A 56,442-nucleotide genomic window follows, 5' to 3' on the forward strand; every position below is an offset into this window, starting at 1 on the left:
ACATGCAAAGAAAAAGACAATCTCCAGTCGGACCCAAAAGTGTGTACCGCCTAAAATCTCTAACTCTTGTAAGAGGTAATGGCAGGTGTCATCTTCCACATAGGCTCGACCGGGGGCGTCTGTCTGTATAAATCTTCTGGGTGAAATGGATTTTCTCTTCAATACAATTTTTTTTGATCTGTTGGGAAAAATAATGGAGGCTTATATCGATGATATAGTCGTTAAATCGAACGAAGACGGTGATCATCTTTCCCGATCTTTAACTTGTTTTTATAGGCTTAACAAGTATAACATGATACTCAATCCCGCCAAATGTTCTTTTGGGCCTCTCTTCCGAAAATTTCGGGATACCTCATGACTCGTAGAGGTATTGAGGCTAATCCCCGATCAAATCTTGCTACGCCGTTATTGATATGCCATCACCCAAAAATAAGAAGGAAATTCAACGACTTACTGGTCGGCTTGCCGTTCTTCATAGATTTATTTCTAAATATTCCGATCGTTGTCATCCCTTCTTCCAGACTTTAAAGAGGGCGGCAACTTGGAACATTGATTGTGAGATGGCATTGCAACAACTGAAGAAATACTTGGTTAGTCCTCCTATATTAACAAGTCCTTCAACGGGTCAACCTAGTGGCATATAGGCGGCAGCTACATTAATGGAAAAATCTATGGAAGACGATACGCCCGCCGCTTAATTGGGGCTTAATGGCGACCGACATGAAAACGCAATTCTAATCCCATTGACATATGGATTGTTTACTCGGATGGCTCGCATAGTAAATCAGGTCCGAATTGGATGTGTTTTTGTTAAACCCGGTGGAGAAAAGATTGGGAAATCATGCGACTTGGCCGCCGTTTCAAATAACGGAAGCCGAGTATGAGGCTGCCATTTGTGCCTTGAGAACGCGACTTTGACAGATCAAAGCGAAAGCTCGGTTATACACGGATTCTCGCCTTGTTGCCAATCGGTTTGGTGGGTCTTTTGAAGCAAAGAAATGAGCGTATGGCGGCTTATCTTAGTTTGATACATAGTCTTGCTCGACAATTTGATAGCATCTCTATCACTCAAAGACCGAAAATGACTTTACGCCATGCGATTCATTAGCTTATCTCTCCGCCGCCGTTAGAAGCGGTCAAGTCAAGACACATCACTTTTGCAGTCATCTTTTCGTCAGTTTAAGTTTGAACGTTTTTACGCTCGCTTAGTTCATTACTATCATTACGAAAAAATCTGACGAAGTTACCACATTTAGCTTTGTCGGTCTAAGTTTGAACGTTTTTTACGCTCGCTTAGCCATTACTATCACTACGACAAAATCTGACGAAGTTACCACATTTAGCTTTGTCACTAAGATTGAACACTTTTTACGCTCGCTTACTCATTACTATCATTACGAAAAAATCTGACGAAGTTACCACATTTAGCTTTGTCGGTCTAAGTTTGAACGTTTTTTACGCTCGCTTAGCCATTACTATCACTACGACAAAATCTGACGAAGTTACCACATTTAGCTTTGTCACTAAGATTGAACACTTTTTACGCTCGCTTACTCATTACTATCGCTACGACAAAATCTGACGAAGTTACTACATTTAACTTCGCTAGTCTAAGTTTGAACGTTTTTACGCTCGCTTAGTTCGTTAATATCGCTACGACAAAATCTGACGAAGTTATCGCATTTAACTTTGTCAGTCTAAGTTTGAACGCTTTTACGCCAAAAGTCCATTACTATCATTCCGACAAAATCGGCGAGGTTACCACGTTTAGCCGTCGACCTAAGTTTGAACGCTTTTATGCTCGCTTAGCCTAATTTTGCAAAGTTAAGTACGCATTGGGGGCGTTTTTCTCTACATGGGGGCGTCTCGTTTTATTTCATTTCAACTACATAAATCAACAACATTGTCAGTTTTCCACAGGTATGTTATCTGTCACAAAAACAACATTCAATAGCAAACACATACTTTATTTTTATTTATTTTTGATCAAAAGAAGTTTTAGCTCTATGGTATTACATTCACACAATTACCTAATCCATTGTCTCTGTTAATTATTTTACGGTCGCTCGAGTAAATCTTCGTTTTCTTCTTCGAAATCTACATTCGCTTCGCTTAGCACTTTCGGTTAACTATCTTCCGCATTCATTATTTTTTCTAAGGCATTGTGCCGATCTTTCTACGAAAAAAATTCCGGCGAAAATTTTCAAATTCGACTTCATTAATTTTTCTAAGGCCGCATTGCGGTCTTTCTAATTAAAATTTTCCGGCGAAAATTTTTCGTTTTCATCATTATTTTTTTTCTATGGCATTGTGCCGATCTTTCTCTGAAAAATTTTCCGAGCGAAAATTTTCACACAATCATTATTTTTTTTCTATGGCATTGTGCGATCTTTCTCTGAAAAATTTTCCGGCGAAAATTTTTAAATCATTATTTTTTTTTTTTATTTATTTATTTTTTTTCTATGGCATTGTGCGATCTTTTTCTCTGAAAAAATTTCCAAAGCGAAAATTTTTCATTGACTTCATTATTTTTTCTAAGGCATCAGTCGATCTTTTCTACTGAAAAATTTCCGGCGAAAAAATTTTCGTCAATGTCATTATTTTTTTCTATGGCATTGTGCCGATCTTTCTCCTAAAAATTTTCCGAGTGAAAATTTTCGTCATTATCATTATTTTTTTCTAAGGCATTCTGCGATCTTTCTCTGAAATTTACCAAGTGAAATTTTTGACAACTTCATTATTTTTTCTAAGGCATTAAGCCGAACTTTCTAAGCGAAACTTTCCGAGGCTCATACAACTGTTGTTTCTCCGTGCGGCAAAATTAAGCATTTACGTTAACTTTCTAAGCGAAAACTTTATTCAACTTCTTTTTATTATTTTTTTTCTACGGCATTGTGATCTTTCCGTTCAAACTTTTCGTCAATATCTTTTTGCTCGTAATTCCGCCGTTTCAACTGCGGCGACGAAATACAAATTTTTTCGTTAGTCTTTCAGACTTAACCAAAATTTGAAGCTAACTGGAAAAAAATAAAATACTGACATACCTGTTTCATGCTGTCGAATTTTTTTGCCACCGCTTTGTCCTATTCTCCGAATTTTTCTCCGTCTTCTTCGGCAGCTTAAAATAACTCAATAATTGCGCAATTTCTTTGCTCAACGGAATTGCATTCCGGCAATTTAATTGTGTGTAAGTCATTACTACTTCATCTTCTTCGACTTTCGTTTCAAATTCGTACACTTCATCCATCTCAAATTTCTCGAGTCCTAGTATTTTCTGTATTTCCTTAAAAGCGACCATCGACGGTTCCGTGTAGTCGCCATATCACGCACCTTCTTTCCACCTCACCAAGTCTGTGATCGTCATCGAGTTTTCTTCTCGAGTATTTTTCACCCGTCTGGTACGGTAGTTCTACCTGCACAAAACAAAAAGAATAATCGGGTCAGATTGCTCGAAAACCGGGTTCACTGAGTCCGCAAGGACGAACCAGGCCAACTCAATGGGACACAGGTACGGTGCCCTTCCTTGGAGGGCGTTTCACCGTATCTTGTTTGTTCCTAACTCTTCCGATTGCACATGGCCAGTTTATTAAGAGCGGTTACGATGCCCTTCCTTAGAAGGCGCTGCACTATATCGTATTTGGTTTATAACTTTTTGGGTACAGGCGCCTTCTTCTTCTTCATTCTTCACCATCGCGCACAACACCAACCAGTTCCCTTTTGTCTCATCTCCACATGTTCGATACAGAGAGTTCCTAAGAACATACTTCAAACGGCCATGTGTACCATAATAAAACAAGAAAAGAAGAGAATACACCAACAAGAAGATACCGCCCGAAGTCGGGCTTCATGCTCGCGATGCTTTTATGATTCCAAGCAATATGCTTTGACGCGCGATTGGGTGTAGCGGCGCAATCTTTGGAAGTCTTTGTTCAAGGTGCTCTCATCATAAAAATTAACGGGACACCCCAATGTTTGTTTCCTTTCACGCATTACCGCGGCGTGGGGGGTTTAAAGGGCAACCACACCCATACGGTTTTCTCGGGTTTTCGCTCGAAAGGGACTCCACAGTGAAACGGCTTTTGATCGCCATTCATCCAATCCACAAAGTTCCAGTTTGGACTCACAGGGAGGACCTTTAGCGCGAAAACGAACACATAAAACAACGTATAACAATGGTCCTCGCCAACCATGGCGATATCTAGCAATATTGGCAATAGTGTAACAACCGGAAGGGGTGAGATGAGGTGATGGAAAAACGTGCACTGCTAAGTCAAAGCGAAGACGAACAATGCTTTGCCGTAATACGGACGAAGTTGCGTTTTATGCGCCTACGTCTGTTCGGTTGATTGAGCGAAGATTATTTTTTATGAGATGGGATGTGCGGCTACAGCACTTATATAGGTTTACGAGGTTTTCCAGTGCTGGTGGGATTCTTCTCCAACTCCAACTTCATTTCTACTCTCAATTCTTATCACATCCGAACACTTTGAGTCCAATTAGTATTTACCTTACTTTTATTACTTTTATTACTAAACTGACCCTGCGTTTAATTTTCAATGGTATAATCCAAGTATCGCTATTCTGTTGGCACGCATCGTCGAATTCAAATTTCGTATTATTACGTAATGCGTTCGGTACAAGTTTCAACAATCAATTTCGTTCGCACTTTTTCTGTGCATTTTTTCCGCCATTTTTTAACTACAATGCGTCCCGTATATGTTAATTTTACATTATTTCCGATAATTCACGAATTTTTCCGACTGTCCATAGTCCTATCGTTTTACATTCATCACGACACTTTGTTATACATTCCGCTTACTTTTTTTCTTATTCCAAGTTTTCCTTGCGGTTATCTTCTCTTCTTTGCCATGTGACCTTTGTTAAGCATGACAAAGAGGGGCGTGTTCGACCCCACCTACGTGGCAAACGTCCATTAGTAGGGGTCTCTATTTTATTCATTTAATCAACAGGGCTAAAGCCCAATTCGCAATATCATGGATCAATGTACAGGCCCATTAACTCATGTGTCTAAGGCTGAACCTTAGCCACATGGCTTGCCACTAATATACGTTGATTTATGTCCAGATTCATTTCTTATCAAAGAGATAATTATCAGTTGACAGTTATATTCTATCACAATTACTCAAGCTACAAGATTACTTGAGCTACAAGGACTCTCTACTCTACCTATATAAATACCACATTATTTTTCATAAGGAACTACGTGGAAACTTGATCCCTAGAGAATAGATCTTGGGTACGTAGGCAGCCATTATTTGGTTCAGTTTCATCTCCCCCAACATCAAATTCCTCTGTTTCTTAGTGTGTTCTTTACCATTGCTCTCGTTGTGTTGAAGCAGTTTTTGCGCCAAAACAAACCCATAGTAATTATAAAGTTATCAAACTTCTCATGCCACTTGTTTAGGTGCCTGTTTCAACCCATAAAGTGACTTAAGTAATCTGCATACCTTTTTTTACCATTACACGGTTCCACATAACCCGTTGGGTGATCCATGTAAATCTCCTCTTCTAAATCCCGTTTAGAAGGTCGCCTTAACATCCATCTGATGAATAACAAGATTATGAACAACATCAACATAAAATAATACTCTAATGGATGTTATCCGTGTAACAGGTGAATATGTGTCAAAGAAACCAAGTTCTCTCTCTGTCTAAAGCCCTTGCTAACAAGTCTTGCTTTAAACTTATCCACTGAACCATTGGTTTTAAACTTCTTTCTTAAAACCCATTTGATTCCTATAGTTTTACAACCAATAGGCAAATAAACAAGTTTCCAAGTTTTGTTTTCCATGAGAGAATCAATTTCACTCGAATGACTTCTCTCCAAAACTCGAAAACAAAAGATATGAGAGCTTCTTCAATGGAGGAGGGATCTCCTTCCAAAGTACAGTGACAAAGTCGGGTCCCAAAACCTTAGTGACCCTAAGCTCTTTTATATCTTCTAGGTTCATCTTCTGTGTCCATGATTCTATCATGCAATCTAGATATGTCAGTGTCAGAATTCAGAAACATCATTATTAGGGGACTTGGAGGATACTACTCCCACTAGCACCCCCACTATTTCTAGATAAATATGGAAATCTATCTTCAAGAAACTCAATATAAGATGATCAACAAAAAACATTACTTTTCATATCTAGAAAAACGTAGGCATTGCTCTCCATAGCATTGCCTAAAACGACACACTCATAAGCTTTGCTCTCAAGCTTTGAGATCTTGGGATCATGCTTCCTTACAAAAGCCAAACATCCCTATATTCTGAAGTAACTCAAATTAGGCTTCATGTTCTTCAATAGCTCATAAAGTGTAACCTTTGTATTATAATTAGCAATTCTATCCAACACATATATAGCTAATAATCAAAACAGCTTCCTCCACAAATTTGAGGGTGCTCCAGAACTAAGCAACATAGCAACAATTAATCTCTTTAAGTGTTCTGTTCTTACGTTTATCTACTCCATTCATTCCATATGAACAAGGAGTTGTCATCTCATGAATAATACCATGTGATTGCAAGAAAAGATTAAAATCAAGATAACCATATCCAATTACCTCAATCACTTTGAATTACTTTAATGTTCCTATCATGTCGATTTTGAACCTCAAGTACATAAGCTTTAAAAGCATAAAAACACTACTTTTTATCTTCAGCAATTAAACATATGTAAATTTCGAGCAACCATCAATAAACATAATAAAATATTTTTTACCAGCTCTAGTCATAACACCTTCAAGCTCACAAATATCAGTGTATACCAAGTCTAACAGATTTGTATTTCTTTTAACTGACTTGTGACGCTCCTTTGTGATTTTGGCCTTAGTGCTAGATCCACCGTGTACAAAATCATCACCATCCAAATTAGGAATTAAACCAAGTATGCTCATGTTCTTAACATATTTCCTATTAATATGACATAATCTACCATGCCAACATTAACAGAACAAGAAATCATGTAAGTAGAAGTAAAATATTATTAAGATCAGCAACATCCAATTTGGTCCATACACCTAACAATCTCCACCTTGGATCGAAACTAGTCTAACCGAACCATCGGCTTTGTCTCACCAGTCAGGCATGACCAGGACCAAGTCTAGGGACCATCCATAGTACCCTCACAGATGTCTCACTCAAGACTGATATTGTCCCCAACCTAAGCCATCACTTGGCCCAAACCTCAGTTGGACCTCATCTAAGGTGTGGGGTTCTATATCAATAGAAGTGTAGCTCCATTACTACTAGATGTAGGATCAACAAACTTCAATATCTCCTTACATGCATATCCCTTACCAACAAAGACACCAACCTTGGTGATCATATATGTACAAAAGAGAAATTAATCTCAAACAATTATATCTAGTCAATGAAAAACTTTCAAAGCATGTTAACCAACACCCGATTGCCCTGACATATTGACTAGATAAATAACCAGAACATATAGACTTAGGTTTTAAATTTCCTTAAATTAAAAACCCTAGCATGTAATTCTATGTTTTAATCCATCTCACAATATAAAACAAAGAATTTCATAGATTTGGTAAGGAATACGATACCTATCCGATTGAAAATTCGGATTTTCACGTTTCGCTATTCAACGAGAAATTGGCCCATAAAAAACTGTAAAACTGAATCAGTTTTGGACGAATTAAGCTTCAAGCCATACACCGTTGGAAACATCTCTGAGTTAGCTTTCTAACACAAAAAGCGGATTGTGAATCCGATCATCGAACAATAAATTATAGCCGTTTTCGTCAGAACTGTCCCACCATTCCGAATTTCGAACTATTTCTTCTTTTTCGACAATCTCCGAATTCCAAATTCCAAATTCCAAACTCAGATATTGTTCATGGACCAAAACCAAATAAGTGAGTTTCACGATATATGGTAATCAATACCATTAATAAAATATAATATAACATGTCTTGCGCATGTGATTCTAAATAGATAACGTCTTACGTACAATCAATATCTCATGAACAAAAAACACATCCTAAACGTGTTTCTCTTTCTCAGTCTTTTTAGTGGCATAAGCAAGGACTGCACATGCGTTAAAGTCATGCCCAATTACATCCAACAATTTCACAAAGATGATAAACCATTCAAGCAAAGCAGATGTAAACCTTTTACGTTCTTTCACTTAAACAATTCATCTTTTAATGAAATTAATCAAAACCGAGAGCATAACCCAATATAACTCATCAATTGTCAAACACAAATTTTCTAGCCCGTGGCCTACTTTATACCCCATATAGTGAACAACAATAAAATCTTTTAAACCAAGAATCAAGACGTGTTAATTCTAGAGTCAAGGCGATTATTGTTTCCACTAAAAAAAACATGATTAGCATTAAACCAATATACTTTTTTGTTGTCACCTTCGCTCCACATACTAACCGTTAGTAGAGCAATCTTGACAAAAATATACTAGATAATATCTGTAATCATAACGCAATAACGCACCTTTTAATCGCTTAATCCATAAACGAAAACCGATAAACAAACCTTAACCTTTCTTAGAGATTCATCGTCAAACAACCTTAAAACTGTTGGTAACAATTGCCGCAACAAGAACAAACCGTGAATAAGAAGGCCGGGCCGAGGCACGGATCAAACTTTCTTTAAAGTTGTTTTGGCGTCACCTTCCTCTTTATGCGGAATAAAGCGTCGTCAACCTCCGGGATACAACAGCCGGATAGACTCTCCTTTGTTTACTTACAGGATAAACCAAAGAAGAAAAGAAGAACCACGATTCGATCTTTATGAAAGCCCTCAACTTAGTATAGAAAATAGTTTTTGCACCCATTATTAGTCACGCTTCTAGGAGTATTTATAGAGGAAAATGTGGAGCACTTCGGTGATCCGGATAGGGTACTGATCCAGTTTCCCGATAAGAATTGGATTCTACAAGTCTATCACATCTGTTTCCCAATCCATATCCAATTCTGTTTCCAAACTTATCCGGAAACAGTTTAAGAAAAATGGTCTACCAAAAAGAAGATAAGGGATCAAAGAGAGCCCAAGCCCAAGCCCAAGTTCACCTCTTGTTTTATCCAAAAAAAACACAACAATTACCATCCTCTCCGATGCGATGCATATTTGCGCTTCACTCATAGTCCTACGATGCGATGCATATTTGCGCGTGTACACGTGGTTGGACTTCGTTGAACTTGGACATATGGAGCCAAATGCCCATTTACTACCCAAGCCAAGTTTTACAGAGTTCCACTTAACTCACCTGGTATATTAGACCATGATGCTTGTGGTTCTTTAATGGTGTCTAAGGGGTGCCATTTACTTTATTTCTATATTTCTATAGTTCAGGTTCATGTGGTGAAATCTTGTGATTTTTTATACATACATTTACCTAAATTAGATATCGAGCTACTTCTCCAATAAAACAGCAGATTTATTCAGGCCGTTATAATAAAATAAACTCTGAAGATATTACAGAGATTTTACATTACAGAAAAGTCAGAAAGGCACTTGAGCTAGCTTTAAATTGTAAGTTTGTAATCGTAAGGCTTGAAGGAAGGAGGTTTCCTGATCTTTGTTGCCTGCTCAAAAGAATAAGCAATCTCTATCAACTTAGGTTCTGAACCTTTTAGTCCTCCAAAATTGATACCAAATGGCACCCCTTTCGTATCGTATCCGGCCGGAACGTTAATTCCTGGAAATCCTCCAATGGCAAGAACTGGGGCAATATCAGCACCAGGAGTCACTAATGCATCCAACTTATTCTCCTTCATCAACTTCACCAATCCATCTTCTGACAGTTTCTTCAAATTCTTCAAAACCTGCTTTTCCACGTCCCCAAACCCATTTGTCGTCTCAGATATTAAAAATATCTCCTGACCAAATTCATCAATCATTCCCTGAATACAAGCGATATGTTGTCAGTCCAGTGATTTTATAGTTGCTTGAATCTGAGCCTACAAGTTAAAGCATGTGTTGGTCTTACCAAGTCTGAGACTTTGTCATTGAAGGCTATTATATCTGCCAATGATCTCACTGGAGAAGTTACCAGCTCCTCTAAATAAGCATTTATGTATAGCTTGAACTCTGTCACCAAAGCTAAAGCTTCACCACTCACAGTTGAATTCAGGATAATGTCTACATTGCTTATATTCAGATTGTCTACCAGAATTGCACCTGCTTGCCTTTGGGAACAGTAAAGTTATACCATATATCAAATTAGATAGATCAAAGCCAACAAATTTATTTTTGAATTTGCAATTGGCAAGAAAAAAATTATATGAATCTGTGATTTCATTTTCCTAGTAACTTAGAAGATCACACTCTAAGATTTTGTGTTCAAAAGAGTCGCATTCGCATCCCCAGCTGAGTGCTACGCTTTTCGTCTAAGGAACTTATTAAGGGACTTATAGGACCACTTCAAGGGGAATGTCTAGTTACATTCATTTGCAGGAAATAACCTAATTCATGCTTAAAATCCAAATCTAAATAAAACTAGTAATATGCAACACTATGTTATCTAGCAAAATTCTTAGTTCATGTGAGCGGTAACTCCCTAACTGAAGATCAAATTGTACCTTAGAGTGTTGAAATGGTTCTCAAAAGCTTGACTAAGAGCTGATTCACCAATGAAACTGAAGAAGGGATTCCTCACTATGCCCAGTCTCTTCCCTTGGATCCCGTCTAACTTGAGAAATTGTTGGTAACCTCCATGAGGAATAAACTTCGAAGCTTTTCTTGTTGCTTTGGCATCTTTTGGATCAAAGCCCACAATCGCATCCAGCACATAAACTGCATCTGTTACTGTCCTGCAGATTGGCCTGCCATCCCAGTTCTTACTTTAGTCCAAAAAAACCATTTCTGACGAAACAAATGGCAAACCTGAACGTAGGGGGATTTACTAAGCATCAAGATTTTTATGAAATCCTAATTTTTCTTGAAAATCCTGTTATGATCTTCCAATATTATTTTCTTAACGTTATTTTATCCCATGAAGTTTGATTAAAATTCAAACCCTTGCAAACCTGAACGTAGGGAGATTTACTAAGCATATACGCTAAAGCTTGTAAACGGCTTCTGCTTCATATTAAAACCAATCACATCGGGTGTGTTTGTTAAATTTTAACTCATGGAAAGGAAATAAAATAGGTGGTCCACTATGGAATAGAATGAAATGGAATGGAAAGGAAATAATTTTAAATGGTATGTGTTTGGTAAACTGGGAAAAAGAAAGTAAAAACTAGAGAAAGAAATAATCATGTTTGTTTGCAAAAACTATGGAAATGAATAATTGTATTGTTGGGTCATAGGTGTGTTAGTAGTAAGTCCCTAGCTATCTATTTTTTTTCCTTTCCTTTCCACAAAATTTTCGGGAGTTAGCTAAGGACACAAAACCTTTTCCATTTCCATGATTTTGTTTTCATATGGAAAAATTCATTTCTTTTCCATTAGTAAACAAACGCCTTAAAAACTATGTAAAATGTGAACCACTCTTATTTTCCTTTCCTTTCCTTTCCTTTCCATAGTGTTTCCATCATAACAAACACACTCTTTATAACACATTAACACACATAGTTCCACTGTTAGACCGCTAATCTTTGCAAAATCAAATGACATACCCAATGGTGTCCCTGTCTAGGAGAGATTGGGATCACGCCAGATCGGCTTGTGAGTCCAACAGTAGGGCTTTATACCCACAAATGAATTAGAACTGGAAGGGCATAGTATTGATCCATCTGTTTCTCCCCCTAATGACACGGACACCATATTTGCGACCCACCGAAATGGCGGATCCATCTTTGGAACCACATGGATCCGCCGATAGAACATAAGGATTCTGCAAAGTTCCCAAAGAAAAACATTGCCTCTATAAATGTTTGATTAGCTAAATGCAGGGCCCAAAATATCGCCGAGATATCCGATATCTCGCCGATATATCTCGGTAAATTGGTACACCGATATCGATTTTTTCGAGATATATCCACCGAATATTGAACCCCTTTTTTCCCGAGATATATCGGAATTTCCGATATGAAAGTTTATATCGCCGAGATAATCGATATTTCCGAGATAATCGATATATATCGGTTGACTTTTTGACCAATTGTTAATAATTTAATATTGAAATTTCCGAAATATCCTATATATCCGAGATATATCGGCGAGAGATCCGAGATATCCGAGATATATCGGTGAGATATCCGATATTTTAGAAACTTTGGACTGGTCACCGATATATCTGATATATCCGATATATCTCGGTTTTTGGGTACACCGATATATTAACCGATATCGAAATTTTGGGCCTTGGCTAAATGTGTTATGCGACCACTGAAATCTCGACATATGTCGTTGACGACTAAAATTTCGACATAAAAATGCGAACTCGTTATTTTCGCACTCCATATTGCAATCAACTTGTTTTTTTATGGGTTTTGAGACCATAAGAAAGAATCTAACCTTTCCAAGGCCACAGAGCAGTCCAACCATTGGGTATATCAAACGACCGAAAATGAGCCCACTCACTAAGACTAGATTTCCCCAATATAATAGCTCCTGCATTTCTCAACTTCTCCACAACACCCGCATCTCGAGGCACAACCGAACCCAACAATGCGAACGACCCGGCACTGGTATTGAGTTTATCTTTCGTACCAATGATATCTTTGATCAAAATCGGTATGCCATGTAACCCAAATGAACTCGGATGTACCATATCCTTTCTTTCCTTATCAGCCTTATCAGCTTGATATAGTGCATCCGGATTCACTTCAATCACGCCGTGAACGAGTGAGTTAAGTTTGTGAATCTCGTCTAGGTAGAACTCAACCAGTTGTCTTGAGTTGAGTTTCTTTTGTTTAAATTGGTTGTGGATTTCAGTTATGGTTGCTTCTTTGATTGAGAAAACATTATTTGTCACTTTGGGCCCTGTTTGATTTAGTATTAGAAATGTTGATGAAAGGAATAGAAAACTTAGGATCGAGTAAGGGAACGCCATCTCACCGATTTAATGAGTGGCCTTTTGTTTTTGGTCGAAACGATCTACACAGTATACATGCAATGCAAGTATGCAACAACATACACAGTCCAGAAAGAGATTTTTCGATAATTACAGTGTTTGGACTTTGGTCAACTGGTACAGTGATCGAGACGATAGACATACAAATGGAGACAAATACAAACGGGCAACCAAAACAGTACGTGGCGGGTACATGCTCGCTCAAACTCGGTTTTAGGAATTAGGACTTGTTCACAACTTAATTTAGATTTCTTTTTTGAGTAAACCGCATTAAACACATAATTACCAAGAATTAGGTTGTTTCATTATTACAAGGAAAGCTCCCCTAAACTAATAATCAACTTCCGATTGCGAAAATCGAGCTCAGTCCCGTAGTTATGTGTTTTGCTACCCGAAATGACGACCTATGATATCTCGGCATATATCGACATTTTGAAGGAAACATTAGGTCATTAGCTGCTGCACATTGATGCTCACCTCCCTGCTCTAGTAACTGCTGATTTATTTCGTTGTTTACAGGCCTTGGTTAATTTTTTTGTTAATATATTTCATCCTAACAGTCATAATTTTATTTTATTTTGAAATTATCACTCTGAAGAGTTTACTGTTTACCTCGCAACAGTGTAGATGAAGCCATATATACTTAAGCCGGGGACTAAGTCCTCCGTGTCAGTAAATTGCACTGACATTTTATTTTGAGGTTGAGGCTCAAGTGTATAGGAGGTTTAATCTGTTTATAACTGTGAAATGGGTCTCTTCAAAGTAATGTCTTTACAAGTTTAGAGAACTTTTAGTTTTTTTTTAACCATTTGAAGAACATGGAAGACAAAATCCACTTTATTTTTATTTTTAATTTTATTAGAAATAATGGTATCCATAAGCTTGTGAATTGTAAGTTTACCTTTCCTTGGCTACCTCTAGCACTCCAACCATTAGGTGCATTTAATGACCGGAAACCAGCCCACTCGTTAAGATTAGTTTTTCCAAGTATTATAGCTCCTGCTTTTCGTAACTTCTTCACGACACCTGCATCCTGAGGTACAATCGATCCAAGCAAGGCAAATGACCCTGCTGTGGTATTAAGTTTGTCTTTGGTAGAAATGTTGTCCTTGAGCAGAATCGGTATTCCATGTAACCTACTCAAAGACCCGCGTAACTCTGCCTGTCTCTCCTTGTCAGCCTTATGAGCTTGATAAAGCGCATCAGGGTTCACTTCAATTATGCCGTTAACGATTGAGTTGAGTTTGTGAATCTCGTCAAGGTAGAACTTAACGAGTTGTTTTGAAGTGAGTTTGTTGTGTTTGAATTGGTTTTGTATTTCACTTGTGGTTGCTTCTTTGATTGAGAACTTATGAGTGTCTGTGGCACTTAGCGTTGTTTGACTCAATGTTAGTAATGTGGATGAAAGAATGAGAAAGCTGAGGATAGGGTGAGGGAATGCCATGGTACCTTAGCTCAAATGGCGATTTAATGAGTGAAATTGATGTGTTTAAATACATCATTGAAGTCAGGGGCGGATCTATGAGTGGTAACTGTTCACCCAAAAAAAAAGTCTAAAAAAAAAAATAGTAGTGAGAATTATTGTAGTAGCCCTCCTTACTGGTTGAATCCTGCATCCGCCCCTGATTGAAGTTTTCAACAGGAACACATATAAGGTTGACTGTAACGGACAAAAAATGTTTAAAATGTTTAAAAGTGTTTGATCTGGACATTTCATGGAGACAAACTACCTACTTTACAAGAAGCGTCCGAATTTTTCTTCCATGTCAAGGCCAAATGACTATTTGCACAATCATGACAACATCACGACCCGTTGAAAATTGTTAGCGATAGGCGATGTGCGCATCTCAGAAAGTTGTACTAATTTGTTTGGTGCTAAGTGCTAACTCTGTTACTCTGGTAAGTGTACCACATTTGTTGTTATACCTCATCGGCCTAGTCTTATCTGAAATCAGCCATTCCCTTGTTTGATGTGTACGGAATACATGGAGTTGTTTCGGATTGCCCTGCTAAGTTATAGAGATAGATACCATATTCTATTCGATGCACCAAGACGGCTTGGGAAAATTTGTGGTGTTTAGAGTACATGACAATATGACATACTATCGAACCTTTTTATTTTCGTTAAGGACATACTAGTTCAAACTTCAAACTAGTACTTTATGATTTTAAGGTTTAAAAGAAGGAGGTTTCCTGACATTTGTTGCCTGTTCAAAAGCATAAGCAATCTCGATTAACTTGGGTTCTGAACCCTTTAGCCCTCCAAAACAGATACCAAACGGCACTCCTTTCTTATCAAATCCGGCTGGAACGCTAATTCCTGGAAATCCACCTATGGCGAGAACAAAAGAAATATCATATCCAGGAGTCACCACTGCATCTAACTTCTTCTTCCTCATCAACTTCTCTAACCCTTCTCTGGAGAATTTCTCAAAAATCTTCCGAAATTGTTTTTCCACGTTCGCTGTCCCATTTATCATCTGAGCTGCTAAAAAATTGGCTTGACCATATTCATTAATCATTTCCTGAGGATAAATTTTTTTATTGATCATTAGACCATTAGTATTTGATAGTCTCGTAATGTAAGGATTTTCATATAGACCACCACTGATTTTAACAAGAGCATCACACACTAACTACAGGCACAAACGGGTCCTAGAATTAAAACGGAAATCTACTAAAATAGTTTATTAACAATCAAAACACAATTTTTCTTTTATGAAATTTTTTAATATTCAAAATCAAATAAGAAAGATTTATAAAACTTATCATTAATTGAAGATACTCATTGATTTTATTTTATTTTTAAATTGATTGAATTATAAATTTTATCAAAGTTTGAAGAACCCCAACATGAAAACAAATAAATCTCATAATAATTTACAAATCAAATCTATAATCTTTTCTCCACATTATTACAATTGAAAGCAGAGCAAAACATTTAATGAAATTATTCAATCGCGTATTTGAATATGTCTATTCATTCAATTTTATGGAATATGATTAAAATTTTGAATTTTGTCAACATTGAAAAAGCACATTCATTCAATGGAGCCTAAGATAAAACCAAACAAATCAAAATTAATCAATTTTTTTTATATAAAAATAAAATAAAAATCTTAAGTGGTGCCCCATTTGGTCTCAGGATCTGTTTGGTTTTGTTTTGGGTATGGACAGCCCTTGGTAAAATAAGTGGTGCATTTATGAAAACCCTATTCTAATCTAAATCTTGTGAACTCAACTGATCTTACCAACTTTGAAAACTTGTTATTGAATGCTATTAAATCTGCCAATGATCTCACTGGAGAAGCCACAAGCTCTTTTAGGTAAGCATCAATGGAAGACTTGAACTCTAGGAGCAGTGCCACTCGTTCACCATCACTAACATTCGAAATAATGTCCGTGTTGCTTAATTTCACATTGTCTACTAGAACTGCACCTCCTTTTCTAGAGTTATACAATAGGATAAAAACATTATGAATCAGTATTTCAGAATTATAATTATATACTAAACAAATAGTAGTTTATTTTTATTTTATGGTAAAAATAGTCACTTAATTGGCATAGTATACAACGTACTATACATGTTTTTGCACTTTGGATACTATACAATTTTCTAGGCACTAAACTACATTGTACTATCAAAAAAAATTCAGGTTGCGACCTGGGCAAATATTCTGGCCAAAATCTGCTGACGTGGCCAAATTTGGAGGTTTTATAATCCTACGTGGAGACATGTCATTTTATTTATTATAAAAAACGTGTGTTGACATTTGCCACACAAGCTGAATAGCCAACAAGCATTTCCCGCATTTTCCCTCTCCAACTTTTCCCTCTCTTTTGATTAGCGCCCAAAAATTGGAGATTTCATCAGAAACCCTAATTGACCAAAATTTGTTGTCTTTAAGATTAAATTGCCTAATTCACACAAACCATAACCTATATAAAACACTAATCCATAGGAATCTAGTCCAGATTAAAATAAGTTAATGTTTTTTATTCTTAAGTTAATGTTTTTTATATTGTTTTTTGTCATATTGTTGTCGGCTATTATACATGAATATTATACTATGATTGTTGTTATATTATTGATATATTGTTGCTAAATTACTGCAGTGGAAACAGTTGTAATTAATCTCCATCATGGGGGTTCATTTGTTACTAGTCCAGACCTTCATTACCTTGGTGGTAGGATAGAGTGCTTGGACAATATTGATCCAGATAGGTTTGGATATTTTGATTTAAAATCAATGGTGGAGGAGTTGGGGTATTATAATGTGAGTAAAATGCACTATGGTCAAGCCAGCAGTAAGGGTTATATGTTAATTTTTGATGATACTAGTATTATGAAAATGCTGCAAGAAGCTAGGGCTGGGAATAGAATTGAGGTATACATTGAACATGATGTTGAGGTGGATTCAAGTGAACAAAATGTTGTGCATGATATTGAAGTAGTTGAGTTAGAGAATGGAGAAGACATTGAGATACAAACTCAGTTACAGAGTGATAAGGTTTGTATTTCAGATGATAATGAGTCAGATGAGGAAGATTTTAGGTTTGAGGATTTGCCTGAATTGTCTGATAATGATGAGGAGCTTATTGAAGTTAGGAAAATGATAGAAGAAAGGAAAAAACGAAAAAGACTTGAAAGAATGAAATCAATTTGGGATGATGGTGATCATGAACCTGAAGTGAATGGTACTGGAGCTGAGCAAGCAATGAATGCTGAAGGTGATGATGATGTTGAAGCAATGAACACTAGTACTGGTGGTCTTTAGCTGCAGCAGTGGATGGGCTTTATGTTGATGAAGGCAACAATGTGTTTATTAGTGATGATGAAGTTGACCATGGGGATGTTGATAGTGACTATATAGATTCAAGTGATTATGAAAGTCCAGATACTGATGAGGATGATGGTATTAGAAAAACCAAGAAGTTTAGGTACCCTAGTTTTGATCCCAAGACTGATGTATTTCATGTGCAACCAAGACTAGGGATGGTGTTTGCATCCCCTAATTAGCTCAAGGATTGTTTGAAGGATTTTGCAATTGCTCATGGGTACCAACTTTGGTTGAAGTTAAACAACCGTAAAGAATCCTTGCATTATGTCTTTGAGGATTGCCCATTTAGACTATATGCTAGTTGGATGACAAGCAAGAGAAGCTTCCCGATAAAGTCCTATATAGAAGAACATAAGTGTTCAAGGATATTTGATGTCAGTTTGTTAACTGTAAAATGGATTGCTAGGATATATGGAGAGAAGATCTTGAAGTATTCTAAAATGAAATTGAAGGATTTGAAAGAGCATATTATGCACAAGTTTAAGCTTGATGTGACATTGTGTCGATGTAAGCAGAGCTAAAGCATAAAGTTCTAGATGCAGTGGAAAATAGGTTGGCTGGTGTATATGCAAAGTTGTGGGACTACCAATTTGAACTAAGAAGGAGTAATCCTGGGAGTACTATTGAGATAGAATTATTTCATCCTACACCTAATGAACCTGCAGTGTTCAAATGCGCATGTATATAGGGTTTGCTGCACTTATAAATGCATGGAAGAGTGGTTGCAGACCAATTATTGGAGTTGATGGATGTTTCTTGAAGGGGTACTGCAAGGGGGAGCTACTGGCAGCCATTGGTAGAGATGCAAACAATCAAATGTTCCCAATAGCATGGGCAGTTGTAGAAGTGGAAAACTCAGATAGTTGGATGTGGTTTTGGATTTGCTGATGCAAGACTTGGGTTATAGTGAGGGTCAGGGTCTTGGGTTGACTATTATTAGTGACCAGCAAAAGGGTCTTGTACAAGTGATAAAAGACTATTTGCCTTTTGCTGAGCACAGAAATTGTGCCAGACATGTATATGCCAATTTCAAGAAGACATTCCCTGGTTTACAGTATAAGTTTCTGTTTTGGAAGGCTAGCAAATGTGGGACTCCTCAAGAGTTTGAACAAAACATGGATGAAATGAAAAAGTATTCTGAGGATGCATATCACCACTACATGGTGAAGCAAAACCCAAGACAGTGGTCAAGAGCTTTTTTTAGCATGTTTCCTTGTTCGGATTCTGTTGACAACAACATATACGAGACATTTAACTCAACAATAGTGGAAGCAAGGGAAAAGAACATCATAGAAATGCTTGAGGATATCAGATTGCAAGTAATGGCTAGAATGCAAAAGAAGATTGCAGCAATGGCTAACTGGAAGACTGCCTTTTGTCCTATTATAATGCAAAAGTTAGAAAAAAAAAATAAAGAAGATCATAGGTTTTGGGCTGCACATTACAATGGAAGCAACTCATTTGAGGCCAAGAAGAACAAATATGAGGCCTTTACTGTGGATGCAACTGCTATGAGATGCAGCTGTAGAATGTGGGAACTGAATGGCATCCCATGTCCACATGCCATTTCAGTTATGTATTATCTCAACATTGATCCATTGCAGCATGTATCTAGTTGGTATAGTGTGGCAGAGTACAAGAAGATATATAGTCATGTGTTCTGACCTTTGAATGGTCAAAACATGTGGCATAGGACAAAAAGGCACGCTATTTTGCCTCCCATAGCAAAGGAGGATGCTGTGGCACCCAAGAAGAATAGAAGGAAGGAAGGAGCAGCGGGAAACTTGGAAGAGTGACGAAGACAAGGCTTCTTACCAACTATGCAGGAAGGGTAGGAAAATGCATTGTTCTAGATGCAATAGTGAGGAACACAACATAAGGTCATGCAAGTCTACGTAACCCACCACTTAGAAAGAAACAAGTGAGTATGCATTTGTCTTTTACTTTTATAAGTTATTTTTACAAGTGGTTTTGATTGTATTTAAATATGTTAATATAATATTAGGTGAGGAAGAAGAAAGGAAAAGTGAATAATGTCCCAAAATGAGGATGCAACTAATGAAGGGCCAACTAATGTAACAGTGAGAATGTCGATGTGAAGGTAGGTGACAAAAGGCAGAGGTACAAGGGGTAGAGGTCAAAGAGGGAGAGGAAGAAGGGAACCAGTCCACATAGGCTTTGGAGTATACACTAGTCCCGAAGGAGAAACTTACATCAATGTGAGTCTTCTAATATATTTAATGTATTTTTCATTTATTATATTTTGTGCATTATCTTATTCATAGTGTATTATGTGTAGATCTTTCAAGATTGACACCCTTGAATTCAAATGAACCATCTCCAAGTAATGAAGGGCCAAGTACTTTAAATGAGGATGAGAGTGCAACTAATCAACAACCAAGTACAAGGGGTAGAGGTACAAGGGGTAAAGGTACAAGGGCTAGGGGTGAAAGAGGAAGAGGAAGAGGAAGAGGGAAGCAATGAGCCAATTCTTGTTCCACTTGGTGTAAAAAACATAATACTATTGATAGAGAAGTTTGACATCAATGTGAGTGTTTTAGTTTAGTTTTTTTCAATAAATTAGTTTGAGTGCATTGGCTTATTCATTGTGCATGGTATTGTGTAGACTGCTTCAAGATTAGCTTTGTTCCACTTGCACCAAGAGTAACTGTGTCAATGGGTGATGGAGTACACATATTACCTCAACCGGAAGAAAATATTTTCATGTAAGTTATTACTTTAAGTTTTTATTCATTTAAGTGTCCGCAATTTAAAATTTAGTTTAGTTTATGTCTTTATTCTTTAGCTTAGTTTGGTAAGTTTTTATTAATTATGCTTTATTTCTTATATAGCCACCACAAGAAAGGAGAGTTGTACAAAGGAAGACTTCAAGTGCAAGTGATCAAGTTGGAAGTAGTCAAGGGTCAAATAATACACCACTTGGAACTTCGGGAATCAAAATCTTGCAAAGAGTACAACATAAGGCATCCCATGAATTATTTGGTAAAATTGATCTAGCTCATTTTGGTGTTTTAAGAGTGTATTAATGGTTTCAAACTTGTTGCTTTAATGAACAAGTGTCACGTTTTGTATGTTTCTCTCAAACATGGTCATGCAAAGAACAAGTGTCATATTTTGAATGTAAGAAAACAGTTTTTTTTTTTTGTCAAAGAGAATGCTTTAATGAACATATTGAAAACTGATTTGACTAATGTCTTGTAAATAGTGTTATAGTTTTAATTTTGAACTTTATAGTTGGTGATAATTAATGGTGCTTGGTATGCAATCTATAAAACCATCCTAGAGGGGTAGAGGCTGTATGCAATAGGTTTAGATTCGAAAAAACAATGCCCAAGGGTCAAATGATCCATGTTGAGGGTAAGGGAGAACCCAAAACTTTTGAAAGAGCATTGGTTGCAGTTTGGGACCTCATCAAAACAAAGGAGGGGAAGAGAGTGTTCATGGAGGTTGTTTATGAGAATGATGTCATTAATTTGAAGCCTTGTGATGACCGTGGGAAGGGTGTGCATCATTGAGAAATTGTTGGAAGAGGGAGAGTCAAGTCGACCTAGAGAACCAAGTCCAGAAGTTCCACCTCGATTGAACATAAGCTCGAGAAATCGCCAAGGTTACCGGCCCGGCCCGGCAGATAAATGAAGCGGCAGTGAGGGAATCGGACCAACACCATCCAAGCAAAGAAGTTCAAGAGGTTATCACAGGTTTTCTTTGCTTCTTTGCGCAGCTTATCCCAGGTTTTGTATGAAGTCCAAGAAGTTTAAGAAGTCTAAGTCTAAGAAGTGAACCGATGTTTGATGTGTTGTTTGATGTGTTGAAGTGTTGAAGTGAACTCCGATGTTAGGTTTATCTAGGCGTGTCTTGTGTCTTGTTCTTGTTTCTATGTTTTGATGTTTTTTTAGCTTGGTTGTCTTGTTCTATGTTAAATTATCAAGTCATGATGTAGTGTAGTGATGTTTAATGTTTGCTTTTGCTATGTTAAATTATCAAATGCATTTTTCATTACATACATACAGTGCAGAAACTGGAGAACTCTACAATTTCATTCCATTTTCATTTTCATTCAACTCATTACATTATAAAAACCATGTTACAGAACATTACAGAAACACAGAAACCAGATAACTCTACAACTTCATTCCATTTTCATTTTCATTCAACTCATTACATTACAAAAACCATGTTACAGAACATTACAGAAACACAGAAACCAGAGATTCAACTCATTACATTACAAAAACCATGTTACAGAACATTACAGAAACCAGAGAACTCTATAATTTCATTCCATTTTCATTCAACTCATTACATTACAAAAACCATGTTACAGAAACACAATGCACTTCACTTATTAACCAAACAAATACTTGTAAAGCAAGAATACAATGACCAAAATCAAACAAGTTTTCTTCATCTTATAATTCTGGCATTCCAAAGCTGTCACCTTTTTCTTCAACTCTGTTCTCTTATTCTTCTCAGAGTGAACAATTACATTCAATTTTCCTTGCAACTCCACCTTTTTCATGTTAGCTTCCTCCAAACTTTCTTTCAATTCGTCAATCTCTTTGTACAAATCAATGAACCTTTGCTTTGTTGATTTTGGAACTTTGTCCTCCCAATCAAAGTAGCCACAATCGTGAGTTTTGTAATTTGTACAACCAAAAAATCTTCTTCCCAAATTTCCAACAGTCTTTGACATTACCAAAGGAGATGACTCTCCACAAAAGCATGAATAATTCGAATTGATAGAGGTGGACGACATTTTGAACTATTCAAATTGAGAGTTAGGGTTTCAAATTGAGAGTTAGGGTTTTCAAATTGAGGAAGAAGGTTAAACTTGCAATTGAGAGTTAGTGTTTCAAGTTTTCAAATTGAGGTACCAGGTCACGTGTATTTCAAAAAATGCCACATGTCTAGATGGCGGACCGTGGCATAGGCGATAACCACATCGGTAAAAAATTGACCGGAAATACTTTCAAGTCGCAAAGTGATAATTTTTTTATAGTACAATGTAGTTTAGTGCCTAGAAAATTGTATAGTATCCAAAGTGCAAAAACATGTATAGTACATTGTATACTATGCCAATAAAGTGAAAAATAGTAGTTTATCATGTTATATGGAAGCTTTCCTTCCTCTTATGTGGAGGTGTGTATTTTTTTTTATTTTTGTTGATAAGTCTATTTTAAATGAGTTCAGTAACTCTTTGATGCTGACGGAATTCAAGCCCTAGGCCTCTGGTCATCACCTAAAAATTTTACCGACTTTGCTAATAATGCCTATGTCTTGGGTTTTATAGGATTTTTTCACTTTTTGCACTTGAAAAAAGAACCGATTTAAAATGTGGTGTGGAAATACAATACCGTATGTGTTCTGTTTTGGTCTTTATGGCAATCTCGTGCGCTAAGTTGTTTCGTACCTTAGCGTGTTGAAATGGTGTTTGAAAGCTTGTGTGACAACAGTACCCGTAACAGAATTAAAGAAAGGATCCCTCGTTATGCTCAATCTCTTCCCCTTAAGCCCATCTGGCTTGAGAAATTGTTTTTAGCCTCCATGTGGAATGAATTTCGAAGCTTTTCTAGTTGCATTGGCATCCCTACCATCAAACCCTACGATTGCATCCAATACATAAACTGCATCAGCTACCGTTCTGCACATAGGCCTGGAACCAAATTCTTTGTTAAAAGTGATATTTCCAAAATGCCCAAACCATTCCAAGTTTCAACTGTTGGATCAATCCAAAATCAATATTGGATTTTGAACAAGAACCGATTTGCCAAATTACACGCACCACTTTTTATTACTACTCACGAAAACAACAAAACATATCATGAGACAACAAATACACCAACGCATTTTATTGGCATAATGTCATTGGTTCAAGTTAATTTTTGCCATATCCACTGAAAACCCTAGATGGATTGTGCACGACGCCTACCGTAGTACCGCCTGTAGTGTATGGGAAGAGTTAAGACAGTTAGACAAGAGCATATGCAACCCACAATTTTGAACTGGGGGTGTATAAAGCTTCTGTAAGTATTTTGGGGGTGCGAAATTGCAAATCCTTATGGTCTGGAGATTTTTCTAGGTAATTTAAATACGGCAATGTGCCCTATTGCGTCATGTAGGTAGGGGTGATTTTGGATCGGATAAAAGGATTTCAGAAAATTTTCTAATCTTTATATATATATTATAGCTCTACCCTCTTCAATTGAGAAAGCGTTTTTAGAGTGTCCACGTGTCATGGCTAATTAAGAAAAAATAGGAGATAAAATAGGAAACATATATTTATCTTTATCTTTAGATATATACTAGATTTTGGACCCGGGCATACGCCCGGGATCTATTAAATATTTTGTGTGCTGAAAAGGCTTTACAAAATGTCTCACACAAATTTTCGAATTAGAATATATTTTTATTGAAAATAAACCGGAATACGTTAATAAGCAGTGATTATGGTGCATAAATACTTGAAAACTAAGGGATCAAATTGAGATAGTCTTTTCACTTTGTGGTTTAGGATATTAATCCATAATTTTCAAATAGAATTATCTTAAATTCGATCTAACTTGTGTAATAGTTTTCTTAAATTTATGGTTATTTAGCGGCAAATTTTCGAATCGATTATATTTTTATTGAAAATAAACCGAAATACATTAATAAGCAAATTGATTATGGTACATAAGTACTTGGAAACTAAGGGATCAAATTGAGATAGCCTCTTCACTTTGTGGTTTAGGATATTAATCCGTAATTTCCAAATAAAATTATCTTAAACTCGATCTAGCTTGTATAATAGTTTTTTTTTTTATATTTATGGTGATTTAGCGGCAAATTTTTTAATTAGAATATATTTTTATTGAAAATAAACCGAAATACGTTAATGAGCAGCGATTATGGTGCATAAGTACTTGGAAACTAAGGGATCAAATTGAAATAGCCTCTTCACTTTGTGGTTTAGGATATTAATCCGTATTTTTCAAATGAAATTATTTTAAATTTGATCTAGCTTGTATAATAGTTTTATTAGATTTCTGGTGATTTAGCGGTAAATCATCACCGCTTAGCTTACATACTAATGTGTACAAATCACTAAAATAGATTGATTGTTTCCATATCCTCAAAGAATACACTATTTCCACTTGAAAAGATTTATCACATGAACGCGTCCTACGAACGGGTGTCGTTATACTAAATTATTCTAAAAAATATTAGTAACTATGCATAGCTATGAGATATAAAAATTATATTAATTACTCATTTAAATTTCTTGCACCACTCTCTATAAAAAGGAAGCATCAAACCTTGATAAAACTCATCGACTTCTTTTTATTGTTAGGTTTAACAATATAAGTTTGATTGAAGTTTTGTGAGAATGCCCAATGTAGTGAAGATAATACTGAAACTACTTGAATAGCAAGGCATTCCCAATCACAATAAAAGAATTATGATAAACACTACTTAAAATGCAAAATTATATTTGTCGAGACATTTATTCCCCCTACATATAATACAAATATGTTTTAGGGTTATTAGTTCAATGCATTTGCATCAAGTTTCTGATTTTCCATTAATTATTATTTGAGGTTAGGTTAATGTAGTACGTTGCATCCAGTTTCCAAATTCTTATTAATTATTCTTTGAGGTTAGTTCGATGTAGTTGCATCAAGTTTCTGATTTCCCGTTAATTATTATTTGAGGTTAGTTCAGTGCAATTGCATCCACTTTATGATTTCCCGTTAGTTATTCATTACTGTTAATTCAGTACAGTTGCATCCAGTTTTCGATGTTTCGTTAATTAGTATTTGAAATCAATTCATTGCATTTACATCCAGGTTCCAATCTCCTGTTAATTACTCTTTGAGGTTAGTTCAATATATCTGCATCCAGTTTCTGATTTCCCGTTAATTATTTTTCTAGGTTAGTTCGATAGTTTACAATTTCTATACAGTTTGCATACATGTAAAAGTCTGTTTTAATAAACTCACTTTCGTTTTGGGTTCCTAATTACTCGTAATTACTCATGTGAGAAGGCTAAAAAAGCGGACATTTATGCTTTGAGGTCAGTGCAATGCATTCTGATTTCCAGTTAACTATTTTTTTAGGTTATTTTAATGCATTTGTATCCAATTTCTGATTTCCCGTTAGTTAATCTATGATTTTAGTTTAATGCAGTTGCAGTTGCATCCAGTTTTTGGTTTTCCGTTAATTATTCTTTGAGGTTAGTTCAATGCATTTGCATCCAATTTCCGATTTTATGTTAATTGTTCTTTGAGGTTAGTTCAATGCATTTGCATCAAGTTTTTTATTTCCCGTTAATTATTTTTTGAGGTTAGTTCAATGCAGTTACATCAAATTTATAATTTCCCGTTAATTATTCATTTAGGTTAGTTCAGTGCAGTTTCATCCATTTTTCAATGTTTCGTTAATTAGTCTTTGAGATTAGTTCATTGCATTTGGATCCAGTTTCCGATTTTCCGTTAATAACTCTTTAAAGTTAGTTCAATACATCTGCATCTAGTTTATGATTATTTATGCTTTAAGGTTAGTTCGATGCAATTATATCCGGTTTCTGATTTCCCGTTAATTATTCTTTAAGATTATTTCAATGCATTTGCATTTAGTTTCCGATTTCCCACCAATTATTCTATGAGGTTAGTTCAATGCAGGTTGCATTCGGTTTTAATTTTCATTAATTATTTTTTGAGTTTAGTTCAATGCATTTGCATCCAGTTTCCGGTTTCCCATTAATTATTATTTGAGATTTGTTTAATGTATTTGCATACCGTTTCCGATTTTCAGTTAAATATTTTTCAAATATTTGCATCCAATTTCTAATTTCCCATTAGTTATTATCTGACGTTAGTTTAATGCAACTACATCCAGTTTCCGATTTATAGTTAATTACTTTTTGAGTTTAGTTTATTGCAATTGCATAAAGGTTCCGATTTTTCGTTAATTATTCTTTGAGGTCCGTTATGTATTTAAATCCAATTTCCAATTTTCTTTTAATTATATATCCAATGTGGTGTGTAATACCAACTTCTACTGATCCATCTGTATTGTCCTTGCAAACATGACATAAAAAGTAAATTATAATTGATTACTATCTGGGATCATCGAAGATTATCCAGTTCCCGATTTTCCATTAATTATTCTTTAAATTATGCATGACTCACTATGTGAAATCTTTAAAGATTATCTACGAACGGGTGTTGTTATATTAATTATTCTGAAAAATATTTACAAATATGCAGAACTATTATATATTAATATTATATTGATCACTCAACCAAATTTCTTATAACGTGAAAACCCCACTCTCCATTAAAAAAAAATAACTCACTTTTGATAAAACCATTCACCTTTATTTTGTTGTTTAATAATAGAAGTTTGATTGAAGTTTTGTGAGATTGCCTAATAAGGTAAAGTTCATATATATTGAAACTACTTGAATATCAAGGAGTTCCCAATCATATGAAAAAAGATAAAATAAACACCATTTTAAATGCAAAACTATACTTATCGAGACATTCCCACAACATATAACCCAACTATGTTTTGAGATTAGTTCAATGCATTTGCATCCTGTTTCTGATTTTCCATTATTTATATTTTGAGGTTAGTTCAATGCAGTTGCATTCAATTTTCAATTCCCGTTATTTATTTTTTGAGATCAGTTCAATGCAGTTGCATCAAGTTTCTGATTTCTCGTTAATTATTCTTTTCGATTAGTTCAATACATTTGCATCCAATTTCCAATTTCTTGTTAATTGTTCTTTGAGGTCAGTTTGATGCATTTGCATCCAGTTTCTAATTTTCCGTTAATTATTCTGTGAGATTAGTTTAATGCATTTGCATCTAGTTTCCGATTTCTCGTTTATTATTTGATAAAGTTGCATTTGCATCTAGTTTCCGATTTCCCATTAATTATTATTTGAGGTTAGTTCAATGAATTTGCATCCAGTTTCCGATTTTCCGTTAATTATTTATTGAGGTTAGTTCAATGCATTTGCATCCGTTTTTTGATTTCCCGTTAATTATTCTTTAAGATTAGTTTCACGCATTTGCATCATGTTTCCAATTTATAATTTTTTTTTTTTAGGTTAGTTCAATGCAATTGCATCAAGTTTTCGATTTCTCGTTAATTTAATCTTTGAGGGTTAGCTCAATACATTTGCATTTTCCGATTTTCCGACAATTATTTTTTATGTTAGTTTAATGTATTTGCATCCAAGTTTTGATTTTCCGTTAATTATTCTTTGAGGTTAGTTTAATGCAGTTGTATCCATATTCCCATTTTCTATTAATTACTTTTTAAGATTAGTTTAATGCTTGCATTTGCATCCAGTTTCCGATTTCTCGTTAAATATTATTTGAGGTTAGTTCGATGCATTTGCATTCAGTTTTCAGTTCCTCATTAATTGTTTTTTTAAACTATAGTTTCATTCAGTATTATATATTTTTTAAAATATTTGTCATTATTGCTTTCCCGTTATTTTATTTATTTTTTCATTTTCTATTATATATTTTGTGATGTTATTTTTTGTATAATTGTTTTTAACTATGTTTTGAGGCCGTGTTAAGGATATATTCGAAATAAGTCGGTGTTTTATCATAGACACTGAAATTGTATGATTTGTAATAAAGAATTAGTTTCTACAAATCACATATTTTTTAGCAATTTTTTTTCTTTGATCAAATATATAAGAATTAGAACACTAAAAGTGTTTGATTCATAATAGGAAATTACCTTTTATTAATCACCTATTTTTTAACAATTTTTTTTATTTGATCAAATATATAAGAATTATAAATACACTCAAACTCTCCAAATATAAGAATTAGAAATACACTCAAACTCTCCAAAGAGATTCCATGTACGTGGGATTGTAGGGTATTATAAAAGACTATTTTTAATATTATAGTGCCACATAGAAGAGAGAAAAAACTAACTCTCATATTAGAGTGCCACATAGGAGAGAGAAAATCCTCCATTAGAGGTATCTGCTTTAGTATATAGATAGTAGATTATAGTTATACCCTCATAGAGACTCCAGTTCTTTCTAAACTCTATTACTAAATATAAAAAAGTATGATATAAATAAGGAAACAATCCCATCTCGAGTTTCATGGACTAGCTGTCCAACTTTTTCTAAATATTATAGCTAATTACGAAAAAACAATCTCATCTAAAGTTTCATGTACAGAATCTCCAACTTTTCCTAAACAATATAGTTAATTACGAAAAAAAAATAAGAGACAAAAAATTAAATTGCTAAAAACAATAATTTCCACCAAAAATGATTTTCCTAAAACCCTTTCGATTTGCTGCGTCATCCATTGTATGATTTATATATTTATTCAGTTAAGGATTCAAAAAATCACAATTACGGCCACAATAATTACGACATATTCTAATTCCTTAGATATATATTATAGTTATACCCTCACCAATCTATTTTTTGAACACTTTGCTAGGGACTCAATTTTTTCTAAACTCTATTACTACTTATAAAAAGTAGGATATAAATAAGAAAACAATCTCATCTAAAGTTTCAGAGAGTCTTTAACTTTTCCTAAACACTATAACTAATTAGGAAAAAATAATCTCACCCGTTTCATAGTCTCCAACTTTTCCTAAACAATATAGCTAATTACGAAAAAAAATATGAGACAAAAAACTAAATTGCTAAAAACAATAGTTTCCACCGAAAACGATTTTCCTAAACCCTTTCGATTTGATGCGTCATCCACAATAGAATTTAAACATTTATTCATAGTTAAGGATTCCAAAAATCACAATAATTATGACATATTCCAATTAAATTTATAAATTTATCTATATATAAGTAATTCTCTAAAAAGTAACTACTTAAGTTAACTTAAAATAAGAACGTACGTAAAATTTCACCTACAAAATGAATTCAAACCTAATTTTTTGTGGTTATGAAACACTCACTATAATTATTATCTTCCCAAAATTTCAGTTCATTTGGGAAAATAATTCGGCTGAATAACGAGATTCAGTTAAAGTGAACGTTGGGCTTAAATAAATTATATACCAAACCAAAACAAATTACATGTGGAAAATTAAATTATACAAAAAATAACATCACAAAATATATAATAGAAAATGAAAAAAAAAATAATGGAAAAACAATAATGACAAATATTTTAAAACATATATAATACTGAATGAAACTAACGTCAAAGAACAATTAATGGAGAACCAAAAACTTGATGCAAATGCATCGAACTAACCTCAAATAATATTTAACGAGAAATCAGAAACTTGATGCAAATTCAAGCATTAAACTAATTTTAAAAAATAATTAATAGAAAATTGGAATATAGATACAACTGTATTAAACTAACCTCAAAGAATAATTAACGGGAAATCAAAACTTAGAAGCAAATACATCAAACTAATATCAAAAAATAATTGTCGGGAAATCAGAAACTGGATGCAAATGCATTGAACTAACCCTCAAAGATTAAATTAACGGAAAATCGAAAACTGGATGCAACTGCATTGAACTAACCTCAAAGAAAAATTAATTATAAATTGGAAACATGATACAAATGCATAGAACTAATCTTAAAGAATAATTAACGGAAAATCAGAAACCGGATGCAATTGCACTGAACTAATCTTAAAAAATAAATTGGATGCAAATGCATTGAATTAACCTCAAGAAATACTTAACGGGAAATTGGAAACTGGATACAAATTCATTGAATTAACCACAAATAATAATTAACATGAAATCGGAAACTAGATGCAAATGCAACCTTATCAAATAATAAACAAGAAATCGGAAACTATATGCAAATGTACTAAACTAATCTCACAGAATAATTAATCAGAAATCAGAAACTGGATGCAAATGCATTGAAGTTATCTCAAAGAACAATTAACATGAAATTGAAAATTGGATGCAAATGTATTGAACTAACCGCAAATAATAATTAACGAGAAATCGGAAACTAGATGCAACCGCATTGAACGTACTAACCTAAAAAAAATAACGAGAATCGGAAATTGGATTCAACTGCATTGAACTAACCTCAAAATATAAATAACGGAAAATCAGAAACTAGATGCAAATGCATTGAACTAACCTCAAAACATAGTTGGATTATATGTTGTGTTTTGCATTTAAAATTTTGTTTATCTTATCTCTTTCTGTATGATTGGTAAGTCCTATTCAAATAGCTTCAATATATACGAACTTCGCCTTATTAGGCAATCCCACAAAACTTCAATCAAACTTCTATTATTAAACAACCAAATGAAGTTGAAGGCTTTTATCAAATGTGAGTTTTTTTTATTGAGAGTGAGGTTTTCACATTATAAGAAATTTAGATGAGTGATTAATATAATATTAATATATAATAGTTCTGCATATTTGCAAATATTTTTTAGAATAATTAATATAACAACACCCGTTCGTAGATAATCTTTGCAGATTTCACATAGTAAGTAATGCATAATTTAAAGAATAATTAACGGGAAATCGGAAACTGGATAATCTTTGATGATCCAATATAGTAAATCAAACATAATTTATTTTTTATGTCATGTTTGCAAGGACACTACAGATGGATCAATAGAAATTTGTATTACACACCACATTAGATAATTAAAAAGAAATCGAAAACTATATTCAAATACATAACTAAGCTAAAAAGTAATTAACGGAAATCGAAAATTTTTATGCAAATGCAATAAACTAAACTCAAAAAGTAATTAACTAGAAATCAAAAACCTGGATACAATTGCATTAAACTAACGCCGATAATAACTAACGGAAAATTAGAAATTTGATGCAAATCCTTGAAAAATATTTAATGAGAAATCTTAAACGGTATGCAAATATATTAAACAATCCTCAAATAATAATTAATGGGAAACCAAAACTGGATGCAAATGCATTGAATTAAACTCAAAAAATAATTAATGTAAAATCAAAACCGAATGTAACTGCATTGAACTAACCTCAAAAAATAATTGGTGGAAAATCGAAACTAAATGCAAATATGCATTGAAATAACCTCAAAGAATAGTTAACGGGAAATCAGAAACATGATGTAATTGCATCGAACTAACCTCAAGAAATAATTAATGGAAAATCGGAAACTGGATGCAAATTCATTAAACTAACCTCAAACAATAATTAACTGGAAATCGGGAACTAGATATAAATGCAATCTTATCAAATAATAAACGAAAATCGAAACCGGATGCAAATGCATTAAACTAATCTCACGTATAATTAATCGAAATCGAAACCGGATGCAAATACATTGAACTTATCTCAAAGAACAATTAACATGAAATTGAAAATTGGATGCAAATGTATTGAACTAACCACAAATAATAATTAATGAGAAATCGGAAGCTGGATGCAACTGCATTGAACTAACCTCAAAAATTAAATAACGGAATTGGAAATTGGATACAACCGCATTCAACTAACCTCAAAATATAAATAACGGAAAATCAAAAAACTGGATCGCGATGTATTGAACAAACCTCAAAGAGTAATTAACTAAGATTGGAACATTGATGCAAATGCATTGAACTAATCTCAAAGACTAATTAACTAAACATCAAAAACCGGATGCAAAACTGCTTCAATTAACCTTAATGAATAACTAACGAAAATTATAAAGTGTATGCAATTGCGAACTAATCTCAAATAATAATTAACGAGAAATCGGAAATTTGATGCAACTGCATTGAACTAACCTCAAAGAATAATTAATAAGAAATTGAAAACTGAGTGCAATGTACTACATTGAACTAACCTCAAAGAATAATTAATGAAAAATCATAAACTTGATGCAAATGCATTGAACTTATAACCCTAAAACATGTTTGTATTATATGTAGGGGGAATAAATGTCTCGACAAATATAGTTTTGCATTTTAAGTAGTGTTTATCATAATTTTGTTATTATGATTAAGAATGTCATGTTATTCAAGTAGCTTCAATATTATCTTCGTCACATTGAGAATTCTCACAAAACTTCAATCAAACTTCTATTATTAAATCTAACAACAAAAGAAGTCGATGAGTTTTATCAAGGTTTGATGTTTCCTTTTATAGAGAGTGGTGCAAGAAATTTGAATGACCGATTAATATAATTTTCATATCTCATAGCTACGATAGTTCTAATATTTTTTTACAAAATAATTTAATATAACGGCACCGCTAAGTAGGGCCGGTTCGAAAAGCTAGTTTTTTGATGGCAATATCCTTTCCAAATCTAATTTCTTCTTTTCCAATTGGAAAATCGAAAATTTTCATAAATTTTGGAATTGGCAAAATTCAAAAATAAATCGAAAATTTGAATTATATAATCAATTCTAGATAACCATTTTTTATCCAGTTAATACATTTATTTTGCAATCATTTTGAAATGTATTAATTCATTAAACAATTTAGATCTTTTAACACGTTCATTCCGCGGCAGAGTCGCAAGCAAGCGAAAAATCGATTGAACAAGCCCGTCGACTAAGTGTTAGCAAAGTGGTCGCCTGTTCGATAATAAGAGCATCGTCAAGAATTTGAATGGAGTATCGCCAGATGTTTCTTGGTCTTCTGTTGGAATTTTGCAAGAGATACATCATCTCAAAACTAGTTTCAGGTTTACGTAAAATTGTCTTTTTTTGTCCTAGAGAGTCGATCAAACATGCCCATCTTATGGCAAAGATCGGCGTCTAATCTGTCGATAGTATGTAATGTACCCAAGTTCCTACCAAGTGAAAACTTGGGTTCTATGATGTCCATCATGTCCAGTATGAACTTTTGCTCTTAGTTAATGGAATGGAAAGTTTGTGCAAAAAAAAAAAAAAAAAACACGTTCATTCCGTAAGTTTTTTCTTCATGTTAATGTATTAATTTAGTAAATAAGAAGTTAAGAGAAAAAGAAACATATACTAAAATAACAATATTGATTTCTTGAAATTGTAAGAGAGACAATATTCTACTTCTCTAGGGTTTTTATTTGGTTTATAAACTATCTGTAGTTTTAATTTAGTAACTATATAAAATAGACAACTATATGTTAAAAATTCATAAATTAATCGGAAATCGGATCGGATCGGATTTTGAAAACATATCCAATTCCGATCTAATAATTTTTCGAAAAAATTGGATATCGAAATTTCAGATATTGAAACACAAATATCATTGCCAAATTCGAAAAAATATCAGATCGGAATTCGGAAAATTCGAGTTTTCGAGTACATCTAGGAGTACAGGACACATGCTACAGAAAGAGCCCTCTGGTTCCTGAGATTAGAAAAGATGTTTAGTTCAACTGTTCAAGTACGACGTACCCAACAGAGTCTTGTCTAGGAGAGATTGCGATCACGCCAGATCTGCTAGTAAGTCCAATTGTAGGCTTGATTCCCACTACTGAATTAGAATCGGAAGGGCACAGAATCGATCCATCTGTTTCTGTTCCCAATGACACCGCCGCCATATTTGCTGCCACTGAAATGGCAGACCCACTGCTTGAGCCACATCGGTCAGCTGATAGAACATAGGGATTCTGCAAAGCCACCAGAAGAGAAAAATTATACAAATAGACAAAAAAATTAGTGTTTCACACACAAGCGAGCGCGCAGACACAAAAATGTTCATAGTAAAGTGCGAGTTACCCGTCCTTGGCCACTTCTACCACACCAACCATTACGTGCACCACCTGATCGAAAATGAGCCCACTCACTAAGACTAGCTTTCCCTAGTATAATAGCCCCAGCTTTCCTCAGTTTCATCACAACACCGGCATCTCGAGGCACAATCGATCCCAACAACGCAAACGACCCAGCTGTTGTATTGAGTTTGTCTTTAGTTGCAATGTTGTCCTTAAGCAGAATGGGAATACCATGTAACCAATTCAAAGTCCCAGAGGCCTTAACTTTCCTCTCTTTATCAGCCTTATCTGCAAGGAATTGCACATCAGGATTCACTTCAATCACACCGCGAAGGAGTGAGTTGAGTTTACGAATTTGGCCAAGGTAGAACTCGACTAATTGTCTAGAAGTGAGTTTTTCGTCTTTGAACTAGATTTGGATGTCACGAATGGTAGCTTCTTTGATCCTAAAATGATGAGTACTTGTGACCGTGGCACTTAGTATCAATAATGATGTTGAAAGAAAAAGAAAATTGGAACTCGAGTAAGAGAAAGCCATTGTTGGTTTTTTTTGTTCGATTAAGTGCGACTAGTGAAACTATGGAAGCATGGTTGAATAAAAAGCAGCAACAAGATTTGGTGATTGATCCAAGAGACCAATTACTGGAGCTAGCTAGTAGCCAGTACAAACTGTGTCTGGACGTCTGGTTTATGCATTTTTACCTTAAACTAGTGGGAACGCACGAGCCTTTTCTGAGTAACGTGGCGCATCACTATATGTGGTGGTCTTATCCTTTCCAAAAGAAAAAATTACCAATTATCACTTGCCATGGACCAGCAATTATGTTCACAAATTTCGCACTTCATTCTGCACTGTGTTCATGAGATCGTAGATAAAAAAATATCCAAAAAGGAATATGGCAATGTCTAGTGTCTTCTTTGGTCATCTTTTTGCATGTGGCTGTAACAAGAATGTCATCTAATTTATCGAAAAAGAGAAAAAAGAAACGAAACCGAAAAAGGTTTCATGAGCATTGGATTCTCAGTTGATTTATTTAAAATTAATATATTTAATTGATCGAATTATCGTCAGAGGTTTCGTGGTGTAGTTGGTTATCACGTCAGTCTAACACACTGAAGGTCTCCGGTTCAAGTCCGGGCGAAGCCATTTGGTTTTTTTTTCCTCCTAAATCATGAACAGGCATAGTTTTTAGGGAATTAATTACTAATAAAAGAACATCTTTCAATTCATCATTTGAGTATTTAACACTGCCAAACAAATCAGTTAAGAATTTAACACTGCAAACAAATACATACTTTCTTACAACAAATTGACACCACCACAACCAAAAGAAAGACAGGACACTGAGACACGAACGCACCCTCAAAGGATCCCCTTATTCACAAAACTAGATAAAAACCCACCTAAAAGAGAAAACCGAAGTAACCCATCAAACCAACTAAGCAAACCAACCCCATTTCAAGCTTGACCCTTGAACACCCACTATCAAAGGGAGTGTTATCTACAAGGGGTTGCTGATTACTAACTCCAAAAGGCTGGTTCGATGAAGAGAAAGGCTGGTTTAAACTCTGTTGAGAAAATCCAAGTTGTTGTTGCTGTTGTGGTTGTGGTGGTTGTGGTTGTGGTTCTGATTCTGGTGCTAGTTCTTGCTCTTGTGGCGGTTGCTGTTGGGCAATGCCGAATGGTAGTTGTTGTCCTTGGTTATTTACTTGTTGTACTTGGTTATATACCTGTTGGCCAAAGGGACCTTTTTGCCCATGAATAGGAGAACCAAATGGAGGATGAGCTGGTGACAATCCAGGTGCTCCTATAGACCCACAGTTTTGGTTAACAATCGGATTGTCACTTGCCTTCCATTTAAGTTCACCTTCTTTGTCCATTATCCGCATGTCACCAGTATCTATCAAGACTAATGTCTCCAAATGAGCATCGTCGTCCTCAACATCCGTATCCCATGCAGAATTGCTTCCGTCGTATATCTCAAGACCTGCATCAGAAAACACTAGAGTGCATGTGTTGACATTACTTACTACAGTGCACTCTGATTCCCATACACTTATGCCCGAATCCTGAACTTGAACATAGCAGAAATCCGTCCCAAAGCCCCCAACCTGGAGAGGTCTCACGACGTAGGGAGGAACACGGCGTATTTTCCTGAAGGAGAGGTGAGGAATAATTGGGAAGAACCTGTTGGTGTGCTTTCATGACTTGGTGGAATGCTTGCAAGGACTTGTTGTTTTGTAATCCTTTGAATTGTTCCTGCAGGACTGAGAGCCTGGACAAGAAGAGCATAAGAAGAAAAGAAGAGAAGTGAAAGGACCAGACTTGTTTTTTGGACGTTGTAGCTCTCCATGTCTGAAGATTAATGCAATGGGAAATGGCTACGGAACTGATGGATAGAGAGATGTTTGGGAAGATTTATATAGGAAAGTTGGTGCAAGTGTGCAACTGGTTCCAGACTGAAGTAGGAGCAGTTGAAGAAAAAGAACATAAAAGTATTTTGATTGCATGACGAAGGGAGCGTATGGCCCCGTTCAGTTTATACTCTAAGCATTCAAGTCCTCCTAAATTCATAGCTAACAGATTATGATTGCAAGTCAAATATCATTCTTTTAAGAAATGGGATTAAGAATTAATATGTGATGCATAATGCACTCACAACCTTGACTAATAGTCTAATAATATTGGTTTAATATGGAAATCACACCAGATTACCATGTCGTACAGTCGTTGGTATGAGAGTACCTCACACCATTTAGATGAATGTGACAGTTACCATTCTAGTGTATTAGGCCTAACCGATTCAATAAGCATGTATACAATTTTAATTAATTGAAAGGTCGCAATTGTGTCAAAACTAATTATTTGATATATTAAGTAGGTATATGTGGTGGGAAAAAATAATAATCTTCGGTGCTACTAATTAATGATGCTGGAAAGGAAGAAGAAAAGAGAAGATAGTGTTGTACTAGTTTGTATATTGTAAAGTGCAATGCATGGGGCAGATGGAAACATCAGCTCATTGATGACTGGGCTGCATGCCTGACTGTGCAGTGGTTCCAACTTCCAACACTTGTGATCAGAATTTAGCATTTACTTATACTTCTGAAATCTCCAGCCAAATTTTGGGTCGTGAAGAAGCATAAAACCTTAAAGCTAATAAAATGCCAATGCTGGAAAGGCATGAGAAATACCCGAGTAAATACTTATTACCAAACCCTGTAATTGGGTAAGATGGTGGTTGAAAAACTCGTGAATTGCTAAGAGAAAGGGTACCTAGAAGGACCTCAGCAAAGCATTGGAGGATCTTATTTTCAGAAACTCAAGGTTAATTTGTTGCACTCTTGCTCAAAGGACTAAGAATGGTGGTGGACTTCATCAACAATTTGCAGCTACCAATTAAATGAAAAATTACTACCGAGCTGCTGTATCATTCTAAGATCTCATAGCATGGACAACAGAATTCTTTCAGACACTTGGGGCGTAACAATAGAAATCGACCTAAATATGCTCCGAACCTTCTGCCAACACTAGGCAGTGCCTTTATTTCCAAGTATTCCAGGGCCAAGAAAGTCAGTGAGCTTTTACCTCAAGAAAGGGCTAATACCGGTCATCTTTACTTTCATCTCAAATGTTCCATTTCTCACGATTTGCCCTCCAAGTTTCAGTACAAAATGGTCGCTCAATTGTTAGGCAAGTATTATATAATATAACAATCATTGCTCGCGCCAGTAACAACAAAGGAAGGATGGAAAACTTGTAATGTAGATCTTCTGTGACCTAAGAAAATTCTGTTGACCTTCAGCTCTTCTGAACAGTCGGCAATGGATTATCAGCACTAGCACCTTTATTCAGAGAGATAGCTCAAACAAAATTTGCAATACATATATTTATACACAGTAAAATTTTCATACATGAATATATCTATACAAAAGAACTGAGGAAAAATGAAGCCGAAGACACATCTGGCAATAGGTAACTGAAAGAGTCTCAACGGGGCGTATGCAATCCGTCCATTACATCCAACAAATTACTATTAAGTCGCTCCAAGTCTTGAGTTGCACTGAATCCCCTAGTTGGAGAGCTACCACTACTCCTAAATCCCAAAGCTTTGGTCCTCTTCTTCTTCTTGACTGTCGAAAACTCCTGACTTTTACTAATTCCAGGATTTAACTTTTTTCGAGCACACATGTTGCAACATGTCTTGATCTACTTGAGAGAGCTGCAGAATTCTATCAGTCTTACTCTTAAGCGATGGGCAAGGTTCTCGCTGCATTTGTGATGGTAAAATAAGGATCTTGTCGCGTTGGGGATCGAACAGGTACCATTGGCTTGAATCGAAGTCTCGTTGTCTCACTAGGCTTATCAGATGGTGAAGCCATATCACCAATTCAAGGATGTATGAATCTGTCTTCTCCCTCTCTGATATAGAGTCTGGAGGCGGACAAGGTTATATTGACCAGATGTCTTCTTATTGAACTCGTTACTGTCATTAAACAACAACCTCGTAAATCCTCACTTCATAAATGTGGAGATTAGATGCATTCTGTAGTGCTTGAAGAAACGAATTGTAAAAAAGCAAGTAAAGGAATTAAAGAAATGAAAACTGCAAGTGTCGACTCACCCAGTGTTTGCCCACTCTCCAACCCATCCAAAACCTTGATGTGCTCTGAGGGACAAAATTCCAACAGTAAATTACAAAAAGAAATGTACAGGATTTCCGTCAAGAATAGACGGTAATGAACAGAAAAAATAGAAGAAGTATTTATTCCCAAAATATTCCAGTTCTGCATCATTCAAAAGAGAACTGAAAAACGCGTGCCGACATGCTAAAAGTGCACAGATTCATTCAACTTACTTGGTTGTATTTGCAGCTACAGGAACTAGCCACTGCAGGGTTTTTCCATCTCAGCTTTAATCTGGGGACTGTGAGCTGCACATAACCAAATGATGGATTAGTCACTAAACAGTAGTATAAGAAGACACAAGAGAAATAAAAGTAAATGTTAGTATAGCTTCTACTGAAAATTTATTTAGCAGATCTTGATTGTCCCAGTAGAAAATGGAAAAATATGATGCTCCATGAGAAGTGCTAACAATTGATATTTCCTCTGCCAGTCGACATATCTCAAGTACATTAAGTTCATCTTCAAAACTACCGAGACACAGCTTCAAGTTCACTCAGTGCTTACGCCTTGCGGAAGGACGAAATTGCCAAATAAGAGTAAGTCCAATGGGGAGCTGTTAAAAGGGCGCAACATAGGATTATTTTTGGCCCTTTTAGCATGCAAGTCAAATTTTGCCATGCCAAAAACTTAAAAGTTGTTCCAATGGACGTTTTATACTTTAAAGTGCTAAATAGATATGGACAGCACAATTTCTGCCGTATGTTCATTAGTTGTACACATAAGTTGAAATTTATGGCAAAAACGGCACAATTTTGTCACAATTTAACACACGGGCAGCAGGAATTGTGCCGTCCGTCTCCCGCAACTCAATTGTGGCAGCTGCTACACAAGACAAGGCCACAAATTTAGCTGGGTTTATCACACCAGCCAAATATAAGACCCTTCTAGCGTCCCATTGGAATGGTCGTTTGGTGTTTGAGGTGCTATATGGCCTTTAGCAGCCGATATAGCCCCCCATTGGACTTGCTCTAACCCATTCTAAATATGAAGATTAACCAAGCATATACCTCTTCTTTGCAATCAAATGACTGTAATCTGGAACGCAGAGAAGCCTTTACACCAGATGGCAATCCATGGTATAGTGTATCCCTCATGTTAGGAGGAAGAGAAGTTGGCCGAGAAACCTAGCAACATATGGATATTAAAGTGAAACATCACCAGTATATTCCACGAGTTTCTAATTAAACAAAAATCAGTCATAATTTTCATAAACAATGTCAACAACAAAGACTAATTTAAACAATGGGCCAGCTAGCCAGGGCCAGCTAATTCTGTTTAATTGCATCATCATTATAAGTTTTTCAAAGTTTTCCTTACAATTGATGCCCCTACAAAATTTACCTACCTCTTGATGTTTTGATGTTCAAAATACTAAGCCTTTGAACACGCCAAGGAAATGATAATGATGTTCAAATTTAAGAGGTAAATTTACCTCTTAAATATTTCAAGAGGTAGGAAATATTATGACTGATTTTTAAGAGGTAAATTTGAAAATATCAAGAGGAAATATCAAAATATTTTGAACACACGAAGTCATCATCATTTGAACACACGAAGGAAAAACAAATACTGATACTTACAATGTTATCTATCTGATTGATAATGTTGGCATAGTGCAATGCAAGACCAGATACCCCTAGTCTTTGAGCACTCTGATTTGTCGCCCTCCCAGCTAATGTATCTGGCACGACATACACCCAAGAATATTAGATGCCACAATCCATCTAATTGTACATCTCAAGCTTCACCAATGACAAAGTGATTACAACACTAACTACATTGTTTGAGTTAACGGAAATATGTCATCTATCTAATGAAAAATATTCTATGAATCCCACGAGACACCATTTCCATGCAAAAAGAAAATGAGATCAGTGTACCTAATTACAACTCTCATGAATTCAACAGGGTGGAAAGTGGTAAGTTCCCAGGAAAAAAAAAAACATACTGCTTTTGCCAAAAGCTTCAACGATCTCTTTGATGTATAAAGGTAACAACGTCAACAAGTTTTTCCATGACCTACAACAAATCCAACATTAAGAAAGAAAGTGAACTTTAACATAAATAAGAAAGTTAAGTACAGTACTAAAATTTTCACATATGAGAAAATGCACTGTAAGGAAATCATCGGGATAGATGGAAACTAATTTGCAGTAACAGATAATTGTTCATATAGATATACCTCTTCCAAACTTTTGGACCAAAGAGATTTCTTTTTTAAGCCTCTTACAAGCTTTCTTTGCTGTTTAAGCTCGCTATGTAAAATCATGAGACCCTCTCCTACAAAAAAAAATGAATGCTGATTCAGAAAGCATGCAAAGTCTTAACAAGAATTTTTATAACTCGGTCAAGAGAGATAAAACAGAACAAAATGAAATTCATACACAAGTCATTGTTTACATGATAGAAGCATCGAATTGATAGCTCACATTCTTGTGGTATATTACAAATTAATGAAGATACAGTGCAAGGATAAAATTCAGACATGTTTTTTCCTTTCAAAAATAATCAGCACTGTGCTTGAAATGATATTTCTTAATATTAAAGGTCAACATTGTAGAGTACAAAAACACCTTATCTAAGGGGAAGCACCCTATAGTGGGTGGTATGGGTTCAAAAAAATAAACAAAATATTCACTGATAAAGCAGTGTCAAAGTAAACTTAAAGAAGCAATGGCACTACTTTTAAGTTTTAACAAGTGGCATAAACAATGTCATCACTATATCTCCAGAAAACAATGGTGCATGGTCACCTGGAGAAAGCAGACAAGTATACAAGTAATATCTTTTCACTAGCTTAACGTCAAAAATGAGATCTATAGAGGGGGCATAACAACGTAAACGCTGGTCTAGCATGGGGTACAGACATTTTATCAACATCACTGTGGGTGTACAGATGCTCACATACCCCCCATGAGCACTACAGCTGGTCACTAGACTGCACGTTTGAACCTACAAACTCTCAGGGACTACCATTGTGACACCATATTACTACTACTTTACTACAAAATCGAACGTAAACAAAGATATGTGCAATACAGTAAAACAAAGATTCACATGTAAACCATTTGGGTGGAAGCACACTTAACAACAACCCTGGTGGCACACACCAAACATCATTATTACCAGGATACCAGCCTCACTGCAGTCTAAACAATTTCCTTTTCAAATTGCATGGACTTATTTCATTGGTGAGGTAACCATACAAGTCATGTTACTTTCAAGTTTCAACACTTAACAGATACTATTGACTCAAGAAAATCTCTTCTTTTCGGTAGTATGTACTGAGACAAGTATTTATGTTTTCTAATTTTAAGGTGCATCGTGTGTGATATGTATAATAGTAGTTCCTATAAACAAAAGTTGGTATAATATTTTCACATATAAGAAGCATAACAGTGATTAATTAGATCATAGGTGTTAAATAAACAAGAAGGGTCACAAGGTTGCTCTTACAATGAGCTTGACTTGAAACTTTGCAATGGATACCCATCCTTGAATTCGGTTTTCTCTCCGTTGACAGATAATCAATTGACAATTATCAAGGAAATATACTTGTGAACATTATTTAATCGGAACAAAGGGAAACATGAAATATTTGTGCAAAACCATACTCTCTTTCAATGTCATGCAAAAAACTACATGCTGTCATTTTCGAGAAGACCATTTGATTCTGACCACCAAACTGTTTCTATGAAACCAATGATAGACTAAGAAAATAAATAAATAAAAAGATGCTGCAAGTGATCAACCTTTTCGAGGGAGATGTAAAGACTCTACTTCCTCAAGCTTCCGCCGATAATCTTGCTCAAATCTGTCTAAAGCGTGCAACTCGTGATACAATTCCTGTATATGAAAGATAAATCAGTTTGAAGAACAACAACTGAGCAGACGATTAATCATGAACACAAGACAAAAGCACAGACACATGTTCATGTTGCTTTGTGATACATACCATCACCTGTCACTGTGTACACCGTACCCAATGCGTATCTTGTGATGGCATTGTATCTTACATTCTTACAGAGACATGAGCATGTGGATGAGGGGTTCTATCAAGTTCTTTTATATAAGAGAGCCACTTCAAAGTACCGATCCTACAGAAGTTATGAAAATCTAAATAGTTGGGAAAGGATCCTCCAGTTATATCCCACCATACCTGATAACCAAGAGACGCGAAACCTTTCGGAGCAACTGTTGTTCATTAGGAACTTTACTGGTCAAGACTTAGGAGGTTTTGGGTCCAAGGTCTTGGATTCATTAATTTGACGACTTTAGGAGCACTGGTAGTTTGAGGGAAATAAAATCTACAAAGACATTCTCACAGCAGTCACTGAGCTAAAGAAAATATACAAAGACATACTTACAGCAGTATGTTGAGCCAAAGTTGTAAGCTCTTGGATTGTCATTTCCGCCTCTTCTTTATGTTCTTTATGCGGTGCGATATCCGTATCCAGTCTGAAACATAAAAACCATTACAAGACATAAGTTTAATGTCAGATATTAAACTTGTAAACATCAAAAGGTATCCAGCATATACCTTACTTTTGAAAATATCGATTCAGAAAGTGCCACTGAGGATCTTTACACTTGTCTCCAAATCTAACAACTTCTCTAGAGAAAACATCAAATTCTTCCCTTTTGTCAGCAGCAGCAATTCTAAGCAACTCCTCGACATCAGTAGACACAAGTAGTTGTACTCCATCAGAATGAAGGACCCCTTCTTTCAAGAACTGTGTATTTTCCTTTGAAAGTGACTGTAACAGATTTGCTCCTTTAACAATTGTATTAGCTACCTCAAATGCCAGAATAGATATTTTATTCCCACGTGATGCCATTCCAGAAATAAAACCACCACTGCTAGGGTTCAAATTTGACATACTACTTCCGAGTGTGTCTAAAACCTCCACAGCCTTCTCCAGTCCAACAATTCCTGCCCTTCCCAATAGGTATCCCATTTGTGGTACCTGTAAAACCCACTTCATTATTATTATTATTAACATATCATATAAAATTAATTTTAAAAAAAATGAAAACTTATATATACTACCGACCTTGTAAGTAGCTGATCTGGCAGTAGTAGAAGGATTTAATTGATTCCGCTTGTTAGTAGGTATACCCAATTCCCCAGAATGATAATCCATTGGTGAATAAGATATCGATGGTGTATCATTTTCTTGCTTACTATTATTATCATCATCATAAGTCGGAGTTCTGATGAAATTACTCGAATACCCTGAATTGTTATTGTTATTCTTCAGTGACGACGGCTCTATTACTAAACTTCTTTTTGATACCCTCCCACTTGAACATACTCCCCCCATCTTCAAATCCAACTGAACAGAGAGAGATGGGGTGAAATCGTGTTTGTTGAGGTTGAATTTAGAATTGAATTTCAACTAGAATTTAGAGGATGAGTCATAATTGCGGAGAAAGAGAGAGATAGTGTCAAGTAAAGTAACTTGATTTTTACTACTTATTGCGTGTGAATCGGAATTGCCAAGTCCCGCCCGCCGCCGTGTTTGTTTGGTGCTTCATGTCCCTATTTTACCCTATTGCCCCTCTTTAAATTGCTTATCCAGTCAAATCAGTTATTTCTTTGTTTCAAACGTAGTCTCAATTCTCAAAATCAATAGACTTTACGGATTTTAGAAAATCTCGACATAATTCGTGATGAGTTGGTTGAAATTTATGCTGAAACTTTTAAGGATTTAACAATTTATCATTATTTTTAGGGTTTTGTTTAGTTCGTGAGGGCAGAAGTCAAAGTGAAGTCCACAACAAAAAAATAAACAAGTGTTTTGCCGGCATTTGAACAAGAGATGAGCCATCGTTTGAAAACTTCAAAATGGAACTTTTTCCGAACTTAATAAAATTGAGGACATTCCCGTCATTTGAAAGATTGGTATCTATGTCACACGTCGCATCTTAGATATTACTTATTCTTACTTTTCCAAGTCTTGAATTAAGATAAAGTGTACCTAATTCTTTGAAGTGGTCTTCCGCATCTAGTAAGCTCAATAGTATAGTGCATCTCCAAATTATACCTCACACATAGATTGAGACCGAAGGTTTTATAAATTTTTTTGAATACATAGAGGTTCGTACTCAAAATAAGTTCAAATATTTTATCAAAAATTTAACTAAAATTTATAATATTTGTTAAATTTTAGTTATGTATTATCAATAATAAAAAATTTTAAAATGAATACATAGAAAGGTTCGTACACGTTTGTTTGCAAATAAGTAATCAAATATTTATCTACTACCTTTCCTCTTTTTAGGGGTTAGCTCAAAAATTTAATTTTGTTTCTATGACCCATTTCCTTTCCAGCCAAACAAAAACATAAAAGTCTTATTTTTCTTTCCTAATAGGTTCCATCATAACAAACACCCCCCTAGCCGCCGGTGTAGAGCCGTCATATCAAACCCAAGTATTTTATCATTAATCTATTCTTACTCTTAGAGAATATAAAGGGACGGACCGATAATAAAAATCAAGTAACACACAATTAAATCGAGGGCAGAAAATCTTTGCAAAGTCATGGCTTATTTGTTCTATCCAAATATAAAAAACTAAAGCTTTTATTATACTATTTATTTATACTTTTTCTTTAATAAGGTCTCATTCTGTCTTCACTATTCACTTTACTATTATGAGTTTTGAAAAAAAAAAAAAAAAAAAAATCGATCGTTTTAATTCTTCCATAATTTCTCAAACCAATTTATTTCAATTCACAACAAAGATTTGCTAATTCTGATGGAAAAAATTCAAGAAATGATATTAGAATAAGATATAAGCATTTAAAAACCCTAATATTAAACTATTTTTTTCAATTCAACAAATTGGCTGAGTTTTTTAGAGACAAAAAAGCTCAGAGTGCACGTAATATATGGAACAGACCTATTAAAACAGTCTATATAAGTGACTGTGGAGAGTTTAAAGTGATCAAACCTTTGTTTTATCCCAGTCTGCCTTGATTGTTCCTTTTCAAAAGGTATGTTTATAATTTGAATGTTTTACTTCATCTACTAATACGCTTTTGTTATCCCTTGTTAATTACATGGTCAAAGTGGTAAACACGCTTCATGCTATTTTATTTTCTGAAATAGTATAAGCACTCCCCTAAGTCAGATTCGGTCGACCTTGTATTTTGATTATGTGTATACACTCCCCTAGGTCGATTCCCTCGGCTCGCCCCTCCCCTCCACGTAGGCTTCACGTAAGTGTGATTAGGATTTTATAACTCTAATTGCATACTATTGTATAATTTATAAATATCCACACTCTATACTCTCCAATACTCTTCCAATGGAGAAATGTAAAAAAAAAAAAAAAAAAAAAAAAAAATTGATTTTAAACTCAGACGTCACTTAAAGTGACGTTTCTCTTTAATTTAAAGTGGGACGCCCACTTTAAAAAATTACAAATTATAATTTTAGACCTAAAAAGAGACGTGACTTAAAATAACGTCCGAATTTTTTTGTTCGGACGTTGGTTAAAGTGTCGCCCGAACTATTTATCAATTGATAGCGAGATAAAGAATTCCCCACTTCTTTTATCAGCTAATAGTCTATTACCTACGGTATATCACCCCATTGGAAAAAGTTTTTTGATACTTGAAATATAAACTTTACATTCTATACGGTTACACCCTCCATTGGAGATTGGAGATGCCCTTATAAATAATACGAAATATAGATTACGGAATTCTGAGACACTCTCAACGTAGTCTTACTGCCATGTTATCGGGAAAAAAAAAACGAAGTCTTATTCCAACTTAAAAAAAAAAAACTGCTTCTGAACTATTCGGCCTCAAATATTTTGGACGTACTGATTCACAGCATCTTCATCTTAAATGTTCCCCTCTGCTTGTTATACAAGATGAATGACAGTTAATGCGTTAGGCTGTTTTTGTCCGTTTGTAGTGTTTACTGATTGTCGGTGCCATTTTTAGTAGACGTCTTAGAGCATCGTTAGGAGAGCAACTGAAAAAATACTAAAATTTTGAACCAAACCAAAAAAAACACCAACCATCTTTAGGAGCAACATCAAAAATTTGACATCAAATGACGCGATTTTGGATAAACTGCGCCATATAGCCCACACGGTTTTCCCAACACCGCGCCAGTAAAGCCCATCTTAAAAGCCCAAGCCAAAAAAACCGCGTGATCAACTTTCTTATTTTTTTTCTTTTCCAATCTCTGGCGCGATTTTGGCAAAACTGCGTGATTGAAGTCAACAATATAGCCCAAGCCCACGCGGTGTTAGTAAAACCGCGTGAGTGATTTGATACAGCACCAAAACTAGAACCAAATATTGGCCGATTTGGTGTTTGGTTTGATTTTTTTTTGTATTTTCATCCATATGTGACTCTCCTGAAATTGAAAAAATACCAAATTGTTAGAAATTTAATGTTTTGATGCTAGGTTAGTATCACTCTTAGAACATTACTTAGGAGCATAGTACAAAATATCAGGATATAGGTATTTATCGATATTCAATTTACTGATATGTATCGTAGATATATTCTCCTTCTTTCGAGATATTTGACATTGTTTCACATGCAAATATCGTTGATATATCCAAAATATCGACAAATATTATGGATATTGTGGATATTTATTGATATATCATGATACATTATTTATATTTATTTGAAATATACTGGTAAATGTTAAATAAAATTGTTATATACACAAAAATATCTCAAAATATCGCAAAAATATTCTCAAATATTATAAATATCGTAAATATCATCCAAATATCACTGATATTTACAATCGTATATATCTCTACATATATCGTGATATTTATATATCTTTATATGAAATCTGAATAGATATCTCTAAATATCGCAATATATCATAATATTTTGTACTATGTTTATGAGTCCACGCGCACGCACAGATGAAGAATGGTTCGGCCATGTGTACTCATGGGACATGATGACTTGATTGGGTTCGCCATCAGATTCTGAATCTGGTCAGAGTCGTACAATATGAAGAGTACTCCAATACGAACGCTTTTCGTTTGACTTTTTCCTCCTTGAATCTGATGAGTAAAATTATTGGATTGTATATTCAGTCCAAACTCCAAAACACAACACGCGATCCATGACAGTTTTACCTTTTACCTAACTCGTATGACGAACTACGGTACTGTCTGACATTTACTTCACTGCCCAGTAGTTCTTCACTCTTCTTCCCCTAAAGCAAGTCAGAAGGTAGCCATGGTACTGAAAAGTGAAAACTCTGAATCCGATCTCTCGACCCGGTATGTTTTCATTACACATTAAGTAGTCTGATGCAGGTGCTCCTCTGGTTAAACACAAGCATCTGAAATCACTGAAATTTAATGATCAATAAAAAGGGCAAACACAGTCATAAAAACGAAACGAAGGGCTAAATCGTTCATATAGAAAAAGATCAGAGTAAAATAGTCATTAATTTTATTATATTTTTTTTTAAATAGAGACAAAATCGGTTCACAAAAAAAAACCCAAGAGTCGCGCATAAAAAAAATGTTATAGTACTATTGCAGTATCTTTATATATATATTATAGCTCTATCATCTTCAATTGAGGAAGCGTTTCTAAGTTGTCCACGTGTCATGACTAATTAAGAAAAAGTAGGAGATAAATAAGGAAACAATCCCAAGAGTTTCACAGAGTCTCTAACTTTTCCTAAACAAGATAAATAATTACTTAAAAAACAACCCCATCTGAGTTTCACGAATCTCTCCAACTTTTCCTAAACAATATAACTAATTAAAAAAAAAAAACCAAAAAACTAAATTGCTAAAAAACAATAGTTTCCACGTAATCACGATTTTTTCCTAAAACTCTTTCGATTTGATCGACATCCAATCGGCTGGATTTAGACATTTATTCGTAGTTAAGAATTCCAAAAATCACAATTCTGACCACAATAATTACGACATATTCTAATTATTTAGATATATATTATAGTTATACCCTCACCAATCTATTTTTTGGAGCACTCGGAGAGATTCTAATTTTTTCTTAACTTTATTACTAATTATAAAAAAAAAATGATATAAATAAGGAAACAATCACATTTAGAGTTTTACAAAGTCTCTAACTTTTCCTAAACACTATAGCTAAATACGAAAAAAAAAATCTCATTTAGAGTTTCACAGAGTCTCCAATTTTTCCTAAACAATATAGCTAATTACGAAAAAAAAAATATGAGACAAACAACTAAATTGCTAAAAACAATAGTTTCTACCGAAAACGATTTTCCTAAAAGCCTTTTGATTTGATGCGCCATCCACTGTGGAAATTAGACATTTATTCATAGTTAAGGATTCAAAAAATAACAATTCTTGCCACAATAATTATGACATATTCCAATTAAATTTATGAATTTATAATTTTTCAGCACTATAATATAATTTTTCAACTCTATAATGTTATATATTCGGCGGAATAACGAGATTAAGTTAAAGTGGATATTGGATTTAAATAAATTATATACCAAATCAAAACAAATTACATGTGGAAAATTAAATTATACAAAAAATAACATCACAAAATATATAATAGAAAATGAAAAAAAAATAACGGCAAAACAATAATGACAAATATTTTAAAATATATATAATATTAAATGAAAATAACGTCAAAAAACAATTAATGGGGAACCGAAAACTGGATACAAATGCAACGAACTAAACCTCAAATAATATTTAACGTGAAATCGGAAACTGGATGTAAATACAAGCATTAAACTAATTTTAAAAAGTAATTAATATAAAATTATAATATAGATACAACTGCATTAAACTAACCTCAAAGAATAATTATCGGAAAATCAAAACTTGGATGCAAATACATCAAACTAACATAAAAAAATAATTGTCGGAAAATCGGAAATTAGATGCAAATACATTGAATTAACCCTCAAAGATTTAATTAATGGGAAATCGGAAATTAGATGCAACTCCATTGAACTAACCTCAAAGAAAAATTAATTGTAGAGAAACATGATGCAAATGCGTAGAACTAATCTTAAAAAATAATTAACGGGAAATTGGAAACCGGATGCAACTGCACTGAACTAATCTCAAAAAATAAATTGGATGCAAATACATTGAACTAATCTCAAGAATAATTAACGAAAAATCGGAAACTTGATGCAAATTCATTGAACTAACCTCAAACAATAGTTAACAAAAAATCGGAAACTAGATGTAAATGCAACCTTATCAAATAATAAACGAGAAATCAGAAATCGGAAAACGGGATGCAAATGCATTAAACTAATCTCACATAATAATTAACGAAACTAAACCGGATGCAAATGCATTGAACGACTTCAAATAAATAATTAACAGGAAATTGGAAACTGGATGCAGCTATATTGAACTAACCTCAAAAACTAAATAACGAGAATCGGAAATCGGATGCAATTGCATTGAACTAGCCTCAAAATATAAATAACGGAAAATCAGAAACTGGATGTAAATGCATTGAACTAACCTCAAAACATAGTTGGGTTATATATATGTTGTGGGAATATCTCGATAAGTACAATTTTGCATTTAAAATAGTGTTTATCTTATCTCTTTCCATATGATTAAGAACTCCTTGCTATTCAAGTAGCTTCAATATATATAAATTTCGCCTTATTAGACAATCTCACAAAACTTCAATCAAACTTCTATTATTAAACAACAAAATGAAGTTGAATTGAAGGGTTTTTATCAAAGGTGAGTTTTTTTTTAATGGAGAGTGAGGTTTTCACATTATAAGAAATTTGGATGAGTGATCAATATAATATTAATATATAATAGTTCTGTATATTTGCAAATATTTTTCAGAATAATTAATATAACAACACCCATTCGTAGATAATCTTTGAAGATTCTACATAGTGAGTCATGCATATAATTTAAAAGAATAATTGACGGAAATCGAAACTGATAATCTTCGATGATCCCACATAGTAAATCAAGCATAATTTAATTTTTATGTCATGTTTGCAATGACACTACTGAGATGGATTATTAGAAGTTGGTATTACACACTACATTGGATAATTAAAAGAAAATCGAAACCTAATTCAAATACATAACTGAGCTCAAAGAGTAATTAACGGAAATTGGAAACTTTATACAAATGCAATAAACTAAACTCAAAAAGTAATTAACTAGAAATCGAAACCGATGCAATTGCATTAAACTAACATCGAGAATAACTAACGGAAAATTAGAAATTGGATGTAAATCCTTGAAAAATATTTAACAAGAAATTGGAAATAGTATGCAAATACATCAAACAAACCTCAAATAATAGCTAATGAGAAACTGGATGCAAATGCATTGAATTAAACTCAAAAAATAATTAAAAAAAATCAAAACCGAATGCAAAATCGCATTGAACTAACCCCATAGAATAATTTGTGGAAATCATAAACTAAATACAAATGCATTGAAATAACCTCAAAGAATAGTTAATGTGAAATCAAATCGGATGTAATTGCAAATAACTAACCTCAAAACATAAATAATCATAAACTAGATGCGATGTATTGAACTAACCTTAAAGAGTTATTAACGGAAATAAAAAACTGGATGCAAATGCAATGAACTAATCTCAAAGACTAAGTAATCTAAACATTGAAAAATGGATGAAACTCCAGACCTAACTAACCTAAATGAATAATTAACGGAAATTATAAATTTGATGTAACTGCATTGAACTAACCTCAAAAATGAACTAACCTCAAAAAATAATTAATGAAAATTGAAAACTTAATGCAAAAACATTGAACTAACCTCAAATAACAATTAGCATAAAACGAAATTGGATGCAAATCAGACAACTAACCTCAAATAATAATTAATTGAAAATCAAACCTGATGCAACTGCATTAAACTAAAAATCGAGATTAACTAACAGAAATCGTAAATTGGATGCAAATGCATTAAAATAACCTTAAAGAATAGTTAAGTGGAAATCTAAGCCGGATGTAATCAGATCATCACACTGACCTCAAAGTATAAATAACTAGAAATTGTAAACTATCGAACTAACCTAGAAAAATAATTAACGGAAAATCAAAATTGGTTGCGATGTATTGAACTAACCTTAAAGAGTAATTAATAGGAGATTAGAACCCGGATGCAAATGCAATGAACTAATCTAAAAGACTAATTAACTAAACATCGAAAAAATAGATGCAACTCAGATTGAATTAACCTTAATGAATAACAAATGAGAAATCATAAAGTGGATGCAATTGCACCAACTAATCTCAAATAATAATTAACTAAAAATTGAAACTTGATGCAATTATTACATTGAACTAACCTCAAAGAATAATTAATGAGAAATTGAAACCTGGATGGAATGTACTACATTGAACTAACCGTAAATAATAATTAATGGAAAATCAAAAAACTTGATGCATATGCATTGAACTAATAACCCTAAAACATGTTTGTATTACATGTAGGGGAATGTCTCGACAAATATAGTTTTGTATTATAAGTAGTGTTTATCATAATTATTTTATTATGATTGAGAATGTTTTGCTCTTCAAGTAGCTTCAATATTATTTTCACACATTTGGCATTCTCACAAAACTTCAATGAAACTTCTATTATTAAACCTAACAACAAAAAGAAGTCGATATGTTTTATCAAGATATGGTGTTTCCTTTTATGAGAGTGGTGCAAGAAATTTGAATGAGTGATTAATATAATTTTCATATCTCATAGCTATGATAGCTAATTAACTATGCATATATGCATAGTTGCTAATATTTTTTTAGAATAATTTAATATAAAGGCACGCTCAGAGGGGCCGGGTTTGAAAGCTAGTTATATTGTAGGTGGGAGCCCCAACTTTTAAAAATAATTAAGACTAGATTTTGATATGGGCATACCAGATTTTTAAAATATTTTACTTTAAATAAAAAATTTCTTTTTGGTGTGCAATTTTTAAACATATTGGAAATCAATTGGTAAATATTAAATCAATCAATTATGATAAAACGTTAGAACATTGCTGACTTAATCTTGATTACTTGTCATCCATTCCAAAATAACTCCTCCTCGAAATGCTCTTAAGTACACAACTATTGTCCGACCTATCATTTCTTAATCAATTTTTCATATTCATTTGTTCCATTCCCCATTCATCGCTTTTATCATTCATACTAAACCAATCAATTATGATAAAATGTGAGAACATTGCTGACTTTAATATTGATTATTTGTCATCCATTGCAAAATAACTCCTCCGAAAGCAGCTCTTAAGTACACCACTATTGTCCCACCTATCATTTCACAATCAATTTTTCATATTCATTTGTTCCATTCCCCTTCATCGCTTTTTCATCCTTCATGTAAGCCTCAATACTAAAGAAGTTTATATTGCACCTTTTGAGGATAGGAATGTATTATAATATTTTCATAGTAATTATGATATAACTACTTAATCTCTTTACTAATGTTGTGCTTACAAAAGTATAGAACAATATATTCACGGATCCTCCTTATTAGATCTTTTGAAATGATTATGATTGTTCTATATGTAGAAATCTAGAGTTGACGATAGCATTTCTATAATTGTTGTATATAGAAAGGCAAAGTCAATTCAAATAAATTTTCTAATAGTTTAGATATCTCTTAATTAATTAGAGTTAGAACATGCAATGTAACTTTTCAATATTAGGAATTCTAGATACCATTGCTCATAAATTACATTGTGCTCAAAAATTTAGATCCTTACAAAATGACAAAAAGTAAAGAAGTTCATTGAAGATCAAAGCCCAAGCATAGAACAAAAAACAAACTAAAACAGAACTTTCGCTATAATTAAACAAAATGGCAACTAACATTATATGATTTATAGGCTTTGACTTAGCTATAGAACTTGGATTTCTCCACCATGGTCAAACTTTAAGTGTATGAATTTGAGCTTGATTTCCTCCAAAACCTGGTCTTGAGGTCCGCTTCAATAGTGATTGTCTTAGAGTAACAACATGCATGCTTCTTTGGTGCCGCACAACATCCCTTTTTTATTATTAAGTTTGGGGAAATTAAACCTCCCATCGAGTAATGTCCTTCTTAGTCCTATCATACTCACTATCAACAAGATTCATGTGACTCATGATAAGCCTTTCCAAACTTGTATATTTTCTTGTTCATCTACGTGATAATAATGATACCCATTCTTCTCTTAGCTAGCTATAGAGAATGAAACTCTAGCTGGATGCCAAGCACTAATACGTGCTACCTTCAACAAATACCGCCTATGAATCTTGCCAAGAAGGGGACTAACACCCCATTGATTCGCCACACCCTCATAGCCTATGAAACACGGACAAATCTCTTGGCGGGTTGTAAATATGCAAGAGAGGTGGAGAAAGGGGAGTGAACCGAATGAACCCAGTTTCAAAACTTATCGATATTTACAGATCGAGACAAATAAACTCAAGAGTGAGTAGTACAATTGATATTCTTATACTCCAATAGTTTTCTCCATAATTCAATGCCTACTAAATGTTGTCTGCATGAGGTCAAGCTAGATTAGATACCTAATTACATCATATGAATGTAATAATAATTAAATAAAACCTCAAAGATTTGCAAAATTAACTTGTGAAGCATTAGTAGTAGGTGCGTATGACAACTCTTTTGCACGTAATTCTTTCTCGGCGTGAAGTTTAAAAGACTGCTAATATATAGTTCCCATTGGGTGATATATGAACTTTTCGTAATAATTAACACATCTTAAAAAACTCGTGAGTTGTTTGGGTAAAAATCAACATAACCACACCAATTCAATCAGTTCCGAGTCTTAAATTTTAATCAGCTTATAAAACTCTTAATACTATACTAAGCTGCATGTATAACAATGACCCAATGATTAAGATTATAATCTTTTTAATTATCTTATAGAATATTTCTTGCCTAAATATTACGCAAAATGGCACACCTCATTTTATTTTTTTTTTTTTATTTTTTTATTATTATTTTTTGTGAATTTCCAATCGCATTAAACTTTTAACCTTATTATGGTATATTATTAGTGGATGTATCTCGGCGAATTTCACCTTTTTTTTTATATAGATGTTAGGCATTGGTACATAATGCTAATGTTGGTGTTCGTTATTTTGTTTTTCCAACATGATGTGGATGCCGATGTATTGAAGGCGTGATCTTAGCTGATGTTGCAATGGTGAATGTTAAGGGTGCAAGATCGGTTAGCTTGTGTCACTAACTCGACCTTCCACTTCCCTTTTTAAATGGCTCCGCAAATGGTCCAGTTTTTTTAACTCTTGTTGAACATCTCCGCCTAGTTTCTCATAGTGTACCAAGGTGTTTGAAAAAGTACCAAGGGTGGGTGCTTGCTCAGTATCATTAAATAGGTTAATAATTTTAGCAGAGTCCGTCATATTACTCTTTATTCTTTGGTATCCAATGTCAAGTGTTATAGCTTAGCATCGCCCCGATTATTCTCAATCAAAAGAAATAATCAATCAACAGTAGTGGACAAAAATCCCACGACAATGCGGTTTTAGTTTAATGATATGAAATCACCACTCAATTCATCATGCATGAGAACGCCAAAGGATTATTTAGACGCGGAGAAGACGATATCTTCTATATTTTGGTGAATACCTTATCACAAGAGACTTATCTATAATGTTTTCATTTTCAATTAAATATCGAAGTTGCATACCACCCATACAATGTACACTCTCAAGGCAATTATAGATAATCTCCTAATATCAAAGAAAATTATGCGTCCGAATTCTCAAAAGTTCCAAATCAAGGTCGAATGGCACCGCGAAGGAGTCTAGCAATTTTTAAACCAATTGCAGTAAAATGTACGAAAATGATATGTTATAAACAGATACATGTAGTTAAATCAAATGAAACTATAGTATAAGTAATCGAGCTTATGTCCCTTAATGGGAATGAATATACAAAGGCCATAAGAAATAATATAATTTGTTTCTACTTTGATCGATCAACTAAGGTAAGTTCTATTGGTCATGCCATGTGTAACGCCTCAGATTTAAAATACATATTTATTAATTTATTTATTTATTTATTTAAAATTTACCGATTGGATTTGGGATAATGCCCCGATTTCGGGCCCGAAGTGTGTTGGCTTGGTTTCAAAACCCAAAGATATAATCACAATCGCTTTAGAGAATATGGTTTTAGAGAATAAAAT

General features: G+C 34.3%; 2 protein-coding genes, 1 non-coding gene and 2 pseudogenes across 5 annotated transcripts; 1 reads left to right on the top strand and 4 right to left on the bottom strand.

Moving 5' to 3' along the window:
* Positions 1 to 9,414: 9,414 nt before the first annotated feature.
* Positions 9,415 to 14,517, bottom strand: LOC147472865 (putative amidase At4g34880). Its single transcript, XM_086588125.1, is given in 8 exon segments — positions 9,415 to 9,891; positions 9,978 to 10,176; positions 10,570 to 10,812; positions 11,611 to 11,621; positions 11,623 to 11,676; positions 11,678 to 11,767; positions 11,769 to 11,828; positions 13,912 to 14,517. Coding segments are annotated over 8 exon segments (1,578 nt in total). The 5' UTR covers positions 14,455 to 14,517; the 3' UTR covers positions 9,415 to 9,513.
* Positions 14,518 to 15,147: 630 nt separating this feature from the next.
* On the bottom strand, positions 15,148 to 35,437 carry LOC147472866 (putative amidase At4g34880; annotated as a pseudogene). Its single transcript, XR_015210655.1, has 5 exons — positions 34,539 to 35,437; positions 34,215 to 34,429; positions 23,283 to 23,525; positions 16,262 to 16,457; positions 15,148 to 15,535 (listed from the first exon to the last, which is right to left on the bottom strand). The product of XR_015210655.1 is annotated as a putative amidase At4g34880 (transcript).
* Positions 35,438 to 35,607: 170 nt separating this feature from the next.
* Positions 35,608 to 35,681, top strand: TRNAV-AAC (transfer RNA valine (anticodon AAC)). The gene has a single exon. It is a non-coding gene; the product is annotated as a tRNA-Val (tRNA).
* A 54-nt stretch (positions 35,682 to 35,735) lies between these two features.
* LOC147472868 (uncharacterized) lies at positions 35,736 to 37,035 on the bottom strand. The gene is given in 3 exon segments (XM_086588122.1): positions 35,736 to 36,644; positions 36,646 to 36,668; positions 36,670 to 37,035. Coding segments are annotated over 3 exon segments (948 nt in total). The 5' UTR covers positions 36,889 to 37,035; the 3' UTR covers positions 35,736 to 35,938.
* Positions 37,036 to 38,362: 1,327 nt separating this feature from the next.
* LOC147472869 (protein PSK SIMULATOR 2-like) lies at positions 38,363 to 44,781 on the bottom strand (annotated as a pseudogene). Its single transcript, XR_015210654.1, has 11 exons — positions 44,278 to 44,781; positions 43,769 to 44,190; positions 43,591 to 43,681; positions 42,976 to 43,069; positions 41,406 to 41,503; positions 41,172 to 41,242; positions 40,804 to 40,904; positions 40,231 to 40,347; positions 39,394 to 39,468; positions 39,160 to 39,204; positions 38,363 to 39,021 (listed from the first exon to the last, which is right to left on the bottom strand). The product of XR_015210654.1 is annotated as a protein PSK SIMULATOR 2-like (transcript).
* Positions 44,782 to 56,442: the final 11,661 nt, after the last annotated feature.

The sequence above is a fragment of the Coptis chinensis genome, unplaced genomic scaffold (assembly GCF_015680905.1).
Source record: "Coptis chinensis isolate HL-2020 unplaced genomic scaffold, ASM1568090v1 utg662_pilon_pilon, whole genome shotgun sequence".
Lineage (NCBI taxonomy): Eukaryota > Viridiplantae > Streptophyta > Magnoliopsida > Ranunculales > Ranunculaceae > Coptis > Coptis chinensis.